Below are 71,260 nucleotides of genomic sequence, written 5' to 3'. Positions count from 1 at the left end.
ATCCAAGAGGCTGGGCTCTATGAGGAGGAGTGCAACATTAGGATTGGAAGAAAACTCATCAACAATCTGCATTATGCAGACGACACAACCCTGCTTGCTGAAACTGAGGAGGACCTGAAGCACTTGCTGCTGAGGGTCAAGGACTGCAGCCTTCAATATGGATTGAAGCTCAATATCAGGAAAACAAAGATTCTCACCACTGGGCCAATTAGCAGCATTATGATAGATGGTGAAGAGATTGAGATTGTTAACAGCTTTGGCTTGCTTGGCTCCACAATCAACACTCTGGTACCAGCCGCCAGGAAATAAAAAGATGAATTGCATTGGGAAAGTCTGCTGTCAGGGACCTCTCCAGAGTACTGAGAACAATGATGTCAGTCTGGAGACTAAGGTGCACCTGATCCAAGCCATCATCTTTGCAATTACTCGTTATGCATCAGAAAGCTGAACAATGACTAATGATGATAGCAAGAGAATTGATGTCTGTCTTTGAGATGTGGTGCTGGAGAAGAGTATTGAATATACCATGGACTGCCAGGAAAACAGAAAGTTTCATCCTGGGGAGGGTAAGACCAGTCTGCTTCTTGGGCAAGGAGTCTGAAGCTTCATCTGACATACTTTGGACTTGTTACAAGGAGGGACCAGTCCTTGGAGTGGGTCATCATGCTTGGAAGGGTAGAGGGAACAGCATATGAGAGGAAGACCCTTGATGTGATGCATTGATTCAGTGACGGGGTAATGAGAGTAGGTCTGTCAGAGGAAAAAAGGTTGGCACAGGATAGATGAGGTTTCAGGCCTGTTGCACACAGATAGGGTCACTATGAATAGCAAGCAACTCTAAGGTACACAACAACAACAACAACAACAACAGCTCTTGGTGGCCTAGTGGTTAAGAAGCTGCTCTGCAAACTTGAAAGTATGCACTTCAAATCCACCAGCTGCTCTGCAGGAGAATGATGGGCAATCTCATCCTGTATGATTTACTGTCTCTGAAAACCTGCTGAGGGGTCAGCTGTGGGTCAGTTTCGACTCGATGGTATTCAACAAAAACAAAAACAAGAGCTTATAAGGAGCTCTGGTGGCATAGCATGTAAGGAATTGCACTGCTAACTAAAAAATGGCTCTTCTAAAGTTGGAATTCATTAATGCAGCAATGGGAGAAAAATGGACAGTCTCCTCCTATGTGATTTACAGCCTTGGAAAGTCCACTGGATGGTTGGTTGGCTAAGAGCTGACCCAATGGCAATAAGGTTTTCATTTTGAGAGTATACAAAACTTATATTTCAAGTACATTGTCATTAGGTGTGCAATAGTATTTTGGAAAAGTTAAAAATAATCTGGAATGTGATAGATATAGAGACATGAAGTGAGCATATGCTGTTGGAAAATGGCACAAAGGCTGCCACGAACCTTCACTGTGTGAAAGCACAGTTCTATGAAGCCCAAAATGAGGTGCAGCAAAATGAATTATGCCTGTACGGGCTCTCAGCAATTTTACAGAACTATGGGTATGGGTGAAGAGACTACGCATATACATATGGGCCTATGTTCATCTTACCCACATAGTGTCCACAGAAAAGAAGTGTGTGAGACAGAGTTCTGTGGGAAGAATATTGTTTAGCCCACACCTAAGTAGATCCTCCACTTTCTGGGTCATGGGGATTTCTGGTGGCTTGTTGTTATGTGCCATCAAGTCACCTGTGACCCACAGTGACTCTATGTACAACAGTCCCGAAGCCTGCCCTGTCCTGAACTAGTCTCACTGACTCCGACACACCTACCCCAGTTGCCCCAGTTAATATATCAATCCATCTCATCTGGGGTCTTCCTCTCCTGCGCTGTCCCTCTACCCTCTCGAGCATGATGTCCTTCTCCAAGAACAGGTCCCTCCAGGCCATGTGCCTAAAGTATGTGAGATAGAGCTTCAAAATCCTAGCCTTTTAGGACAAATTGAATTTCACTCTCTTCAAGACAGACTTACTTGTTTTCTTGGCAGTCCATGGTATGTTCAAGACTCTTCTCCAACACCACAACTCAAAGGCATTAATTCTTCTGTCATCTTTAGGCTTTGTCCAGCTCTCTGATACATAGCAAGTAATTGCAAAGACCATGTCCTGAATCAGGCATACCTTAGTCTCTGGACTGACATTGTTGCTTCTTAGTACTCTGGAGGGGTCTCTGATAGCAGATTTTCCCAGTGCAATTCGTCTTTTGATTTCCTGGCTGCTGGTACCAAAACTGTTGATTGTGGAGCCAAGCAAGCTGGTGGCTTAATAATAAGGAATTGCACTGTCAATCCAAAGGCATATGATTTGAATGCACTAACAGTTTTTGCATGAAAAAGATGAACAGTTTTTCTCTATGTTTTTTATTCTCTGAAAACCCATTGGAGAGTCAACTATGAATTTGTTCTAACTCGAAGGCATATAACAACAAGGTAGACCAGAGCGCTGTCTGTTCGCTCATTTGTAGGGTAAGTGAGGCTCAAATTGAGGCATGGATGGTAGGCTCACCGGAGTTTTGCTAGTGTACAAAGGAGGTGGGATATTCTTCGGGAGATCAGGGGCAGGTTGGGGGAGGCTTGGCAAGTGTGGGAGGAACTTCCAGGATCTGAGTAAGGGCACCAGCTGCTTGTGCTCTCTGCAGCCAAAGAGAAAGAAACAGAAGCGTCCAGAGGAAATGGCCACAACTGTAGTTCATGACTGGAGCAGTGAATGGCCTGAAATAGCACACTCCTTGCTCCCATCCCTACCCCAGTCAGGATCTAGAACCTTCAGGGACGTGGCTTCAGTGTGCATAGGGGCTAAGGGCAGGCCCCTGGGGACTCAGGAATGCAATGGAGCCTGATACTTCTGTGTCTAGTTATCTCTCAAGTACAAGTAGAGGTTCTAGGCCCACGCAGCTGGGCCCCTACTCCATCATCAGTTCACTACCTCCTACACTGAGGCCTCCTGTAGGGCCCTGAGGCAGGCGGAGTGGCTGCTGCCCTTTGTCACTGCCCAGAAGCTCTGTGTGGAGCCTCTGTCTCAGGTGCCTTGTCTTCATCTGGGAGTGAGGGAGCAGGATACACCAATAGATCCTGATTGTGGAGCCCTGACTGAGGGGACAACTCTTTGTTCCCATCATCTTCAGAGCTCACCTTCCTGGACAGTGAGATGAGGGCTAGATCTCTAAATCTCTGCTGTCAATCATGGACATTAGTTATAAACACAAGTCACTGAGTTTCCTTGCAGGCATTGGCACTTGATGTCTTATCTTTATTTGTAGTCCAAAATCTTTTTTTCTTCCAGTTAGGGAAATTTCAATTATTAGGTGGATAGGGAACAAAGTAATAAAGGTAATAAGAGCTAACATTTGTCAGTGCTTCTCTGTTCAGGGTACTGTTTTGAATGATTGATTTCAGAAGAAATTCCTACAAAATTCTTAGAAGGAAGAAAGTAATCTTGACATTGCCTTGTATGACTTGCAAATGTGGCTTATTAACTTGAGAATGTGTTGTTAGGTGCTGCTGAGCCGACTCCAGTTTACAGAGACTAGAATGTAACCCTGCTGGAGTATCATCTTCACAATCTCCACCACATGTAAGCTCATTGTTGCAGTTACTGGGTCAATCCCTTCAACAACCATCCTTTCCTTCTAGTCAAGATGGTTGTTGTTAGGTGCCATTGAGTTGAGTACAACTCATAGTGGCCCTATGAAAAATCCTGTCCTATCTTGTCCCAATCTCACCATCTCTTACACACCCAGCCCCATTGTTACAGTCATCATGTCAATCCATCTCCTTGGAGGATCTTCCTCTTTTCCTTTGACTCTCCTCCTTTCCAAGTATGATTTCCCATTCCAGGAAGTAGCCTCTTCTCCTAGCAACATGTCCAAAGTATGAGAGATGAAGCTTTGCATTCCTTGCCTCACAGAAACACTCTAGCTGCACGTTTCCAAGACATACTTGTTCTTTTGGCAGTCCATGGGATATTCAGTACTTTTCTGCAACATCACAACTCAAAGACATCAATTCTTCTTCTGTCAACCTTATTACTTTTCCAACTTTTAGATGCATAGCAAGTGATTGAAAAGACTATGACCTGAATCAGGTGTACCTTAGTCTTCAGATTGACATCATTGGTCTTCAGTATTTTGGAGAGGTCCCTGAAAATGGCCTTGCACAATGAATTACGTCTCCTCATCTCCTGACTGCTTGTATCAAGAGTGTTGATTATGGATCCAAGTAAGATGAAAGAATTGACAGCTTCAATCTTTTCTCCAACTATTATGATGTTGTCTATTGGCCAAATGGTAAGGACTTTTGTTTTCTTGATCTTAAGATGTAATTCATATTGAAGGCTATAGTCTCTGATCTCCTGCAGCAAGTACTTCAGGTCCTCACTTTTATCAAGCAAGGTTGTGTCATCTGCAAAGCATAGACTCTTGGTGAGTCTTCCTCGGATTCTGATGCCATATTCTTAGTAAAGTCCACCTTCAAGGAGCTGAGTGAAAAGACAGGTAATGGTGGGCAAGGTCCAAAGTGATTGATTTTATAAAGCATAATGCATAAGAATGATTGTATGAAACACAATGTGAATGAAGAATAGTATCAAACACAATGTATATAAACTTTGTAAGCAAATCAATTAAAAAATAACATAAAAATAATCATTTGCTCAGCATACAGATTGAATATATATGGAGAAAGGATACAACCCTGATGCACGCCTTCCTGATTTAAACCATATAGTGTTCCTTTACTCCATTTAGGCAATAGCTTCTTGGTCTAGGTATAAATTTCATATAAGCACAATTAAATATGCTTGGATTCCCATTCCTCTCAGTGTTACAGAGAGTTCTTTGTGATCCACAGAGTCAAATGTCTTTGGATAGTTCACAAAATATAGATAGACATTCTTCTGGTATTCTCTACTTTCAGCTAGGATCCATCTACTGTTGTTGTTTGTTGTTGTTATGTGCCATCGAGTTGTTTTCGACTCGTAGCGACCCTATGTACGAGAGCCCTAAACATCATTCTATCCTGTGCCAACCTTGCCATCTCAAACACATTCATTCCTACCACTCCACTCACAGAATCGATCCGTCTCATCGAGGGTCTTCCTCTCCTGCGCCGTCCCTCCACTCTCCCGAACATGATGTCCCACTCCAAGGACAGTCAAAATATGTTAGACAAAGCTTCAGAATCCTTGACTCCAGGGAGCATTCTGGCTTCACCCTCTCCAGGACAAACCTGTTTGTTCTCCTAGCAGTCCATGATATATTCAACACTTTTCTCCAGCACCACAGCTCAAAGGCATCAATTCTCTTTCTATCATTCCTGTTCACTGTCCAACTCTCTGATGCATAGCACGTAATTGCAAAGACTATAGCCTGGATCAGGCGCACCTTAGTCTCCAGCCTGATGTTGTTGCTCTTCAGTACTCTCGAAAGGTCCCTCACAGCCCACTCTCCCAGTGCAATTCGTCTCCTGATTTCCTGGCTGCTGTTACCAAGAGTGTTGACTGTGGAACCAAGTAAACTAAAACTGTAAACTGTCTCAATCTCTTCACTATCCATCCTGATGCTGCCAATTGGCCCAGTGGTGAGAATCTTTGTTTTCTTGATGTTGAGCTTCAATCCATATAGGAGGCTGCAGGCCTTGACCTTCTGCAGCAAGTGCTTCAGGTCTGCAGCAAGTGCTTCAGGTCCTCCTCAGTTTCTGTTATCAGCAATAATATCCCTGGTGCTACAGCCTTTTCTAAACCCAGCTTTGGGCAATTCCCTGCCAATATGCTGTTCCAGCCATTTTTGGATAATCTTTAGCAATATTGTGCTTGCATGTGATATTAATGATGTTGTTGTTGTTGTTTGATGCCGTAGAGTCGTAGACGACTCATAGCAACCCTACGAATGAACGGCCTGAGCACTGTTCGTACATAGAGTTTCTGGAGGCAAGCCATTTCGGAAGTGGATGCTGCTCCTGCTTCCAGGCTTGTTTTAGTCGGGAAGCTCCAGCCAACACTGTCCACCATGGGTACCCATTACCACGATTGGCACATCACTGTCACAGTCTTCAGCATCACAGCAACCACGAGTTACCTCTGTACAGCAACACACAGACCAGTGCTATACCACCTAGAAGAATGTTTGACAGGAAAACAATTTGAACCTGGCCGAGGGCCGCAGATTAAAATCACCCACCTTCGGCTTGGTAGCATAGCTTCCTTTCCATTAGGCCAACATAGCTCTTTCTTTGTCGTCGTCATTGTTATTGTTGTTTGATGTCGTCAAGTTGTAGACAACTCATAACGACCCTATGAACAAACAGCCTGAGCACTGTTCGTACATAGAGTTTCTGGAGGCAAGCCATTTTGGAAGTGGATGTCACTCCTGCTTCCAAGATATTAATGATACTGTTTGATAATTTCCACATTCTCTTGGATCACTTTTCTTGGGAATGGTAACAAATGTGGATCTCTTCCAGTCAATGGGCAGGGAGCTGTCCTCCAAACTTTTTTGGCATAGACTCGTGAGCATGTTCGGGGTTGCATGTGTTACTTGAAACTTATCAATTGGTGCCCCACCTGTATCTGGGGCCTTATTTCTTTGCCAGTGTTTTCAGTGCAGTTTGAACTTCTTCCTTTGTTACCACTAGCTCTTTTTCATATAGTACTTCCTGAAGTTTTTCAGTGTCAACCAATTCCTTTTGGTACAGTGATTCTGTGTATTTCTTTCATCTTCCTTTAGTGCTTCCTGGATCAGTCAAGATTTTGCCCATAGTATCTCTTAGTATCACGGCTCGTGACTTGAATTTGTTTTTCAGTTCTTTCAGCTTGAGAAATGCTGATCAAGTTCTTCCTTTTTTTACTCTGACTCCAGCTCTTTGTACATTTCATATAATACTTTATACTTTGTCTTCTTGTGCTGCCCTGGCCTAGTGGTAAGAAGTTGCACTACAATCCCAGAGGCAGATGGGTTGAATCCACCAACTACTCTGTGGGAGAAGGATGGGCAATCTCCTCCCATGTGACTTAATGTTTCTGATATTTGTGGGGTTTTTTACCATATTTTTGGGAGCTCTCATGGCTTTAGTGGTAAGGAGCTGTGTTGCAAACCAAAAAGCACACAGTTTGAATCCACCAGCTGCTCTGAGGGAGAAGGATGGGTAGTCTCCTTTTGTGTGATTTACTGACTCTGAAAACCTGCTGGAGGGTCAGCTGTGAGTCAGCTTCAACTTGACAGCACACACCACCACCAACATTACTCAAGGTTAGTAACTTGTATATCTTTCCATACTGAGAAAGAGGTGGAATCGGATATTATTAGTTTAGGTACTCTGACACCAGGCCCTGCTCACCTGACCAGTATGTAACACTCCATCCCAATTTTGTTTGTCATTTTAGGCTTATCTGGAGTCCCAGAGGCAAAGTCCTGGCTCTGCTGATGACCCTCTACTTGTACTCTGTTCACGGGGGGATGGAATTGATGATCTCTCTCTAGTGGCCATAGCAAAGGTGAGGACAGAAGGAGGTGAGACATGGGAATGGACAAGTTAGGGAGGCAGGAGGCTCATCTCCAGCTAGATGATGAGTCAGGAAATCTTTGAGAAAACACGATGGTCCCTTTGTTCTAGATGGAAGAAGGAATGTGGACAGTCAACTCCACCTCTTTCTCCTAGGACATAACCTGCATCTGATTGATGTGAGTATTCAGTGTGGAGTATTCATTGGTGCCCACAGAACGGGCCTCGTTCCATCCTGTTGGCTGAGGTCTAGTGGAAGAAGAGTAGGGCCTGATCAGTGCTGGTCCTGGCCCAGGGTCTGGCAGGGCCTTCTGGTCGTAGCTACCATCTTTATGTCTTTTTATTTTATTTATTTATTTTTTTTTGCTATTATTGTTAATTCAAGTCAAATCTGGCTTTCTTTTCAATGAGATAATGCAATACTGTAGTTTCCTGTTGTTGTTGTGTGCCTGCGACTCATAGTGACCCTATGTAAAACAGCCTTAAACCCTACCCTGTCCTGTGCCAATCTTATTATCTGTGACACACCTACTCCCATTACCCCAGTCAGATTCAATCCATCTCATTGAGGGTCTTCCTCTCTTGCACTGTCCCTTCACCCTCCCAAGCATGATGTCCCTCTCTAAGGACTGGTCCTGCCTTACAACATGTCCAAAATATCTCAGACGAAGCTTCAGAATTCTTCCTTCCAAGGAACACCCTGGTCTCACCCTCTCTAGGGTGTACTGGTTTGTTCTCCTAGCAGTCCATGGTATATTCAATACTCTTCTCCAGCACCACAGTTCAAAGGTATCAATTCCCCATCTATCATCCCTAGTCCTTGCCCAACTTTCTGATGCGTAGCAAGTGATTGCAAAGATGATGGCTTGGCTCAGGTGCACCTTAGTCTCCAGACTATCGTTGCTCTTCAGTACTCGGGAGAGGTCTCTGACAGCAACTTTCCCCAATGCAATTCATCTTTTAATTTCCTGTTAAGTAACAAATTATTAACACATCCCAGGCATTTGCTATTCTCGATATTTAAAAAAACCCAATACCTTATTGTGATTTGGCTACTTCACTGTCCTTTCTAGAGCCCCTAGATTTGTTCACATCACTCCCTGACCTTTCACCTCCTGATGGACCTGCAAGGACTCCCTCATCCTCACTTGCCCCCCACCCTGCACACAGTCCTGGGATGGCTCCAGATCAGAGGTCCAGAAGACTCACAGGGAAGTCCCTGGAACTCTGGCGGCATGTGTGCTGTTGTGAGATGATGTGACGTGCAGTGCGGGGATGTTGCCCAGGAATCTTGGTGGTGGCATTGGAGATGGTCCCCAACCAGAACAGAGACATTGCTCTCCCAGAAAGAACAGCCTGGAGAAAGGCAGGGGGAGGCTAGAGGGCAGTCTTCATTCTTACTCACATCAGAGATTAAAGGCCTTTTCCTAACCCTTAGACACTTATGCCTACACCTGTTCTTGCTTTATAGCGGATGACACATGGGTGAAGGAACAGCTATAAATGCCAGGTCTCTGTTCTCTCCTGAAAACCAGGGATTTGTGGTGGCTTCTAGGAGTCACACCTGCAGCCAATAAGGGGTCCCACTGTGTTAAGTCTCCTGGATGCATGATGGCTTTTGAGTATTAGAGCTGGGATTGTCCTTTCCACCTGAAGTCTACGTGCAGACGTGGGCATGTGGATCTGGGGTGAGGTGGGGAGTACAAGAGTGGGTGGTCTAGGAAAGGAGGGAGGATAACAAGCTAGCCTTAGCTTTTTACCTCCTCTTGGCCCCTTCTAGAATGTGGAACCTGAATCCGTGAGCAACACGTGCTTTTCCTGTGTCCTTCATGCACCAGGATGTCTGCTTCTTCTGGGGAAAGGAATCTGGACTGACCTTTGGCCTTTCCAGAGGCTGAAGGCTCATTTTGAATTCTGGCTAGAAAGTGCCTTCTGATTGTCTGGTGTAATCTGAGGCTGGCAGAGTGGGAGTACGGTGGTACGCCGGCATCAAGCTGGCTAAGCAGGGTGCAATTAATCCAGCTCACTTGGAAATCAATATTTAGATTCCTGATTACATCCCTAAGGAAGTTCTGTGGCTTAGTGGTAAGGAGTGGTGCTTCCAACCCAAAGGCACTGTGGTTCAAATCCACCAGCTGCTTTATAAGCAAAAGATGGCTAATCGCCTCTCATGCAATTTACAGCCTCTGAAAACCAGCTGGAGGGTCAGCTATGAGTTGGTTCTGACTTGAAAACACATAACAACAACAATGTCAATTATATCCCTAGGGATCTAAGACTAGCCAAAAAGTCTGTCCAGGTGTCTTCAACTTTGTGTGTCCTAGGAAAGGCTGGAGGTGAGAACTCCTCATTCGTGGACTGTTCCATCCTCTGCCTTTTCTTTCTTGGTCCCTCTGACCACCCCCTCTTATTTCTGTGGGTGAATGGAGTTTAGTTTGAACAAGGGACAAGACTCTTATAGTGAGAATATATGTGAGTTAGGAAATGGAGTGTGTGTATATGTGTGGGTGAGAGAGATGAGGAAATGGGGGATCAGTTGTTCCTACTGCAGAGAACAGCTCCCCCGGCTGCCTTCAGGGGACACCACAAGTCCAGCAGCCCAGTGGGCCTCTGCTCCTACTCTTACAGAGAAGCCTCTGAAGCTTCTCAGCCCCCATCTGGTTGTTGTTATATTTCTTTGAGCATCTCTAATCTTCTTTGTTGAGTTCTGCCTCCTGGAAGGGTGGGGTGAGATGGGGAGACAGGACTTGCAGTGTGGATGGCCAGGACTCCAGGTCACTAGGGGTTTGAGGGGGATTGAATCCTGACACTTGGAGACAGGTAAGCTTCAAAGTCAGGACCTGTGCCAAGAGTTCAGGGAGAAGCACTGGGCTGGCGTCAGGGCCATGACAGAGGCAAGTGCGGTGGCGAGAGGCTTAGACTCACCCTGTGAGTGGCCTGGACAATGAGTAAGAGTACACAGGAGGATCTTCCCTCCCTTTACTCCACCTTGGAAAGGGACACAGTACGATCCAGCAGCTGTTGCAGCTTCTACTAGGTGACTTTGTGGGGGAACTACTCCCTGCTATGTGCTGGCCCGTCTGTGGAGAGGCTGGCTAGGGAAACGCTAGTCAGTTCCACTTATCTAACCTCATCCCAGTGAGTGTGATTAGCTTGTTCTGCTTGGCCAGAGCCCCATTGACCATTGTGCCTGCCTAGGGGCCCTAGTCATTGCAGAAAGAGGGAGGTAGTGGGTGGGTTAGAGGTTTGTCCATCTGATGAACACAAGCCAGTGACTTTCCAAACCCATCTCTCTACCCCTGCACCCAGACCTCTGCCTCCAAACCATACAGATCCTTCTTCTATCTGATTGTGACTTTTACCCCACAGGGCTTTTATTCTGAAAGAGTCATTGTGTCCTCCTGTCCTCCACGGTCCCTCCCACCCCCTACCCCCATAGTAGTGAGGAAACTAGGCTTGGCACTGACTTTAAATTGACCCCACCTTCTTGGGCTCCTTTCCAGGACGGTGACTCTGGGACCCTAGAGGAGGAGCCTTGTTAGCCTCAGACTCTCCCTGTCTCTCCAGCTTTGATGGCCTTTGGGTAGACAGGTCCGATAGCCAGGCAGCTAATCTTCCCCTTGCTGTCTGCCGCCTTCATTTCCATGTGCTCATCATTTTTCTATCTTTTGACTATGTTTTCTCTCTCCCTGTTTTCTTTTCAGTCTTCTCTTTCAGCTTTACTGTTGCCTGTCCATCTCAAAGCAGATGTGGATATCGGGTCACTATTTAGAAACATCTAGTCTCAACAAGGAGAGGGACATCATGCTTAGGAGGATGGAGGGACAGTGTAAGAGAGGAAGACCCTCTATAACGTGGATTGATTCAGTGACTGAGGTAATGGGATAGGTATGTCGGAGACAATAAGATTGGTACAGGACAGAGCTGGGTATAGGGTTGTTATATATAGGGTCTCTATAGTCACAAGCATATAACAACAATATCAACAGTCTCTAACCAGCACTGGACAAAGGTCTCTCCCTATCCCTGTCTCCTTTCCAAGAGACAGGCTGAAAACATTAAATAGTCAGAGTGTGTTCAGATGTTTGTAAGCAAGGAGACAGTGCAGCCCTAATTAGGTGGGTGATGAGGAAATTGGGGATGTCTGGTTCCCACTGCAGCAAGCAGAGTAGTCTTGGCTGCCTTCAGTCTCAGTAGGTCTAGGGGTCCCCTTCAAGATGAGTCTGGGTGGACCATACCCTGGACCTGGTTCTCAGAGCTCAGGAGGTTTTCTTGGGGGCAAAAAACACTCCCCTCAACAACAACAACAAGGAAATGGAGAATTGAAGATACCAAGAGCTCCTATGTGAGGTCTTGACTCAGTCACGGTTTCCAGGGGTCTACGAGGATGGAATTGTCACTAATCCTCAAATGTTGAGTTCTGGGGTGATATGAATCATGTGGCGATGGAAATTTTCCAGGGTTCCTTCCACTTTGGCTAGTTTTTCTTTTCCAGGAGGCAAGACCTTGAACTGGCTGTGAGGTGGCTGTGAGAAAGAAGGACTTTGGCCCAGGGGCTGCAGGTTACAGATTAACATGGGCAGAGGGGACTGGGGGAATGGGGAAGTAGCCTGAGGGAAAAAACTGCTGAGCTAAGACAATGTGGGACGTGTCTGCAGGGGATGCATCTGGAGGAGCAGCTCTGGGCTATCTGACCCTCCTGAAGACCTGCTCACACACCGCCTCCCTGGCTGTCAACTCCTGGGGAGAGAGTAGAGAGACAGGTCAGAGGATGAGAGTCCTTATCAGCGCAGGCCCCTTTCTCCATGTCCCTGACCTCCACTCAGTCTTTCAGGATACACAGGCTAAAGCATTTGATATATGGGATATTGTATCATTGTTCTGAACCCTCAACTTCTCGCCGGGAGGAAGGAAGGTAGCTGGGTCAGGGGAGGTGAACTGGCTAATGCTTGAGTTCTCCTGTGTGATTTATGGACAGTTATCATCCTTGTGGGTGGGCCCACCTATCTTCCTCTCCCCACCCCTCCGGTCCTTTTGTTTTCCTCCTTTAGTGGTCCTCTTTGGGGAAGGGGTGAAGAGGGAGAGTTGATTTATTTGGTTTGGGCAAGAGGCTGCATCCTGATTGAAGGCCCTCTCTCCTAGACATCTCCATTTTACTCTCCCCTCCCAGCCCTCACCAAGCTCACCAGATACAACTTCTCTCCCTCCAACCAGTGTCTCCAGCCCCGGTTGGGGACCTCTCCTTTCTGCACACACACCAGCTGGTCCTCCTCCCAGGTTACTATGGTCTATAGGAGAAGGTAGGAATAAAGAAAGAATGGGAGGCAGGTCCCAAATCACATCCATACTCACCCCTGCTATCCCTAATGCTGCACAGCCAATACTCTCGCCCTCCAGACCTTTCTTTCTGAGTGAATGAGTAGGCTGCTCTGAGCTAGTTAGTAGGGATGCCTCTCCCTCACTCCTAGAGGCCACAGAAGGGCCACAGTGCCTCTGTGGTGACATTGGTAGTGGTTCAGCCTCAAATGAGCTGAGAGAAAGTGGGGGCTGGCAGAATAGAAGGGTGGAATTGAGGAGGTAAAAGTGAAAACTTTGTTCTCTGGAGATTTTCATCTGACTTGTCTTTGCGTACCCATTAGAAAATCTCTGTTCTTTCTCACCTCAAGTACAGCTCAAGTGTTTCTTAGAAAGAAGGACCAACCCTCTGAACCCATTTCATGGGCCTGGGCATTCCAACTAGTATTTATCGACAGCTCCCACTGGATGATAACAAAATAATAAAATCACCGTCGTTGTTGTTGTTACTAGGTGATTTGGCATTGGCTCAGTGTCATAATAATCCTGTGCACAACGGTCTGAAGCCTTGCCTGATTAGTACAATCCTCACAATCTGTGCTGTGTTGAAACCCACCGTTCCAGACATTGTATTAGCCTGTCTTGCTAAAAGTCTTCCTCTCTTTTAATTCAAACTTAGGGAGACCCTATCTGTCACACACTTGAACCTCTCTGTAGGGTGTTTTCTGGCTGTGAGCTTTATAGAAGCAGCCAGCCAGGTCTTTCTCCCACAGCACTTCAAACCACCTACCTTTAGGTTAAAGTCAATTGCAAATGACTTGTGTCACCCAGACTCCTTTCTTTAGACTAGCTCCATAAGAAGCTCACAAACTTGAAAGGATAGAGAATCAGTAAATACCATATATGATATCAAGCAAGTGCATTTGGGGTGTGATTGGGAAGAGCGGAGTCTTCAATGAGGTTAAGTGTTAGATTGGAGATGATAAGAGAGTTTTAGAAAGGAAAGAAACAACATTGAAGTAACAGAGACAAAGACAAATAGTCTTGAAAGGCTCTAACCTGGAGTGTGTGTAAAAGATAAATGAAGGACTGGGAAGTTAAGAATATGAACCTTATCTAGAGTGTTAAGTCACTGGAATGGATGAGCCAGGGAATGATATAATGGCTTATACTTTAGACAGATTCTTGTGGCTACAGTGTGTAGAGTGGACTAAACTGGGGGGTGGGGTGGTGTGAATTTGGATGTCAAGGGAGAAGTGAGGGCCTGAATGAAGATAGTTTGAGAATGGTTAGGAATGTGTGGAAGTCATCTAGGACAGTGTTCTTCAAGAGAAATATAATGTGAGTCACAAATGCCAGTCATGTATATAACTTTCTGTTTTCTACTAGTTATATTAGGGAGCTCTGGTGCCTTTGTTGTGTGTTATTATTGTATACTGTCAAGTTGGAACCAACCCATAGCTGACCCTCTAGCAGCAGGTAATCACACGGGAGTGGTAAGGAATTGTGCTGACAATAAAAAGGTATGTGGTTCAAATCCACCAGCTATGCTGTAGAAGAAAGATGGGCAATCTCTTCCCTGTGATTTACTGCCTCTGAAAACCCACTGGAGCCTCAGTTATGGGTTGAAACAACAACACTGGTTATATTGGCAAAGTAAAAGAAACAGGTAAAAGGAAATTTAATAATATAGTACATTTAACTTCCAATCTAAAAATACTATAATTTCAGCATGTAACCAATATATGCAGTAGAAGGATGGGCCATCTCCTCTTGTGCAATTAACTGCCTCTGAAAATCTGCTGGAGAGTAAGCTATGGGCTGATTCAGGTCCAATGTAAACAACAACAGTCAGGGGAGCTCTGGTGGCCTAGTGGCAAGAAGCTGCACTGCAATCCCAGAGGTACACGGTTCGAATCCACCAGATGCTCTGCCGGAGAAGGAGGAGCAATATCCTCCTGTACCAGTCAGATCTGATTTGACAGTACACGCACACAAATAATAAAAATTAAAAAAAAAACCACAAAAAACAACAACAACAACAGTCAATATATACATTCTTAACAGGATATTTTATAGTTTTTTTCTCCTCTCTAAAATACAATATATATTTTACATTTTTATTGTTGTCTGTTATTAGGTGCCACTGAGCTGAAAATCAGTCATAGTGACCCTATGAACAGCGGATCAGAACCTGCCTTAGCCTGTGCCGTCCTCGAGTTCTCCATGCTATTGGGGTTCATTGTTACAGTCACTGATTTGACATTTACCTATTGACATGTACTAGTTACATTGCAGGAATTTAATAACCACATGTGCCTAGTAACTGTAGTAGCTTTTATGTTAGATGGTGCAGAAAAAGATTTCTTGGCTAGTGAAACATGGGTCTCTCTCTTTGTGTGAGGATATGAAAGTGTGTGTGTCAGAGACAGAGTTAAGAGAACAAATTTTATTGATCATGACTCTCAGGCCTCTGGTTTGTTGGCAGGTTATTGCCATTAAGGAGACAGCAAGTATAAAAGGAGTTGTTGGTTTGTGTAGAAAGATAGTGAATTTGAGTTTGTCCTTGGGCATACAAATGGAAATGTCTTGCAGGCACTGAAAGCATCACCCTGGAGCTGAAGGGATAGCTCTGACTGGAAGATATATGTCAAGGGCAGTTTATTGGTGGTGGTGGAAGGGGTGAGGAGGTGTCTACGATTTAGGAGTATACAGAGAGAAATGAGAAAGTCAAGGGCAAAGTATCCTTTAAAGGCATTAATAGGGGAACTAGGGTCTGCAAAGGAAACCAAGAAGGGAAACTGAAGAATAAGATAAAGAAATGGAGGGTGTGAGGGGAAAGGGCAGCATCACAGGCTCGGGGTGAGTAAATGTTCGTTCGCAGCCTGGCAGTGGCCAGCCATTTTGGTTACTAATTAGAGGGGTAGAAAGAGTTAGGAGAGAGTGAGAGGAGCACCAGAGACCTGTTAGTCCCCAAACTAGTAGCCTCGAGATTCCACAGCCCATTATAGCCACTATTTTCTTGGGCTCTGGCCACTGGGAGTCACTTTCTTTTGCCCCAGCTTGTTAAGAGGCATCTGTTCCTACCTGGCATTTTCGTCCGTCCACTATCCTGAGGTCTTCTTCAAACTCAACTCCCACCTCGAATTCCAGAACGTAGTTCCGGAAGGTGCTGATGGTCTTCACTGTCATGTGGTTGCCCTGGTGCTCGATCTCCTTGTCTGGCTTCATCAGCAGCGCTATCTTCCGCACAGCCATGCTGATGTCTGTGGGGGTGATCTCTTAGCAAGGGTCCTATTAGTTCACGTGAACGTCCCCACCCCGACAGCTCAGGGCTGTGAAATTTCCCTTTGCTGAATCTAGGACTGTGGATATATGCCCTCCTATCACTACACTGAACTGGACTACTAACCAAAAGGTGGGCAGTTTGAACCCACCCAGCGTCACCTCAGAAGAAAGTCTTAGTGATAGCTTCCCTCGAGGTCACAGTCATGAACACCTTATAACGTTCTACACTGACGCACATGGGGTTGCCACGAGTCAGAATTGACTCCAAAACAGCTGGTCTTGGTTTTGCATTGTCCTAGTTAGAAATGGATCCCAAGTCAGATGTCAGCAGCCTGTGAACTCTCTACAATGTCCAGTCCCCAGGAAGACAGAAGGGAGAGGGAAGAAGAAGACTGAAAGGGGCATGGGAAGAGAGAGGCTATTACTTAGGGCTTGCAGGTAGTCCTCCAAGTTCTTCTGAGAGACAAAGCGGTAGTAGCCGGTGAGGTTGGGAGGCATTGTTCTGCTGTGCCAAGATGGAGATGAAAATTTCAGCAGGAAGGGAGACCCAGTGAGGAGAGAAGAGATGTAGTCTGGCAGGTGGGGCCAAGAGACTTTCTGTGTGGACAAACAGACTTGTGTAAAGCTTTTGCTTTCCAGGGCTTTTGTAGGACTGGGTCCTGTCGCAATAAGAGTCCCTACCAGACTTCCTCCCTGCTTCCCAAAGTGAATTTGAACCTGGTGTCTGCCAGGCAGCCTGAAGGAAAGACAGGGCCTTGGCAAGGTTGCACCTGACCTTGGCTTTTCCTGAGGAAGGAACCTGTAGGAATTCAGAGTCCTGTGCTGTCAGTTTCTCATGTCTTGAACCTTTCCACAGGCCAGTACTGGCCTCTACTCCATTTCTCCTCCAGACAGGACTGGAAACAACACTGGAGCCTTCTCGGGCAGTGTGTTGAGGAAGATGCATAGCGCTGGCTATGGAGAGTAGCTTTGGTGGCCTGGTGGATAAAGAGTTGTGCTACCAACCCAGAGGCAGGCAACTGAACCTATTAGCTGCTCAGCAGAAGAAGATGGACAATCTCTTACCCCCGTGAGACTCAATTGCACACAACAAGGACATAGAGGGTTGAGGTTTCTCACAGGCCCATCGAAGGATGAATTCTATTAGTGTCCGAGATTCCAGCTCTGCATCAGGGATCTTGAAAGTGTGAGGAAGAAGAGATGGAGAAAGAAGAGGAACAACTCCTTGACCAGCAGTGACAGTGAAGAAAACCCTACATCCTCCACAGCTCCCTCAGACATCAGTGAATCTGTAGGGAAAAGGATAGAAGGAGAAGGTTGGAGGGAGTCATGCCTGGAGACCTGTGCTTCTAGTGCAGAGGAATGTTGAGTTAGAGTTCAAAGTCTGGTGCAGGAAGAGTTTAGTTGACTGAGATTTTTATGCTCTGGCTCGGAACTCAGGGATTTCCCTGGCCCTTTGGAGTCACTGATGTCATCACCCAGAGTCCCCAGTGCTGAGAGAACATATGTACCAGATATATTCCCCTGGGGGCTTCTGCCTAAATGATTGCGTCACAACCCTGGACTTCCCACTTTCTTTCAGCTTTAGGATCAGCCACCTGAGCTGGTCATCTGTGGTTTGGGTGGAGAACGTTGGGGACAGGAGTCAGGGAAGGTAAGAGAACAAGAGTGTGGTCGGTCCATTTTGAAGGTCAGGGCCTCCCTTTTCAGCTGCTGCTGAACTGTCCCGACAGGTGTGTTTGTGGGGTGGTCCAGAGTATCTTTATTTTCTTCAGTCTCAGGGATCTTCTCCCTGCTGACCATCCTAGGTTCCTTGGGCCCTGAGGCTGGAGACTGAAATGCCAGTTCTCTGGTTGAGGTTGCTTGCTTCAACATACCACGGAGACATGCACCAGAGACTTGCTGATGGAACGAGCTATGAAAAGGGGTTAATGCAGAGTTAGGGGGTGACGTGGATACTGCCCTTCCCCACTTGCTCAGGTCTCTGCTGACGTCGCCCCCTTTCCCACCCCCTGACTCCCAGCTTCTCTCAATGTCCCTCTATTCCCACCCCCTCAATGGCTATACAGTTTCCTTCCAGTCACTCCCCCCCTGCAGTGCCCCAGCTCCCCCAAATTGCAGTCAGAGGAAAAAGGTTCTATCACATTCTCCCGCCCCTGCTCCCTAGTCCCATTGGTCGCCTCCCCCCCTGCAGCACCTGGCGCCCCCAGTCACCCGATTGGCCAGCGGTCCCATCAATCCATGCCTGGCTGTGCTGACGTCATCCTGCAGTAGCAGGGATGGGGTGGGAGTGAGGACGCCGGGATCTAGGGGGACCGAGTAGAAGCCACTGCAAGTCCCCCACTTCAGCCACCAGGTTGGGGTCTGCCCAGCTCTGCTCTGCGAATTAGCGTGGACGGCAAGTTCCTCTCTTCACTGCCCTGCTACCCTCTGGCTTACCCGCCTTCCTTGGAGAGCCCCAGCATCCCTCTTCCAAGGTGGAATTGGCTGACTAGAGGCTCCCGGGGGAGAGCCAGCTCCAGCCCTGCCTGGCCCTATACCACACCATGACTCTCCTGCTGTTGCCTCTCTTGCTGGCCTCCCTGCTCCCGTCCAGCTCCGGCAACAAAGGTGAGTAAAGAGGGAGTGAGGGGTGAGGACAGAGGGACAGGGGTAGGTCATGTGGGGCAGGGGCAGAAAGCACCCTGGCACTTGACAGGTGTCTGCTCCTTTCCTCACCATCGCCCTTCCCACCCATTTTTTCAGGCCAGTCCCCCTTCTGCGTCTCCCTTGACATCTCTTCTTCTCTTGTCCATCTTTACCCTTGTACTTCTCTGTTGGTCATCTTGCCCCCATATGGTCTCTATCCCCATTTTGCGATCTCTACCCACTTCCACCCCTGCCCAGTTTCTCCATGCTGGTAGATAGACATCTCAGGTCTCAGAGGACCAGCCCTGCAGCAATGATATGCATGTCTCAGTGGCCCCATTTTTTCACTGGGGTGTGCACGCACTCAGGGTGTGTGGCAGCTCCATATGGTTCATCTCCATCCCATGCTGGGGAGAAACTGCTCCTTGCAGCTCAGCAATTCGGAGCACGTATGTTTCTGCGTGTTCCTTTGCATCCATACCCTTAATGCCTGCACACAGCTGGGTTGTGGGTTACCAGAGCTGCCCTCTCTGGCAGACAGCAGATAAATTCAGCTGAATGGGGTTGTCAGTAGGACTGGGGTGGAGGAAAAGGGGGAGGGAGAAAGGGAGAGGGTTAGGGACATAGGGCTCAGGTAGGTGGAAGCAGATGGTGAAAGGCCAGAAGGGGCAGAAGTGGGTGTGGGAGGGTGCTAAATGAGTGGTGAAAGGGAAAGCTGAGGAGAAGAGAATAAGGCATGGGAGGGGGATAAGGAAGGGATAGGAGAGGGCAAAGGTGGAGGCTAGAAAAAAGGAGAATGAAAGGAAAATCTGGAGGAAAGAGAAGGAGCAGGGAAGGCCAAGAAGGAAGGGACAGGAGGGAGTAAAAGGAAATGGATAAAAGGAGAGATGAGATGGCCAAGGGGAGAGGAACTGGGAGAGAGAGGCCTAAACACTGAGGGAGAAAAGTGAGGATGGAGCGGTGAGCTCTGGAGAAGGGGCCTTGCTCTGCCCCGCCTCAGCCCCTCCCTCTGCATTCGCCTCCACCTGGACGATGCTCCTGCCTCCATCGCTGACCCTCAGTCTGGCTTCTTTGCCTCCTGCCACTTCCTGTGCTGCCTCCGGTGCACCATCTTGTGGCTTTCTCCTCAGCTGTCAGGGAAGGAGCTGTGGTGGTCATCAACAGGAAAAGGCCAGGCGTTCAGATAGCAGAAGGCTTTTGCAGGGGAGGGAATGTGTTTGGAGGAGAGAATAAAATCAATTTCTTGATCACCGTGAATGCTATGAACAGGTTGGTTTTTCATGACTCAGTTTCCCTCTGGTGAGATGCTCTCCTCCATCCGTGTGTGTCCTGTTATGAATGTGCTTTGAGAGCTGGGGCTTGGTGTGATAAGAGCAGATAGAGTAACTCTATGAAGGCTGGCATTGGGGTGATAGGAAGCAAACATGCTGAGCTCCCCAGGTACACTGCGCCTTTCCCAGATACCCCATCAGGTTGGCAGGTCACAGAGCTGGTGGTGATTTAGCAGAGTGTGGAAGGATCTGAAGCTTGAGTGAGCATGAATTATCTGATGGCTGAAGCAAGCAAGAAGGGTGAGAATCAGGACAGAGCAATGAGTCTATAAACTGTGGGATCCAGGGAATACAGAGCTTGGTGACTCTACAGGGGACATAGATATATGCTGGTTCCGAGTGTGTTCTTCTGGCTGTGGGGGTGGGAAGCAGGGAGGGGATTTGTCGTGTTTCTAGGACAGCTCAATAATCCCTTAGGATGTTGGCTGTGCTGGGTCCAGCCATTTGACATCGATTCCTCTGCTTCAGCCCTGCCCCTCTCTGTCCCCCTCCCTCTGTCCTATATCTCTTCTTTTCCCTTTGCTCTGGGAGAATGGTCTTAGGTTAGGGCTTGACTAGGAGCAATGGAGAGGGAAAAGAGCAGGACTGGAAATTAAGAGGGGAGAATAAAATTTAGGGACTCAGGAAACGTCTAGATCTCTTTTTAAAAAAATCTCAACTCTGCCCTTAAATCGCCTCCCTCATTTTCCTGAGGCCCCTTCGGGGACTTTATGGCTTCTTGATTCCTCAGCCCACTGTCCAGCACCTGGAATCCCTAGAGAAGGCTTTCTACCTGATCCTGGTGCCCATGGTGGTCTATTTCCTCCACCCCACAGCTGTTGCCATGGAAACTATCCTGCTATAGGAGAAGGTAGTGACCTGCTATAGGAGAAAGTGCTGACTCCTTTAATAGCTAATTTCTCATCCTTAGCTTTGTCTTTATGAAAGATGGTCCTATGGGAAGTGGGGGTGGGGGAAAAGGTGATAGTACTAGGATGTGAGTTTGCCTGGCCTAGAGGGTGAAACCAGGCTGCTTCTTGGAGCCAAGGATTCTGAAGTTCCGTCTGACATACTTTGGACATGTTGCAATGAGGGACCACTCCTTGGCGGGGGACATCATGCTTGGGAGGGTAGAGGGACAGCACAAGAGAGGAAGACCTTGGATAAGGTGAATTGACTCAGTGACTGGGGTAATAGGGGTAGGTATGTCAGAGACAATAAGGTTGGATCAGGATACAGCAGAGTTCAGAGTTGGTGTAATAGGGTCGCCAACAACAACAACAACAACAACAACAGCTTACAAGTACTTTCCCTCTTCTCTCTCTCCGGGGAACAGCCAATAAGCACAAGCCATGGATTGAGGCAGAATACCAGGGCATCGTCATGGAGAATGACAATACTGTCCTATTGAACCCACCACTCTTCGCCTTGGACAAGGATGCCCCATTGCGTTATGCAGGTAACTGGGGTTGGGAGATGGCAAGGCAAGGTAGGGGAGAGAAAAGTGGTAGGGAAGGCAGTGAATGAGGAAAACAAATGAGAGCATAAGGAAGAGGCCTAGGGGAAGCAGAAGTAGGCTCAAGAGAAAATGGTTATTTAGGGAAGGATGCTAAAAAGAATGATATGGACAGGCAAAGATTAATTGAATCAAGCTTTTACCAGATCACAGACCTTGTGGCTCTAAGAAGGGAACTGGACTTGGAGTTCTGTTTGCTAATTTTTTAGAATTCATGCCTGCAAGGGAAGGGATGGGTGTGGGAGGAGGTATGGAAGCTGGAACTCTAGATGTGTAGCCTGAAGTTGGAAGAGGTGATGTTGAAGGATCACAGAAGCCTCACTCCTTGCTTCTCCCCTCGGCCAGGTGAGATCTGTGGCTTCCGGCTCCATGGATCTGGTGTGCCCTTTGAGGCCGTGATCCTGGACAAGGCGACAGGAGAAGGCCTGATCCGGGCCAAGGAGCCAGTGGACTGCGAGGCCCAGAAGGAGCACACCTTCACCATCCAGGCCTATGACTGTGGCGAGGGCCCCGATGGAGCCAACACCAAGAAGTCCCACAAGTGAGAGTCCTTTCCTGCCCCACATGCTGCTGGGTTCTCCTCTCTCTTCCCTGAGCTCCACTTCTGGACTTTTCCCCCAGACACTTGCCACCCTCTGTCTGTATTGTCACTGAATAGTTGCCCCACTTTTCTGCTATTAATTTGTACAATTTGGGAACAGTATTTGAAACCTTCCAGAATCATTCCGCCAAGGTGACAGAAATACGTACTTCAGTGGGATCTAATTTGGCTCTAGTCTCTAGGTGGTACAAACAGTTAATGAACTCAATTGCTAATCAAAAGGTTGGTGGTTTGAGTTCATTCAGAGGTATCTTAGAAGAAAAGTCTGAAAAATATGGGTTTTAGGACAAGCAGTAATTGAAAACCCTGTGAAGTGCAGTTCTACTCTGAAATGTATATGGACAATGATGGCGTTGGTTGTCAATTCCATGGCAGCTATTTTTTGGTGTTGTTATTTTTAAATCCTGACTCTGCCTCTTAGGATTTTGGTAATTTACTGAGTTTTTCTGGGTATACTTTTATCTGTAAAAAGAGAGTGATGATGATACTTAATACCCAAGGTTGCTGTGAATATTAAACCGTGTGTGTAAAGCACATGTCACAGTGCCTGGTACGTGGGAAAGGGTTCAATACAGGAGAGCTATGCTGATGGTGATGATGAAAGAACTGTGTTCAGCGCACATCCAGTCTCCTTTCAACTGCCTGCCAGCCTGTCTGTAGTGGTCACCACACTTGCCCAGTTAATAACACAGGCCTGGGTAAAGCTGAAGGAGATCAGGGCTCTGGATACTGACATCTTGCTCGCGCTGACTTTGATTTGAATGTGAGAGAAAGATTGGCAATCAGGATTTTTGAGCCACTAAGAGGCACTGGAGATAATCTATTCTTTGTGACTTAGTTTTCCACTAGGAGATTAGGACCCTTGATCCTAGGAGCCTAGATCTTAACTATGGGCAGGACTCAGGATGAAAAGCTTCCACGCAGCTCTGCTTAACAAGAGCACAAGCAGGAAATGCTGCCCCTGACATACATATTTCACACATGTGCATAAAAAGCAGCTCACAGCTCATGTGTACTGTTCAGACATGGCAGATGACTAGTGCTTTTTTGTACAAATGTCATGTTTCTTTTTTTTTTTTTTTGGTCATGTTTCTTCTTATGACAGATTTTCATTTTAGCTTTGACTCAGCATCCCTCTTGACCTTATTGGATCTGATCATGGTGAAGGAGCATTTACTGGATAGAAAATTCTCTGTATAACCCCTTGTTTGACATCCTGACATAAAACATTCTGTTCAGAATTCATAAAAATCAGCTCCTGGTTGTCCTCTGGGTCTTATTCTCTGCCCTTCACATCAGTCAGTCACCTTTTCCTTGACCTCAGTCCCCTGGAAAACCTTCTTGTTGTACTCTGGCATTGCTTTGACCTCAGCTGGTCCTTTCTTACTGACTTTTCTTACTGGGCCCCTTTGTGTCTTTCTTGGAGGGGGGAGCTTAGCTAACTCTTCAGTGTCCTTATTTCTTGTCCTTGCTTTGTCGTCTCTCCTTTCTTCACTCCCTCCACTCTGGTGTACGCAGGGCAACAGTGCATGTGCGGGTCAATGATGTGAATGAGTTTGCTCCTGTGTTTGTGGAGCGTCAGTATCGCGCAGCAGTGACAGAGGGGAAACTGTATGACCGCATCCTCCGAGTGGAAGCCATCGATGGTGACTGCTCCCCACAATACAGCCAGATCTGTTACTATGAGATCCTCACACCCAACACCCCCTTTCTCATCGACAATGATGGTGAGTCCATCCCTTGCCCACCACAGCTGCCCAGCTTTGTGCCAGCCTGCCTTCCTCAGTGCAACCCAGGGCTGTCTTCCCAAATCTCCTGCCCTTCAGATGCTCACTTCACGTCCTTCTTCATAGATATAAAACATTTTTCACCCGAGTACCTTGCTTCCTGATTCGCTGCTCAGTTAACTCGTGAATCCTCCCTGTTGTCTACATAGGCTTTCTGTAGTGTCTGACACTTATCTTTTCTCCCCACCCTAGGGAACATTGAGAACACAGAGAAGTTGCAGTACAGTGGTGAGAAGCTCTATAAGTTTACAGTGACGGCTTATGACTGTGGGAAGAAGCGAGCTGCAGATGATGCAGAAGTGGAGATCCAGGTGAAGCCCACCTGTAAACCCAGCTGGCAAGGTGAGGAACGAGACTCTGTGACCATCTCATGAATTCATCTTTCTCATTGGTCCCTCCTGACCATAATGGAAGCTAGTCTAGGGCTCAGGGCAGGAATATCTTGGAGCACCTTTGTAGCTGAATTCACTGGCTAGTGAACATGGCAAGAGAAAAATGGATGAAAGAGGCTTCCTTCCCTTCTCTCTCCACTGTTCTCCCTGTCTCACCCACACAGGCTGGAACAAAAGGATTGAATATGCACCAGGTGCTGGGAGCTTGGCTTTGTTCCCTGGTATCCGTCTGGAGACCTGTGATGAACCGCTCTGGAACATTCAGGCCACCATTGAGCTGCAGACCAGCCATGTAGCCAAGGGTTGTGACCGAGACAATTACTCAGAGCGGGCACTGCGGAAACTCTGTGGTACGGATGCTCCCCTCATTCCTACAGACCTATCCCTTCCCACTCAGCCTTTCCCTGACTCCTCTCTGTACCTTTTCAAGCATCTGACTTTCCCATTTTGACCATCTCCAAGTACACATATCTAGCAATTGTGACACATGGCTAACTTGTGACCTAACTAGCTGGCTAACTAACTAACTAGCTAACTAACACTTATCTGTCTAACCAACCCATTGCCATCAAGGTGAAACAGATTCATAGCTGACCCTCCAGTGGGTTTTCAGAGGCTGTAAATTACATGGGCTGAGATGGCCCCATTTTTCTCCCTAAGAGCAGCTGGTGGATTCAAGCTGTCTTGCCTTCAGGGTTGACAGGACACACCTTACACACTAGGTCATTAGAGCTCTTGTGGTCTAAGAGGGTCAATAAATGAGTGTTTCATTATCATGATTAATTATAGCATAATACAGTCATCAGATATATATTATGGATCAATAGTAGGGAGAGATGAACAGTTGGAGAGTGAATTAATTGGAGAGCTGTTACCAGCTTTAGTTTGCTTGGCTCCACAATCAACACTTTTGGTACCAGCAAGATAGGAAGATCCTCTATGAGGTGGATTGATTCAGTGACTGGGGTAATGGGGGTAGATGTGTCGGAGACAGTGAGATTGGCACAGGATAGAGCAGGGGTTAGGACTGTTGTACATAGGGTCGCTATGAGTCGCAGGCAACTCGACAGCACATAAGTACAGCAACAACATTCCTAGAAAGGTCTTTTCCTATTTTGTTTTTGAAAGTTTTGAAGAGGCATAAGGGCATGTTGGGAATGTTTCTCCATTCCTAATCAGTTATTCTTTCTGTGCCTTCTTCCCATTTCCTCATCTTTTGGCCCACAACTCTGACATTTAAACCATCTGGGGCTCTTTCAGGTGCTGCCACTGGTGAGGTGGATCTGTTGCCCATGCCCGGCCCCAATGCCAACTGGACAGCAGGGCTCTCTGTGCACTACAGCCAGGACAGCAGCCTTATTTACTGGTTCAACGGCACCCAAGCTGTGCAAGTGCCACAGGGTGGTACAACCGGGCTGGGCTCTGGGTCCCAGGACAGCCTCAGTGACCACTTCACCTTGTCCTTCTGGATGAAGCATGGTGTGACTCCTAGCAAGGGCAAGAAGGAAGAGGAAACCATTGTGTGTAACACGGTCCAGAACGGTGAGCCTCCCGAGGGCACCTACTGCCTGAGAGCGGGAAAACTGGTTTCTTGCCCTGGCTGTGTCACTCTCCACTGTGTGGCCATGGACAGATCACCTCTCTTCACTGTATATGAAATGGCAGTGAAACAGTTTGACACTGTCTGAAATCTAGTGATTTATCAACATAACATGTAGAGATCCTCTTGCTCTGAGGACAATGGAACTTCCATGGCCATTCTCATTTATAATTTCCCAAACTCCATGAAGACCACCTGCCGTAGACTTTACCATCTCCATGCCCATTAAATCCCCATCACTGCAATGGAAAATCTGGGTAATGCCCATTCTTTCTCCTCTACCACTATCACATCCTTCTCTCCTACAGGCCAGTTGTCCCCATTTCCAAGCATGCCTCCTCCACGCAAATGCAGTGGCACATCTCCCTAGGGAGGGCTCAGTTCTTTCATTTGTAGCTGCTTCTCTGATTCCATTTACCTTTACCTGAAAATGATTGTCACCCATGACATTTGAGCCAAAAGACCAATAAAGAGCTGGTGGAAGCAGGCTGGCCAGTGTTCCTCCATCAGCAAATCAGATTGAAGAGAGAATGAATAAGGGAGAGAGATACCACACAGGACTTAAAAGAAATCAATATTCTCTCCCTCTTGGTACTCTGAGCTGGTTCTTGCTTCATGCCCTGTGCTTGTCTCCACCTCTCTCTTCAGAGGATGGCTTCTCTCACTACTCACTGACTGTCCATGGCTGCAGGATTGCCTTCCTCTACTGGCCCCTGCTTGAGAGTGCTCGCCCAGTCAAGTTCCTCTGGAAGCTGGAGCAGGTGAGCTTGGGTGCTTATAGGTTACTTTTAAGGAAGGAGGGCTCAGGGGCAAGGGCTGGCGTTTCCTGGGTCACACTCTTTCACCTATCACTTTTAGACATTGAACATCCTATTGTCAGGTTCTCTTAGTCTTTTCTTCTGAAGTTTGTCTCCTGTAGTAAAGACAATGGAATGAAGGGGAAATAGGGAAACATTAATATACATATTTAACTCAGCCAACTATTCCCCACTGTCCCCCTCATTTCATTGGATCCTTCTTTTATAAGAAACACTAACAGTATACATTCTTGACTCTCAGACAACATGCTGTAATTGAGAAAACAAGTAATTCTGAGATGCATAAATTGGGGTTGAGTCCTGCCAGGGAAATCTGCTAGCAATGAAATCTTGGTTAACATGTCTAAACCTCTGCTTCTTATCCTATTAAGTGAGAATAATAAGAAGTCTATATTCAGAGTTGTTGTTAGGATTAAATGATATAATAGTGCTTTATAGACTGCAAGCACTCTGTGCATGTTAATTATTCTTTGTATTGTCCTTGATTATGAGGGATAAAAAATTGTACAAAAAAAAAATCTGAAACATCCTTTCTCAAATCAGCAACTGCAATCTCTTCTCTACCCAGTCACTCTCCAAGCTGACCACAAGAACCAATGGGGATGAATTTGAGTTTTCCTCTTCTATTTTTCTTATAAGCCTTGGTGGAGTGGCTGAGCAAGCAAATGGCTAAAAAAGGGCAGGAAGTAGAGAGAGGAAGGGAAATGAAAGGAATAGAAAACCCACAAAGTAGACAATTAGAGATTAACTATTTTTGCAAAAGCTGTTTTTTTTTCTTCTTCAGCAATCTCTTAAAGAAATAGTCTGCCAACTGTTACTTCTTCACCCTTCCTCTAGATTGCTAATGTTGGTAGCTCATTGATGCCCTTGCTATTTCCCCCCCACTTCATCCTCATTTATTCAACAAATATTTATTAAACAATAATTACGTCACAGGCACTTGACTAAGTTCTGGGAATAAAATGGAGTCCAAGATTAAACAAAATATTTGCTTTCTTCAAGCTTACATTTTAGTTGGGGAGACAGGCATGTAAAGTAAATTGATGTTGTTATTATTGTGTACTGTTGAGTCAGAACTGACCCATAGCTGACCCTCCAGCGGGTTTTCAGAGCCACTTAATCACACAGGAAGAGACTGCCTATCCTTCTGTGGAGCAGCTGGTGGATTTGAACTTCATGGCTTCAAGATTACAATGCAGCTTCTTATCACTGTGCTACCAGAGCCCCTTAATCTCAGACTCATAGTGAACCCATATAAAACAGATAAAAGCCCTCCCCAATCCTGTACCATCCTCACAATCTCTGCTGTGCTTAAAATCATTGTTATACTCATTGTGTCAATTCATCTTGTTGAAGATCTTCCTTTCTTTTGTCGACCTATTTTTCCAAGGAAAATTAAGTTAATAAATTAAAATATGTTCTAATTTTCTGAAAAAGATAAGCAACAGACTGAGGTAGAGTATGAGATAGGGCAGGGAAATAAAAAACTCAGATGTTCAGGGAAAGTTTGACAGAAAAAAAATAGTAATAGTAGTCCTACATGGTGAGAAAGCTATGAGAGAAGAGTGAGGAAGAGTGTTCCAGTTAGAAAGAAGAGCAGGTGCAAAGCCCTGAGGCAAGGAGGAGCTCAGCATGTTCTAGGCTTGGAAAGAAGGCTAGAGAAGTTGGAGTGGCGTGAACAAGGGAGAAAGATAGGTGAGGTTGGCTAAATGGGTAGGACAAGGTTTTACAGTAGACTTATGGCTGGTGTTTCTTTAGATTTTGTCTGAAGAAAGATAGGAAGACTTCAAGGGTTTGAAGTGGAGCTATAACCTGATCATATTTACATTTTAAGAAGACCACTTTGACACCTGTGGAGGAATGTATTGAAGATATGTAAGAATGAAAGTTAGGAGGCAAAGAATTTTGCAACATTCACATGAGAGCGATGGAAGACTTCTGTTACATGTGGCAATGTAGATGGAGAGAATTGCACTGAAAACACTGGTTTTTGTTTTTGTTTATTTTAATTTTATTTTTTTTTAAATTTTTGTGTGAGAGTACTGTCAAATCAGATCTGACTGGTACAGGAGGAGATTGTCCCTCCTTCCCTGAGAGAGCATCTGGTGGATTCAAACCATGTGCCTCTGGGATTGTAGTCGCAGCTCCTTACCACTAGACCACCAGAGCTCCCCTTGGTTTTTGTTTTATTTGGATCTGGAATCGACGAGATTCTGCTGATGGATTAGATGTGGAGGATGAGGAAAAATGGAGAATTAAAGACATCTCTCTTCTAGATTACCCACTCGAGCAACTAGATGTTAGATGTAGTATTTTACAACCTAGGAAATGCAAAGGGAGCCAGAAAGGGGTCTAGACCTTCATTATACCAGGGAGGACAGAAGGAGAACTGATTCTTTCAAGCTTTGGTGTTGAAGAGTGCTGAGGGTGCCATGGACTGTTAAGAAAACAAACAGATTCATCCTGGAGAGGGTTAAACCGGGCTGCTCCTTGGAGGCAAGGATTCTGAGACTGCGTCTGACATACTTTGGTCATGTTGTAAGGAGAGACCAGTCCTTGGAGAAAGACATCATGCTTGGGAGGGTGGAGGGCAGGCACAGGAGGGGAAGGCCCTCTGGGAGATGGGTTGATTCAGTGACTGGAACAATCGGGATGAGTGTGTCAGAGACAGTGCGATTGGCACAGGACAGAGCAGAGTTTAGAGCTGTTGTACATAAGGTCGCTATGAGTCGCAAGTAACTTGACGGCACATAACAACAGGATACATTCAAGTGTAAAGCCTAGCATTTAGAAAAAAGTTTGTGGGTACTGATGCAGACTTTGGAAGTATTATTATAAATATAATATTTGAATCCATAGAAACAAATTATGTCATCTCTGGGAAGAGACTGTATAGAGATAAGGGAAGAGGGTCTAGGCTTGAGGACCTACTCTAATGTTTAGAAATGGATAAGACAGAATTCTCTACTCCTCACTCCTCTGCCTATTTTTCATCCCTATCTCGACTGGCTGACGGAGAAATTGCAAAGGGAGACAAAGTTTATGTTATTGTTGTTGGTGTGTGCCTTTGAGTTGGAACTCACTCATAGTTGACCATCCAGAGGGTTTTCAGAGGCAATTAGTAGCATAAGAGGAGATTGCCCATCTTTCTTCCATGGAGAAGCTGGTGGATGAGAACTGTGTACCTTTGGGATTACTATACAGCTTCTTACCACCAGGCCACCAGAGCACCCTAATTTGTTTTGGTGGTTCTTTGAGAGTTAAAAATTAACCTAGAGATTCCAGGGCCACGAATACATACTTTTTGGGGAGAAACTATTCATAATATATATTCTTTTAGGGATGTTTATTGTTTTAAAGATTTACCTGAAGAGTGTGGAATTTTAGGTATGTGATAATTTTTGGCCAAGGTTGCTGGTCCTTAAGCTGTACTAGGGAGGAGCTCTCTTGTTAGAATTGGGTGTGGAGGAACTGTGCCCCAAGAAGATTTCTCTGATGATGAAGTAATTGAGAGGCACTTGCTGTTTCTTTCCTCCTCTAGGTCTGTGATGATGAGTGGCACCACTATGCTTTGAACCTGGAGTTCCCCACAGTCACCCTCTATGCTGATGGCATTTCCTTTGACCCAGCCCTCATCCATGACAATGGCCTCATCCACCCACCCCGAAGGGAACCTGCTCTCATGATTGGGGCCTGCTGGGCTGGTAAGAACCTCTGTGTTTTTCAGTACAGACTCCAACATAAAGTATCTCCACAGGTTTAGGGACAAAGAGGTGGCCTTGGGAGAGCAGCCTGGCCTGGCTAAGGTCACCTCTTGCGGCCCCCCTACAATTGGGCAGGGTGGGGGTGAAAGATCTCTAGTGGGGCAGCCTTCAGCCTCTCCACCCATTACACTGCGTTTGCATCACTTTTGGCTTGGAGGAATATCCTTATTGGGCATCACCAGAATCTCTCTGTTACTTCAAATCCTCACTTTGTTTCAACCATAAGTAATAATGGTTTCTAGCATAGCACACTCCTCTGAAAAATTACAGCAACACTTCATAGATTCATCAGTCTTCTGATGAAGCCATTTCTTCCCCTTCTGAGTGTGTGTGTGTGTGTGTGTGTGTGTGTGTGTGTGTGTGTCTGCGTGAGCCCACACACATGCATTACGAAGCCTTTTCTCTTTCCTCTTGGCCAGTCTATACTCATGACTCTGAGCTCACTGTCACTTTTCCCCCCTAGAAGAGAAGAACAAGGAGAAGGACAAAGGAGGAGAAAACAACATGGACCCAACTCAAGGTATTCTGTGAAAACTGGAGACCAGAGACTTGTCATTTAATTTTCTGTTCTGTGCTCCCTTTTCCACCCCAAATTCTTGCTATTTATTGCTTCTCACACCACTAGGGGGCAGGACCTCAGAAAAATACAGCCAGGCAGGGTTTCCTTGAAGAGGTAGGGCCAGTTTGGTTGGGTTCAGAGTGTCCTTTCCTGACTACAGAGTGAAAGAGAGGAGTTCTCTTGCTGGTTTTCCACAAGTTGAAAGGAAGTGGAAGGAATCAGATACACAGCAGGGGAAGGTCTGGGCTTCTTCTGGAGCTCGCACACACTCATCCCGGGTCTCCTCGCATGCCACTGTGAAGATGCCCTCTTGCATTCTCCTCCTTTTACCCTTTCCTTCCTTTTATCCTGGCTTCCTTCTCCCCTTTCCTGCTCTCCTAGAAGCTCACCTCATTTCTATTGCTTCTATTTCTCATTCTTTTTCTCTCTGATTTACTGTCTTTCCACTTTAAAAAATTTCATGTGGAGAGCCTTTCTCTGATTTTCTTCAGATCCTCACTTCTCACCTCTTTCCTTGTTTCTGTTTCTAGATTTTTCTTTTTCATTTTCTTTCTCAAGCCATCTGTTCTTTTCCTTTTCTCTTGACTTTTTCTGTTTCTTTTAGTCGCCCTGCCCTTTGTTCCATGCTTCTTCTCCATTTACCTGTTCTCACCTCCTGGTACCCCTCCTGTGTTCCTGCCTTAGGAGACCCCTTGCCGATCCACCACTACTTTCACGGCTACCTGGCTGGTTTCAGCGTGCGCTCAGGTCGCCTGGAGAGCCGTGAGGTCATCGAGTGCCTCTATGCATGTCGGGAGGGGCTGGACTATAGGGATTTCGAGAGCCTGGGCAAAGGCATGAAGGTATAGCCCCTTCCTCTAGCCCCCTTTTTCCTGGCATGCACCCTGCCCCTCAACCTTGCCCCACCCCTACATCCCCGCTCCTTTCCTCTCCTGCCCCCTGGTCCTGCTCTCAGCTATGTCTGTGTCTGGGGCCCAGGTCCACGTGAACCCCTCGCAGTCCCTGCTCACTCTGGAGGGGGATGATGTGGAGACCTTCAACCATGCCCTGCAGCATGTGGCTTACATGAACACTCTGCGCTTTGCCACGCCTGGCGTCAGGCCCCTGCGCCTCACCACTGCCGTCAAGTGAGTTTTGGGAGGGGTGGGCAAACCACAGCGCACACTTCAGAGCTACTCAGCCTTAGATATCATCTAGGGTAGGGCACACCTCTCTCATTTTATCAATGGGGAGACTGGGAGCTAGAAGACAACTGACCAACCTACGGTTACACAACTGTTCATAGAAGAGGTTGGAGTAGATATAGATTTCTCAACAACTGGCCCATTACTTACCCTTTCTACTAGTTCTACTTTGGGATTCTGATCTCTGTGCTGATAAGAGGGAGCTCTGGTGGCTTAGCACTGCCACCCCAAAGACACATGGTCTGAATCCACCAGCTGCTCTGCAGGAAAAAGATAGACAATCTCCTCTTGTGTGATTTACTTCCTCGGAAAACCTGCTGGAAGGTCAGCTATGGGTCGATTCTGATTGACAGTACTTAACAACAATGACAAAATGCTAATAAGGGAAAACTGGTGGCTTAGTGTAAGGCATTATACTGCCAACCCAAAGGCAGGCAGTTCGAATCCAACTGCTCCATGGGAGAAAGACGGGCAATCTCCCCTTGTGTGGCTAACTGCCTCTGAAAATCCTCTGGAGAACACCTATGGGTCGGTTCTGACTTGATGGTACACAAAAACGTACAACAACTATGCTGATATGTCACAAAGGGTACTAGATTTGGAACTGGGAGGCCTGCTGTTAATTTGGACCCAATATTGATTGTCGTGATGACCTTGGGCAAATAGCTAGTTCTAGTTTCTTCTTCTATTTCAATCTTGTTTTACCAAGTTCTTGAAAAGTCAAACACAAAGACAAAGTCTGGGACTGGCAAACTGTAGGCCAGGCCAAAATTGGCCTGCTACTTATTTTTGTAAACAAAGTTTTATTAAGACACAGCCATTCTCATTCATTTGCATCTTGTTGTGGCCACTTTTGATGGTACAATGGCAGAATGCAACAGTTGGGACAGAAACCCTACTGACTTGCAAAGTCATAAATATTTACTTCAGACTTTTCATATATAGTTTGTTGGTCCCTGGATTTTATAAGGAGGATATTGTGATAGAATGTGTTAGAGAAGAGTACTGAATATCCCAGGGGCTGTAAGAAGAACAAACAAGTCTGTCTGGAGAAATGCAATCAGGGTACTCCTTACAAGCAAAAATGAGTATGTTTTCAGGAGAGGCCAGTTCTTGGGAAAAGACATCATGTTGGAAAAGATGACTTGACAGTGACTGTAACAGTGGACTCAAACATTCCAGAGATTGTGCGCTGACACGGAATAGTTCAGATATGTAATTCATAGGGTCACTAAAAGTTGTAGTTGATTCAGTGCTATAGCTGACTTAAATCATATAATGCAACCACAACTCTATCAAGTTTCACTTTCCTAATTCTTTCATCACTCTTTACAGAAATTCAGTATTCATTACTTAAGCAATAATTCCTCATTCCTCCTTCTTACCTGCTTCTATCCATCACTAATAGGGAGCTTTAGTGGCATGCTTGGTAGGGAGTTGCATTACCAAACCAAAGGTGGCCACTTCAAATCCACCAGCTGCTCCATAGGAGTAAGATGAGAAATCTCCCCCTTTGCAATTTACTGTCTTGAAAACCCCAGTGGAGGATCAGGTATGAGTTGGTTCTGACTCAATGACAATGAGTTCGAGTCACCACTAAGACTTTTGACTCTTGGGTTTTAAGTGAATGACTTTATTTTTTAAAAAATCTCTAGGCTCTTTTGAGGTTTTAGTAAATATTAGATATTTTAAAATATCAATTAATTGCAAGGCACTGAAAACATAATAAATAATGGCTTATTACTAGCTTTTAAATAGTGGGCAAATTAACTTCTCAGGGCCTCAGTTTTCTCATTTTTAAAGCAAGGGATAACATTAGAATCTAATTATGGAATTATATAAGAACTAAATTAGATAAGAGTGTCTAAATTAGATAGAGTGTCTATTAAACATTGTGTAAACATTGGCTGCTATTCTATGAGTTTCATCTCTTATCATTTAAGAGCTGTCTGGTGGCCTAGTGGTAAGAAGCTGCACTGCAATCCTGAAGGTATGCTGTTTGAATACACCAGCTGCTGCATAGGAGAAGGATGGGCAATCTTCTCCAGTGCAATTAACTGCCTCTGAAAACCCTCTGGAGAGTCAGCTCTGGGTTGGTTCTAAGGCGGGTTACTCAACGACAGTCTCATTTACAGGGCAGTTTTTAGGAGAGACTGCCACCTAGTGGAGATATTACACCCCCTCTCAAGCTCAGTGGCTGTAGATGAACAGGGGCAGATTGCCTGTCTTTCTCCCAAGGGGCAGCTGGTGGATTTTGAACTGTTGGCTTTTGGGTTAGCAGTGTAGCTCCCTACACACTATACCTTCAGAGATCCTGAATTCTATTCTCCTTACCCACTTCTTTCCTCAGCTTCAGTTTCTCAATAACTTACATGTAGATGAAAATCTCAGATTTATCTACCTGAATGTTATAATCTCTAGCTAGAAATTCAACCAGTTTTCAAATAGATGAGTTCAAGGTGAAAGAATTAACTTCAAGTGCAAACCAGACCTTCCTTCTGAATTTTCTTTTTCTTCAAGGATTTTCTTGAAATCCTGGAGTCAGCTTCCTCTCTGTATCTCATCAGTTGCTACGCCATTTAGATCTTGCCCTTGTGCTGAGTGTTTGGAATATGTCCTACCTTTTTTTTACCCTTTCTGTTGCTGCTGCTGTTGTTGTGTACCGTCGAGTCAGAACTGACCCATAGCTGACCCTCCAGTGGGTTTTCAGAGGCAGTTAATTGCACGGGAGGAGATTGCCCATCCTTCTCTTGTGGAGCAGTTGGTACCTATTATATTATTTCCCTATTACTGCTGTAACAAAATACTACAAAACTGAGTGACTCCTATTGAGTTGGTTTCCACTGACAGTGACCCTCTATGAGATTTCCAAGGTTTTATAAATCCCAATGAGAGGAGATGGTTCATCTTTCTTCCAAGGCTCCAAATTTTAAGTGTTGGCAGAACCATACGCTCAAGATTCTAGGGGAGGATCTTTTCTTGTTTCTCAGGTGCTGCATTTTTTTTTAAGTCCATGGCTAATAGACTTTATTTTTGTTTTAAACATAGAAAATGTTTTACATTTTTCCATTGTTGCACATATTTACCCTTTCTTCCCCCTTTCCCATGCCCTCTCTCTGCAATGCACCCCATGTTCCAGATTATTGCCATACGTATAATGCCTAATCATGCATTTCTTTCAGTTTGTCCCTTAATCTGATCTGATGCAATATTCATTATCTATCTTCTCTTTTCTCATTCTCTCCCCAAACCCCCAGGATCTGTCCTATTTTATAACAATGATGTTATGCAGTATTTGTCCTTTTGTGACTGAGATATATCACACAGCCTAATGTCCTCCAGGCTTCCCCATGTTGTATAATGTTTATGAGTTCATTATTTTTCAGTGCTGTGTAATATTCTACTGTGTGAATGTACCAAGGTTTTTTTTCTACCCATTCATCTGTTGATGGACAATTGGGTTACTTCCATCTCTTTGTTATTTTGAATAATGGAGCACTAAAACATGGGTATGCAAACATTTGTTTGAGTTGTGGCTCTGGTTTCCTTAGGATATATTCCCAGTAGTGGAATTGCTGAGTTAAATGGTATGTCTATTTCCAACATTTTGAGAAAGGGCCATACTGCCTTCCATAGTTGCTGTACCATTTTACATTCCCACCAGCAGTGAATAAGAGTTCCAGTCTCTCCAGAACTTCACCAGCATTTGTTGTTTGCTGCCCTGTTGAACTTTGCTATTGTTGCTGAGGTGAGATATCTTGTAGTTGTTTTTATTTATATTTTGCTGATATCTAGGGATTTTGAACATTTCTCCATGCGTTTGATTGCCGTCTGAATGTCTTCTTTGGTGCACTATTTATACCTATTTATGCTCATTTTGTGATTGAGTCATTTACCTTTTTTCTTGTTAAGGTGCTGGAGTAGTCTATAAATTTTAAATAGGAGTCCCTTGTCAGATATATCATTGCTAAATATTTTTCCCAGTCTGTGGGTTTGCTTCTTATACTGTTGGAGAAGTTTTTGATATGCGTAGGGATTTGAATTTTAGAAGGTCTCATTAATCTATTTTATTCTCTTCTGACTGTTTTTCTGTCTTGTTTCTCAGCTTATGATAGTCCCAGGCATTCTTTGGCAGGTAAATGTGTCTTCACATGGCAGCCCTTCCCGTCTCTTCTCAGTTGGGATTAGGACCCACCTTACTTTGGTATGATTTTGTGCTGATAACATTTTAAAAGACTATTTCTAAATAAGGTCACATTCACAGGAACAGGAGTTAGAACCCCATCCTATCTTTTTGGTGGCTCCTACCTAATCCATATGCCTTTGGAGGTATTATGAATTAAATGATAAAACTTCTATAAAAAGTCATACATTTGCTTGGAAGTCACTCTTGACTTTTTTAGCTCAAACTCTCATTATGTCTCATCTTGTCATAACTTCCTAACTAGTTTACTCATCTCTACTCTTCTAGCTTCAGTTCTTGAGGCCAAGGCTTTCACAGCCCACTGTCCTCAAGTTGATTATTCTGACTCACAGTAACCCTGTAGGGCAGGGTAGAACAGCTTTGTAGGGTTTACAAGTATGTAGATTTTTACAGAAGCAGACCACCATGCCATATCTTTCTCCTATCAAGCAGTTGGTGGTCTTGAACCACCAACTTTTTGGTTAGCCACTGAGCACTTTAACCACTGTATCATTAAGGCTCCTTGTAGCTTTTGTGTTGCTATAATGCTGGAAGCTGCACCACTGGTATTTCAGACACCATCAGGGTTACCCACGGCAGGCACATTTCAATAGAGTTCTAGACTAAGACAGACTAAGAGGCAGGACTGAACATCCACTTCTGAAATAACAGGTCTTGAAGACCCTGTGAATAACATTGGAACATTATCTTATACAGTGTCAGAAGTGAGCGTCTTGGTTTGGAAGACACTCAAACTGTGACTAGGGCTAGGGTATTTGCGTGAAATTAGACTTTTCATCATCAACTTTCCCTAATAAGAAAAGCTTCCTCTCATCCACTAGGCGGGGGTGAGGAGGATGAAATCTTCTGAGACATCCTAACCATTGACAATCCTACAGAGCATAGTTCTGCTCTGAAGCACTGTGGAGTTGTCATGAGGCAGAATCCCTTTGGTGGCAATAGATTGTTGTTGTTGTTAGGTGCCGTCGAGTCATAGGCAACTCATAGCGACCCTAAGAATGAAAGTCCTCAACACTTGTGTGACTTTAATAGTTTCTCCAGGTTCATAGCATTTCCAGAGGCAAGCTATTATGGAAGTGGATGCTACTCCTGCTTCCAAACTTGTTTTAATTGGGAAGCTCCATCAAACACTGTCCGCATGGGTAACCATTATCGCATTTGACACACCAGGTCACAGTGTTCAGCTTCACAGCAACCACAAGTTACCTTTGTATAGCAAGTGGACATACCAGGGCTATACGACCTAGAAGAATTGGATTTTTTTTTTTAAAGAATTGGATTTTTAAACAATTTTTTTAAAAATAAATTTTACTCTGATTTATTTACAAAGTTCGAATACATTGTTTTTCCACAATAGATTGTGGTATTTTTTTTTTAAATCATAGATGGCATTCAGAAACTTCTTATTCTTTTTTTATTTAGTAAATTTCTCACCATCACTCTATCCATTGCCTTTGTTCTGCCCAGAAAAGTCCTAATCTCCTTCAATTGCTTCTTTTCCTTAATTTTATCTTCTTTCTCCTTTCAAATACCTCATGCCTATCCTCGTCAGAAGTAACATCTCTTTGATCTGAACATTTGTCCTGTTCCTATGGCCACGGCCATGTTTGACCTTGTCTAGTGTTTGTGTGTCTTCCAGATCACAGATGCCTTCTAGGTTGGGATAACCCCTGCTCCCCATTGGCCCCGGCAGAGCAGTAGCACACTGCAAGGACTGCTGGCTGGAGAGGGGATGTCTGTTGGAGCTCAAGTTCCTGGGTGGGCTGGGGTTCTTTCTCAAGAGGCTTTGGACTACAAATGACAGTGCAGATCTAGTGAGTGGGTGAATCTTAGGCCCCATTCTTCTGGTTTAGGAACTTGGCAAGTGGTGGATACTGATTGGTAACTTCAGTTGGCTCTGAGCTCGTCATACCTGCCAAGGTTTGTTCTTTGGGCTCTAGCAATCAAGCTGGGCATGCGCAGTAACACTATAATAACAGGCCTCTCAACAAAACCATTTCAGTTCACACAAGCATGTGGACTATAGTCCCTCCTCCTGAATTTCTACTCCCTAATGAAGCCTGCTTGCACAGAGGAAGCTCTGGTGGCATAGTCTGTAGGAGGTTGTGCTGTTAACCCAAAGGCAGCACCTCGCTGGCAGTTTGAATCCACCAGTGGATATAAGAGAGAAAGATTGGCAGTCTCCTACCTTGTGATTTACAGCACCAGAAGCCTTTTGGAGGGTCAGCTATCAATTAGTTTCAACTCAGTGGTAATGATTGAGTAAATGAATATAAAGCTTATTCAAAAGATGCTTCTCCATAAATACATAAATAATTTCCTTGTGGAAAACTAGGACCCATATGGCAGCTGTGGCTTAGAGGAAAGATGAGTGGACTTAGAATGAGAATAATTGGTTTAAACATTGACTTTGACATGTATTTATCCTATAGCAAAATTGTTCTGTCTCAGAGTTTTGGATTCTTATCCTTATTTAAGAACATTGAAATAAGGTTATAATGAAATTACATGGACAGAGTCCTTGATACAGTGCTATGAAATGTGAGTTGTCTTTAGTATTGGCAAAGGACAAGGCCAGCAGGACCCCAGAGATACAGTTCCGGGGAGGTTGTGCTGCTGGCTGCTTTGGTTTGGACGAGTCCTCTAGGGCTAGTTTTCTAGTGCCAAGATCAGTGAGATTTCTTGCAAGTGTGCAGGTAAGTGCAGGACAGGTGAGTTCACCTACCAAAGTCAGGGTTCTCCTGACATTGAAGGGGATAGAATCACCACCAAAGAGAACAGCTTTTGACAGCACCTTTACCTTACCCCACTTTTGTTGTTGACTACATTTCCTCCAGATACTGTACTGAACCTATATATATATATATATATATATATATATATATATACCACTACAAAATCCATCCTGGATAAAAGAACTACACATGAATATACATTTTCTAAGTTCAGTTTGTTTTCTTTTTCAACTGAAATAAGATTTTAGAGATGTTACACAATCCTGGGGCAGAGTGTTGATAGCATAATCACTTTTACAGGATGGGGTTAAATGATCTTCTGTCTCTGAGCTTTTTGTTCAGTGGCAACTGCCAGGAAGGTTATCTCCCTGCTCAGTATTCCAGTGGGGCTGGGCGTACAGAGGAAAGACCTCTTTCCTTCCCTAGCCTTCCTTGGCATGGGATGTTCACTTGTGGAGGTGGAGGCCCAAAGGAGTGAGACAGATACAGATTGTAAGGGAAGAGGCTTTGGGGTCACAAGCTGCCTCTCTCCCCTGTTCTCACTTAGGTGCTTCAGTGAGGAATCCTGTGTCTCCATCCCTGAAGTGGAGGGCTATGTGGTAGTTCTTCAGCCCGATGCACCTCAGATCCTGCTCAGTGGCACTGCTCATTTTGCTCGCCCAGCTGTGGACTTTGAGGGGCCTGAAGGGGTCCCTTTGTTTCCTGATCTTCAAGTCACTTGCTCCATTTCTCACCAAGTGGAGGCCAAAAAGGATGAGAGTTGGCAGGGCACAGGTAAGGGTGACTCCAGAAAGTCACATCATGGGTGAGCTCTGGTGGCCTAGTAGCGAGAAACTGCACTGCAATCCCAGCGGTGAGTGGTTCAAATCCACCAGATGCTCTGCTGGAGAAAGACGGACAATTTCCTCCTGTACCAGTCAGATTCGATTTGATGGTACACACACATCATCATCATCATAAAATATTTTTAAAAAAGAAAGTCACATCATAAAGAGAAGGGGCAATGTCTGGAGCCTGAGGGAATGGGAATCTGGGACTGGAAATGAGAGCCACTTCTGATTGTATTTGTTTGACTGGAGCCATTAGAAAGTAGGACCTGTAGGAGGTGCATCAGTGTTAAGAAGTTATGAGGTCATGTAGTTCTTAACTGATGCTGAGTATTCTCAAGGAGTGGCCCTCAATGGGGTAAAAGGAGTGGCCATGAAGAGATGCTGACTCAGAACCTCAGTGGGCCTATCACCTCTGACCCAGGCCCCAACCCTCTCTTGACCAGTGACAGATACACGCATGTCAGATGAGATCGTGCACAACCTGGACGGCTGTGAGATTTCTCTGGTGGGAGATGACCTGGACCCTGAGCGGGAAAGTCTGCTCTTGGACATGACATCCTTGCAGCAGCGTGGGCTAGAGCTCACCAACACCTCTGCCTACCTCACCATCTCCGGTCAGTGTCAATGGGGGATCTGTCCTGTCTTTTTTGTCTATCATCAAAGCATCTGGGAAGCACAGAGGGTCTTCCTTCCAGAGGGATGTTCCCCAGGGCCTATTTACTCCATCCCAGACTGGAATGTTCTCTGACGCCGAGGTTGGTCCCTAAGGAGATGGACTCCAAATGTTTCTTTCTCTCTGTTCCTTTTTATAATCTAGTTCACTTCTTTTTCTCTTTCCTCTTCAGATCTCACTTCTCTCTTTCCTTCTAGGCTCAGTCTTCTCTAACTTACTTTATAATCTACCAACTATTTAGTATTAACCATCTTCCACTTCACTGATCTTATGTACACACCATTACTCAGAGTTAAATACTCCTTAATAAATAATTGGAGCAATGCAATGGTTTACAAAGACTGCTATTTTCTGAACACTCTTCCAAAAGGGGCCTCTTCCATTTCCAGGGCCTGGAAGCATCTATAGATTTCCCTCTCTCAGGTTCCCTCCTGCTTGCTACCTTCCTTCTGTCCTGCGTGATCTCCTTTTTCCTCTGTCCATCCCTACTCAGAAGCCACAGAGCAGTTAGAGAGGGCAGAAGGATTGTCCTCCATCCCAGCAGGGGCGGTGGTGGTGATGAGGTCCCTCTTAGGAAAGATCAGATCACATTCCTATTGAGGAATCGATTGATGGTTCTACAGGACTTGGTTCTGTTCCCCTTCCTTGGGCTGATTCCAGTTCAGGAGTTTGAAGGAGAGGGTTGTATCCCAGGACCTGCCTTCACTGACTCCTGCACTAAGCAGTTCTTCTCCCCAGGGGTGGAGAGCATCACTGTGTATGAGGAGATCCTGAGGCAGGCTCGCTATCGGCTGCGACATGGAGCTGCACTCTATGCTAGGAAATTCCGGCTCTCCTGCTCTGAAATGAATGGCCGTTACTCCAGCAATGAATTCATGGTGGAGGTAGGCAGGGGGTTTTCTTCCCTCCAGGGCTGTCCCCACACGGGCAGGGAGCCAGGGTGGTATGGACTGAAATCAGTAGTTAGTCGGAATGGATATTGCAGCCTGGAGAATTCCTAAGCCTGGTGGATAGATAAGAAGAGTATTTGGGGCCATAGTAAGTTAGGTAAGGTCCTACGACAAAGCATGTGCACCCACTGAGCCTTCTCTCCCTTCAGGTCAATGTCCTGCACAGTATGAACCGGGTGGCCCATCCCAGCCATGTGCTCAGCTCCCAGCAGTTCCTGCACCGTGGTCACCAGCCACCTCCTGAGATGGCTGGACACAGCCTGGCCAGCTCCCACCGAAATTCTAGTACGTAAGAGCCCTGGGGTGGGGCTTAGCAGGGAGGAATGGGTGACAGGTGAGAGGGCTGAGCAGGTATCCATCCTTTCCCTCGACTGCTGCCCGAAGGATAGGAAAAGGGTGGAGCAAGGGGCTGTGTTCTGTGTGCTGCCTGACTTAGCTGGCTGCTCTGGGCAAGTTCCTTCATCCTCTGGATCAAGTAACTCCCACCCCCAACCCCATGAAGAACATGAGTCTTACACTCCTACTTTGAATCATAAAGTCAGTACAGAGTTCAGGTCAGAGCTCTGAACAGGCTAGAACAGATTCAGTCCTGGCTGATGCAGTGAAATTTAAATAGACCTGAAATTGTAGACTATGAGTGAACCGGAATGAAACTGAGACAAGAAAAATTATGAATAAAAACCCTAGAATGGGAAACTTGGAAGAGATGCAATGAGCTCTTTCAGGAACCAGATATAGAAGATGAAGTTATTGCCAGGACTGTGGAGAGTGACACACATTCAAAATGGTATGGTCTGTGCATTCTCTGAGCTGAACGCCTTTGCTTCCCACTCTGCTAATCTAGAGATTTGTTTGCCATACTATGTACCCACAACCTTGTTTCTAGCAGGGCTTTGACCCATGATTTTTCCTTTTCTGGTTGTCTTTTCCAGTAAACCCATATTTTACAAAATTGGATCTTCTTTGATTTCACTTTGTGAGTCATGATTCAAAGACCTAGTTGTGGAGACTTTGTTATTCCTGCTGCCCTCCTCCCATAGTATCAAATTAATTCTGGACCTCAGGATGTCTATAGCAAAACTCTAAGTGTTTTATTAAGATAGTTAGGATGGCATAGTATAGGGCAAGGTTCAGATCCACTGTTCATAGGGTTCCTATGAATTGTAGTCACCTTGATGACACCTAACATCAACAACAACTCGGTATTAGCAGAGTCCTTGTGTGTTGTAAATCGTTAAACATTTAGCTGCTAACCAAAACTTGGCAGTTCAAATCTATTCACAGGAGCCTCACGAGAGGCCTTTACCACTATTGTAATTTAGGAAAAGCTAGAAAATATAATCACAAAGAAGAAAAATTATTTCTGTTTCTCTCAGAGAGATGGAACCGTTGCTACTATGGGATATTATATCCCAGGCCTATTTTATCTTTCTATGAGGTTGAGACCAAGCTACTTTATAATCTGCTATTTCTCTTAATATTACAAAATAAGTGTTCTGTCAAATTATTACAAAACTATAAAAAATATTTCACAAAGTGAAAAAATTATAAAGTGATGATAATATTGCTGAAATTTTTTTATCCCTTTTTAGAATTGCTTTCAAAGCCAATTTATGAGGTGTGCTCAGTTTTGTTACTTTTAGCCCAGTTCAGAATTACCCAACCCCATCTTCCACTTTTGTCAGAGTTGGCTCTAGATGTCATTCTATGTTTTAGACATTAACATCCACTCTCAAAGCGCGCTGATCTGTCACTTTTGAAAAGAGTCAAAAGGCTGTATCACAGGTTCTATGGGCAATTCCCAATGGAGTTCTAGGAATGCTTTCTGCAAAGGTAACACTTTGGATGAAGGTCCTGGCCACTGTGGTGACTCCTGAAGGGACAGCCCTTATATCAGTGGATATAATGATAACAATAAGAATAGTAAACACAGGCTTACAACGCCTGCAAGGCTTTATGCTGTTAGGTGTATTAATTCAGTTAGCACCTATGACACATGTTAACTAAGTCAATATAAATAAGTCAGTATAATTAACAAGTGAAATTGGTATTAGAATTATTTATCCTCTTTTAAAGGCATGGAAACAGGGACACAGAGAGGATAAGGTCCTTGCTCAAGATCACAGAGGTAGAAAATGGCAGAACCAGGATTCAAATTTAGGCAGTGTGATTTCAGTTCACTAGTTACGTTGTGGGGTAGCATGGAGTTGATTCAGAGTCATGGTGAGCCTGCTACCCTCTAGAATTTCCAAGGCTGTAATCCTTACAGAAGCACATTGCCGTCCCTTTCTTCCACAGGGACTGGTGAGTTCGAACCGTCGACTTTCTGGTGGCATTTGAGTGCTTGACTGCTGAGCCACCAGGTGCCTTTTACTATCTATCACTCTCCATTTCAGTATTTGATGCTTTTAAAAGTAGCGTTATTATTTACAGTTGCATTTAATTTGGGGGAACACCTGAGGGCTTTCCCTGGGCTTCTCTGAATCTGGCTCAAGCCTGATGGATTCAGTCTGATTTCTTCTATTCAGTGGCCACCACCTATACTGTCTCTTGTTTTTCCTTTTCCCTGAGACTGGTTCCCTTCTTTCTTGCTCTCCCTGAAAACAAGCACACAGGCCTTTTAAATTGTAAGCCTTTTAGTGTGATTCATTTCAGCAAAGTAGATGGAAGTAGAGGTGAGGAGGGAGTATCAGACATAAGCAGCTGTAAAGGTTTAAAGAAACTTCAGTCATTAGTGGGTAGACGTGCGTGAACTAAAGCCTCTCGCGCCACTCCCTGGCTCTTTCTCCAGTTCTTTCCTTGGGAATCCTCCCACTCACTCTAATCTAGGGTCTTACTACTTTAGGCTTAGGCCCACGGTAGATCTGAGTTGGCATTGCTGCTGACATGCTTTTGGGCATTGCAGTTCTAGCTTTATTTTCTCAGGGTAGGAGGTTCTAGGTGGGAGGGTTTTCATGCCAACTACCCCTGAGCTTTCTCCCTTAAGGGTGCAGCTGACTTATACTGACTGGCCTCTGAGAGCTGTTTGGAATGCCCCATGTTTGCCCACCTCCTTAGGGAAACCCTCACCGTCCATTTTTCTGAGCTGAGCTCAGGTGGACCCTCTGAGATTACAGCAGAGACAGCAGCCTCCCTTTCTTCCTGCCAAGTTTCTTATTTGGGTCGAGTAGGACTCTGGTTCACAGTTTATTTGAAGGCAGTGGTGATGAGATCTTCTGAATTTACCAGGTAATTAACTTCAAAAAACCTGTTTTATCTACCTCTCATTATGGTGTTACCTCCTCTTTACATAAGAGTGGTATTGCAAACTTCTATTTCCACAATATCAAACTACTTCAAATATAAGACTGGAAGTTCAAATCTTCCATGAACATAATAAAAGAGACATCAGTTTGGACTAAGATAGTGAGGAAGGCTTTGTGGTACAGGCAGAGTTTGAACTTAGATCTTGAAGGGTAGAAGGGATTTTGGATGGGCATGAAGACAAGGATCCTTTCCAGATGGGAAGAATAGTACAAGCAAATGGATGCACAGGACTGACATGATATCAAGGAAGTGAGGAAAGTGAGAGGGAGATAGTGAGAGACCGAGAGATAAGCATGAGAATTTGGAAGCTGGAGATGAGTGGTCAGATAGTATTCATGGGTAGGGAGAACAGCTTCTCTAAGATGGGTAGACATGATGATGAGGATGAAGGTCTCTCAGGTAGACCTCCCAAAATTTGATGTACATCAGGGTTCACAGTTCAGAATCATTCAGAATCACCTAGGGAGCTTAAAAAAACACACCACAAAACTTGCTGCCTAGATTACACCTTGTTGTTGTTGTTCAGTGCCATCAAGTCATAGGTGACTCAGTGACCCTATGAACGAAAGTCCTCGACACTTGTGTGTGTGACTTTCATCCTTTCTCCAGGTTCATAGGGTTTCCGGAGGCAAGCTATTTACGGAAGTGGATGTCACTCCTGCTTTCAGGCTTAGACTTATTAAACAAGACCATCTAGGAGTGGAAGCCAGGCATCAGGAGTTTTCTAAGATGCTCAGGTGTGTCAATATGTGGCTACAACTGAGAACCATTTTACTACTTTGTTTCCTACAAATATCTGAGGCTTTGCAGAGCCATGCACAATATAATAGGATAAAAACAAAAAAGTGAACAAACAAAAAACCCCAAAAGCAATAAATCAAACTCATTGGCACTAAATCAGAACCAACTCATAGTTGACCCTCCAGCAGGTTTTCAGAGGCTGTAAATCACATGCAAAGAGACTGTTCATCTTTTCCCCTCAGAACAGCAAACGGATTTGGACTACCTTTCTTTGAATTGGCAGTGCAACCCCATATCCACATGTTGTTATGTGATGTCTAGTTGGAACTAACTCATAGTTGACCCTCCAGTGGGTTTTCAGAGGCTGTAAATCACATGAGACGAGATTATCCATCTTTCTCCCAAGGAGCAGCTGATGGATTCAAATGTCATATCTTTGTGATTGCAAGTGTAGCTTCTTACCACTAGGCCACCAGAGCTCCTTATGCCACTCGCACTCTGGGGATGAATTGGGAAGGGAGATGGAAAGGACATTTCATCACTAGAATAAGATAAGGATTGTTATTATTGTTATGTGCTGTTGAGTTGACTGAGACTCATAGCGACCTTTGCACAACAGCCCTGAAATCTGCCCTGTCGTGAGCCAGTCTCACTAATTCTGACACACCAACCCCTATTGCCCTGTCATTGTATTAAACCATCTCATCTGGGGTCTTCCTCTCCTGCACTGTCCCTCCACCATTCTGAGCATGAAGTCCTTCTCCAAGGACTGGTCACTCCTGGCACCATACCCAAAGTATGTGAAATGGAACTTCAAACTCCTAGTCTCCAAGGAGAAATCGGTTTCACCCTTTCCAAGACAGACTTATTTGTTTTCTTGGTTGTCCATGATATGTTCAAGACTCTTTTCCAGCACCACAACTCAAAGGCATCAATTCTTCTTCTGTCATCCTTAGTCATTGTCCAGCTCTCTGATGCATAGCAAGTAATTGCAAAGATCGTGGCCTGGATCAGACCATGGCTTTGTCTCCAGACTGACATATTGCTTTCTAGTAGTCTGGAGAGGTCCCTGACAGGATTAGAAGTAGAATAAAATTGTTGTTGTTGTTGTTATGTGCCATCGAGTCATTTGCGACTCATAGCGACCCTATGTACAACAGCCCTAAACCCTGCTCTATCATGTGCCAATCGCATTGCCTCTGACACACCATCCCGATTACCCCAGTCACTGAATCAATCCATTTCATAGAGAGTCTTCCCCTCCTGCGCTGTCCCTCTACTCTACCCAGCATGATGTCCCTCTCTAAAGACCTGTCTCTCCTTACAACATGTCCAAAGTATGTCAGACGAAGCCCCAGAATCCTTGCCTCCAAGGAGTAGCCTGGTTTAACCCTCTCTAGGATGAATCTGTTTGTTTTCTTGGCAGTCCATGGTACATTCAATACTCTTCTCCAGCACCACAGCTCAAAGGCGTCAAGAATAAAATAAGCTTTAAAAATAAGAGTAGGGAATAAAGTAATCCCTAATTTAGAACACATTTGAGTTGTGAAGAACCACACTTAAAACGGGGGTATATTTTATCATTAGCAATATGTACTACATACCATAATACAACCCATAATTAGCTAATATTATCATTATCAGATATTCATTTGAAGATGTTAAAAGTAAGAGTTAAAAATTATAATAGTAATAATAACTAAAAGGCAATAGTAATGAAAATGGAAAAAAAGAGAGGGAGAGAGAAATATATTTGGTTTGTGTCAAAACCAATTTAGGAAGGAGTCATTCGAGGGAATGAGCCCAGATTTTTACTTTGAGCATTTTACTGGGATTAAGAAACGTAAACACATATGAAAGTTTATGACGGAAGTTTATGACACCATTGTGTCAACAAACTCTGGGACTGAAACCAGAAGGAACTCTCTCCTAGGTATCTTCATAAAAGGACTACAAGAGGGTCTGTGGACAAAGCTTTCCCTACGATCAAATGAAACCATCAGTTTCATACTAGCCACCTGTCTCTGGTTCTTGTTTATTGACATGGAGGCCTGGGAGGAACTGTTCTTACAGATGAACAGAAAGGGCAGCTCTGTCTCCTTCTTCTCTCTTCCCCACCCCCCAGGCCATTGAGAAATGCCTTTACAATTAGCCTCATTTCTGCCCTGATCTTATGCCCAGAGGGCCTGCCCTCTAGCAGACTCAGCTCCAACTGGAAGTGATCCCAAGTGGGTCATGGGTCAGGTCAAGATGGGAACCAATTTGGCAGAATGCCTCCAGGGCGGCCTCAGTGAAGTATGTGGGTGGTACCCCATTCAGGCTGGGAATTCTCTCCACACCTGGCTGGGCTGGGAGCGTGTGGCTGCGTGAGTTTGAATATGCTCCCTGCTGGGGAGAGGGGGTGCTAAAGGATCCCATACTGTCTGATTCTTTGTGTTCTGTCTCTTGCCTCTTACTCAGAAGCTGTGGGTAACTTTTGGCCTGGGGTTGTAAATGTGAGCTGGAGGTAACACGTATGTGTCCCTCTGAGGGCTTGTGTGACAAGTCTGTATGTTTGTGGCAGTGGGCACAGCTCACACGTGATAATTCCTCGGTGGTAAGATTGCCCAGAGTCTGAACCTCAGAGATTCTCTGTGGTCAGATGATCCCTTGTGCACACAACCAGGAAGACAAGTACTTGTATTCATGTTGGGTATAGTGACCCAGCTTCCAGGGAGGGCCCTGGCCCTGGGGTTGCGTGTGTGGGGCCTCTTCCTCCACCTGCTGTTGCTGGGGCTATGGGCACCCCTCTTCTGCCTTTTTGTGCTGGTCCGAGTGCCCTGTGTGTGTGCGCAGGAGGTGGCCAGGGTTATAAAGGCAGCTGCTTACTCTGTGGCCCTCACGGTCCACATCTGCAGTGTTTACGTCTTCCTTCAGGTCACTGCCTGGTGTGCCTGGCTGGTAGGGATCTGGGCATCGCTGCACTTGCAGCTCTGCAGTGTCCTGCTGGAGATCCTCAGGCGTTCTTCTCTAATCCTATTGTGTGAGCAGGCTGCTAGGTGGTTGGCGCAGGCTGGGGTGCAGGCTGGGGTGCGGGCTGGGAACAGCCTGGCTCAGGTGCGGGCTGTAGCAGCCGTTGCCCAGCTGTATGCCCACATGTTCGCTCTGGGCATGTACCTATGCATGCACATTTGCTTTGCTGCTATCAGCTCTAAGGTCCGGGTGAGAGTACATGCGCCCTTCCGCATTTCACTGCCCTTCCGGATCTATGCCCCCCTTAATCTGGGCGTCAAAGTGAGGCTGCAGGGCCGCAGGCTTCTTGAGGAGCCCAAGGTGGTGGCAGCTACACCACCTCAGGCGCAGGTTAGGGTGGAGCAGCAGTGCTGTCCACCCAGGAGTCCCGAACCCACAAGGAGAAGAGAGGTGTCATCCAGCAGGAGTGAACTCAGTGCAGGTAGGTAACTGAAGGGGCTTCCCCAGGCTCCTTGTCTTTCCCTCCAGTATTGAAACTACATCACCCTCCTGTCCGGCTAGGCCAGGCGTGGAGCTTGCTTCTCCCCTCCTGCACCAGTCAGGACGTGTGGCTGCCTCTCTCTTCCCACGCTGGGCACTGGGGACCTCTCTGCTGGTCTGAGTGGCCCCTGGGGATGTCACAGGCATCTTTTGTGCTTACCCTCTGCTGTTGAGAATCAGGTTGCTCCTGACAGCATAGGGCAGAGCGCCTCGGCCTGCCTCACCTCCCTTTGCTTATATTTCTTTCTCTACATGCCTCTTTGACCACACTGCCCATGCCATGTTCTGGCCTTCCCACTGGGCTGTTTCTCTTCCAGCACTGCAGGATAGTCTCATCTTTGGTTAATCAGGGATCCTGCTCTCTCTCACTCCTGGACTCTCTTGCCCACCCACTTCTCCGTGTGTGAGCCCCCTCAAGTGAGTCTGGCCTCACCTCTTGCTCTCCCTGCAGTGGTCCCGAGTGCAGCAACTCTCATCATCGTGGTGTGTGTGGGCTTCCTGGTGCTCATGGTTATCCTGGGCCTCGTACGCATCCACTCCCTGCACCGCCGTGTCTCCGGGGCTGGGGACACCCCAGGAGCCTCCAGTGATCCCAAGGACCCTGACCTTTTCTGGGATGACTCAGCCCTCACCATTATCGTGAACCCCATGGAGGTGAGTAGCCCTGAGGAAAAGGAGTCAAGATTCAGCTGGAACATCGATAGCAAAGACTCCTGACAAGGGGCTGGGTTCTGGTTCCAAGCTCTGCTCTGGGGAGAACTGCCATGAGCAGGAAGTAGGAAGGCTCAGAGGAACATGGTAGAGGTTGTAGGGTAGCGGGGGGAAAAGGGTGGGCAGCGGTGTGGCTCTGGGAGTGTGCAGACCCCCGACCCTTTCTCCCTTCTGCTTCCGCCCTCTCCAGTCCTACCAGAACCGGCAGGGCTGTGTGGCTGGGGCTGCCGGTGGCCAGCAGGAGGACGAGGACAGCAGTGACTCAGAGGCAGCTGACTCCCCCAGCAGTGATGAGAGGCGCATCATCGAGACTCCCCCACACCGCTACTGAGGCCTACACGTCTCCCCAGACAGAGAGAGAATCCTATCCTGGTGAGACAGAGGCCCAGCAGAAAAGGGAGAAGGACATTCTGAGAGAAGAGAGAAGAAAGCTCCTTAGAGAGAATCATCCTTTAATCCCAAAGTCCCATTGGGCCCCACTAAAGCCCACCCCTCCCCTACTTTCTCGACCCCTCTTCCGACTCCTTGGGCCTCCTGGATGCCCTGAACTCCTTACCCTGGACCTGTCAGCCACTGGACTGCTTCTCCTGTGGGCAGGCCTGGACTAGAAGGTAGCTGGAGGACTTGGGCTGCTTTTTCTGAACCCAAGGCAGTTGGCACTTAGCACCACCACCAATGCACTGTCTGGGGGAGGGGCATCCCAGCAATGGTTAGGGTGGGGGTGGGGTCGAAGGCACCTCTCTGTCTTCTCTTTCAGAGCCTCTCCTGCCCATAGAGCCTTGCTCCCTCTGGCCTCCCTCAGCTGGGTCTACCCTGCTTCTCTTGTGATCCCCCCACCTCTATTTCCATTTCACTCTGGGGATACCTGCTTCTCCTCTTTCCCCAGTTTCCTTCCTGTTTTGTCCTCTTTTCCTCCTACCCTTGCAGTCCAGGAGTCCTACAGTCTCTGCCCCTTCCTTCATGACGTGGGCATGGCTGGGTTTGGGGGTGGAGTGGGGAGCGTGGTCCCAGGTGTATTATATATAATGTATATTTTTTCAATGTTGTCGTGAGCGCGGCCCCTGTGTTCCTGTGTGCAGCTCACAGCCTTGTGTGTATGTATGTGTGTGTGTGTGTGTGTATGGCATTGTCATGTCCTGGGTTGGGTACAGGGATGGGTCTGGTGAGGAAGGGGATACACCCTAGGGTTTTCAAATAAAACAACCAGAAAAAAAGTTTCATGATCTACCTCCTGGCTGTCTTTCTGATCCTGCATGGGCGTGGGTGGCAGGCTCTCTGGTCTTGAGGCATTCAAATACCCGAGCAGAGTTGAGGTGAGGGTTCAGGGCTGGTTATTTTGAGTGCTGCAATCTGATAAATCCCCAGAATGCCAGGCCACTGGGAAAGGAAACAGGGGGCAGATGACTCTTATTTCCTCCTCTCTCAACAACTCCTAGAAAGCAAAAACAATTTAGGGAATGCCAAAGACTTCTAGGCAGAGGGTCAATGTATTTTAGGGGACACAGCTCCTCCCCATTATTGAAGTAGATCACCACACTTTTTTTTTCCCAAGGAGCCTCTAGTTGGGCTTGAACTAACAACTTTTGTGTTAGCAGCAAGTATAGTAAATATGTGTGCTACTCAGAGATTTGTTTTACCACTTGCAATACTTCTTGAGCTTATGGGCTCCCAGCCATGGGGTGCACAGGAAGAAGAGGCACAACCCTTGCTAAGAGTGAGAAGATTCTGGAGACATGCTCCAAGGCTGAGCTTTCCTGCTAACCAGTCCTTGGTCCTCATGTCCACCTGGCCACTGTGCTAACATGGCTACTCAGAGGCCTTAGCTTGGACCCAGTAGCTTGGCACGAGAGTGGGAAAATTCTGCTTTTACCTCAGCCTTTAGGACCAGGTCTCTGGCCTAGGCCTTACTTAGTAGAGGACAATATCTAGATAGGGTTATTATAGAACAGTAAACTGCAAATCAGAATATTCTTCCAGTGCTATCTCAGCCCCTAGGAAGACCAAGGACCCAAGTCTTAATTTCTTTTTGTACAATGAGGGAGTTAGGGTGTCAATATTGTTTCTTCTAGTTCTGAGACTCTATGGTTCTCTGCAACATAGTTGGGGCGTGGGAAGAGGCATATTGAAGGTGTGGCATGTGCTCCAGACACCATTGAGCAGTATCTATTAACCTGTTGTTGTTGTGTACTATAAAGTCAGAACCAACCCACAACTGACCCTCCAATGTATTTTCAGAGGCAGTTAATCGCATGGGAGGAGATTGCCCACCTTTCTCCTGGGGTATGGCTGATGGCCTCGAACCACATGTCTTGAGGATTGTGGCACAGCTTCTTGCCACCAGAGCTCCCTTCTATTAACCCACTATAGCCTTATACCCTTCCTTGTTCACGCATAGGAGACACAGAGGGGTAGCCAGGGGGCTAGGAGAGTAGACACTTGCCTACAGGTGCAAATGCAAGGGAGTCCAGAAGGAGGTACAGGATAATACTCAGGAGCCAAAATATGAAAGGAGCCTGTCTAAGGCAGTCAGATAAGCAGGGTAGGGGTCAGGTTAGGGGTGGGGGGAGGTTAGGGGAGTTAGGGGAAGATCTTTCTCCTGATACAATCTTACTTTCAATGTCTTTTTACCTAGAAAATGGGGGCAGGGGAGGTACAATTTAGAGGTTGCCCTTGAGCATTCAGACTGGACTGAGAGATTTCCTTTGGCACTAGTTACCCTTGCTAAATACCTGGGTGTCAGTGGAGCCTTTCTGGTTCACTTGCATGGTCCCAATGCCCATTCTTTTTTCCCTATGATCATTCTTTATTCCACCAGGTGTCCCATCCGTAACCATAACTTCAACCTCTCGTTGTATGCCAATCCTTTCATGTTTATAGCTTCTACCCAGATCTCTTTCTTAATTTGTTAGTAACCACCCACTGGCCTGTTCGTTTGGATGTCTTCTCCCTCAAATCCAACCTTTCCCCAAATTCTCTTCTGTTACCTGTCATACCACCTTTCCCCAAGTTACCTGAACAAGAAACCTGAGTTTCTAGTCAGTCTAGATTCTTCTCTCTCCCTCAACTCCATGTCCAAATCGTGACTAAATCTTGTCATTACTGCCTTAAAATCTCTCAATCATTCCTCTCCGCACATTTCTTCCCCTTACTGCTCTCTCCCTCCCTGTTCTTGCCTCTGGGATCTTTCTCTGCTTTAGCTCTTCCTTAATTCTGTGCGGCTCCAGCTTTCTCACTCCTCTATATTAGAACACTTGCCTACCTCCCTTTCACTGACAGCCCTTACCCAGTCCCTCTCTACCCTTTCTGTCAGCACCTCTACACACCTGGACTTGGTCACACAAACTATTTTTATTTTTCCAGCTTCCCTTCGCTCTTTCTTACCTGTGAATTTTTGCACGTGCTTTTCCTTCTCCCTAGAATGCTCATTTTCCCATGTGTCTAAGTAATCTTCTACTTGTCATTGAAGACCAAGTTCATATGTTGCCTTTTCTGAGAAGTCTTCTGTGCTTGCATCACTTATTTATGTCCCCGCTGCAGAACTCACTAAAAATCCGAGATATGTGTTCCATCTCTACTGCCTTTGGTTTGTGTCCTCAGCAATTTGCCTTGGGCCGGGCACCTAGGAGAAACTCAGTAAAAGATGAAGTGACACGTGTGGCTCTCAAAAAGAAGGCGGCTTTTTGATAGGAAGAGTTGAGAGCTGCTCTGGCAATCACCGGCCTTGGAGGTCAATGCACAGAGGAGTGACTGCAGCGGATGGCTTGCGGCAGCCTCTCCTGTAGTGGGGTCTGCCTTGAGGCCAAGCTTATGCTTCCGTGTCTGTGGCAATACCATGTGGGAAGCAGCTCTACTGGTTCAACCTGAAGTCTCTCAGGTTCAGAGGGATGACTCAAAGGGTCAGAAGCTTCAGACATCTGAGAGTTTTGACTCAAAGGAGGGCATTTTTGGTGTGGTGGTAAATTTCATGGAGTTCAGCCTTTTTTTCTCTTCCTTGTTGTCCCTCCTAGTTTTCACTCATCTTCTGATCTCAGAGGCCACAGCCTTTCATGGAGAGGGACAAAAAAAAAAGCGCGGCTTTCATTATTTTTGTTTATGCCCTTTACACAGCGTGACCCGGGACTTGGGATCTGTTTGCCTCTAGTCCAAGCCCTAGTTCTAAGAAAATTGGAAAGAAAGCGATTGCTCCAAACTCTGTCCTCCTCTTGATGTATGCACTCTAGATTGCGAAGTGGTCGCATTATTGTTCTTTTTCCTAGTATTTGTCTGACCTCTTTCTGACTCTTTTTTTTAAATTTTAATTTTTAATTTTTTTTATTACTCTGATTTATGTGCAAAGTTTGAAAACATTGTTTTCCACAAAAGATCCTTCCCATTTCCTTTACTCCACCCATCCATAGAATTGTTACAACCCTATGATTAACACCCTCCCCCCATCCTCACCACTCTATTTCCACCCTCCCCCCCCCACCTTGGATCCTTATACTCATTCTACAGTAGTGGTTTTATACGATATTTATCCTTGTAGGACTGAGTTAGTTCACTCAGCATAGTGCTCTCCAGTCTCTCCTGAGTTAGGTAGTGATTTACAAAATGATTGCTCCCGCATTAGTATTCCATTTTATGAATGTACCACAACTTCTCAATCCATTTGTTTGTGGCTGGACATCTGGGCTGTTTCCATGTTCTTGCTATGGTGAATAATGCTACTACAAACATTGGTGTACAAGTTTCTGTCAGAGCCTTAGTTCTCGTTTTCTTGTCTCTCTACTCTTAACTTTCCTGAGCCTTCCGTCTCTGGGGCCAAACATAAGTTTCCTCTGAAATGCAACCTTCCATATTGGTTTCTCGGAAATTTTCAGCATCAGAACCATTGACCATTGATGACTTCTTAAGATGTAATCTTTCCTCTCCTCTATACCTTCAAGCTTGTGCCTAATATTTCAGATCCCAGCATTCTGTGGTTATTCCATCTCCCTGGGTAACAAGTGGGCAGACAGAGATGTTATGTTGATGAGGGGAGGGGGGCAATGAAAGTGGGAGCATGGAGGGCTGGAGAAGACCTTGAATTCCTTATTCCATCACATTTACTGAATTGCTGCACATAAGCATATTGCCTTACACACACACACACACACACACACACACACACACATTCTGAGGCATGCCAGCTCCAGTGATGCAGAGAAAGGGCAGTGGGTGGAGTCTAAATGATTATTTTGTTGCTGATCTTCTAGAAGGTACTTCTCTAAAATCCCTCACAGGCGCTGGCCTGGTCTCAAGATGCTAAGCTTTGGGTAAGGTTTCCAAGTCACTTATACCCAATTTAATTTGAAATAGCAGCACTTTTTCTTTGGCCAGACTTAAATCTTTCCTTTTACAATGGAAGCTTATTTTTCTCTAAGTCCACACTTGGCAGTGACAATTAATTAGGTTCTTGAAAGGTTCTTGTTGAACAGCTATGCCTTTGTGAAAAGTGATACTGTAGAAGCCAGTATGTTACCACCATTCCAAACACAGAGTATCCTCCTTCCTGTTACCAGACAAGAGGCCTGAGCACCATCTGCCTTTGTGCCATCTGGGGGGGGGGGTGGACACACGCACACTTTCGGTGTCTATAGCCGAGTCTCTGCCCACTCTTGTCTGTGACCTACCTTGCAGCCTCAGTCAGTGAGTGGATGTACTCACTGATCAGCAGCAATCTGAAACTCATCAGCACCCACCCCCTAGATTTTTTAGGGAAGTTGTTGGGATTAGAAACCGTTTCTGGCAGCTAAGGAAAAGCTCATGTTCCTTTAAGATTTTACACCCTGATTTGGAGCTCCTCAAAGAAATTGCCCTAGATTTTTTAGACCTACCATAACTCATTCTGCCTCTATTCTGATGACTGCCTCCTGGTCTAAGGATAGGTTTGGCATAAACACGATCAGGTGTTCTGGGATTCCCATTCTTCTCAGAGGTAGCCACAGTTTCTTGTGGTCCACATAATCAAACACTTTTACGTAGTCAATGAAATACAGATAGACATTCTTCCAGTATTCCCTGGTTTCAGCTAAGATCCATCTATCATTAGCTGTAATATTCCTAGTACCACAGCCTCTTCTAAACCCAGCCTGCACTTCTGGCACTTCTCTAGTTATGGGCTATTCCAGTCGTTTTTGGATAATCTTGAGCAGAATCTTGCTTACATGTAATATTAATGATATTGTTCAATAATTTCCATACTCTGTTATGTCACCTTTCTTTGGAATGGGAATAAAAATAGATCTCTTCCAGTCTGCTGGCCAGGTTGTTGTCTTCCAGATTTCTGGGCACAACTTGTTGAGAACAGCTAGGGCAGCATCTGTTGAGACATATCAACTGGTATACTGTCAATTCCTGGGGCCTTGTTTTTTTCCCAATTCTTTCAGAGCAGGAGAAAGGTAGCATCATGATTTTAGGAAGACTCATCAACAATCTGTGTTATGCAGATGACACAACCCTGCTCGCTGAATCTGAGGAGGACCTGAAGCACTTGCTGCAGAAGGTCCAGGACTGTAGAGTTCAATATGGATTGAAGCTCAATATCAAGAGACAAAGATTCTTACCACTGGACCAGTTGGCAGCATCAGCATGGATGGTGAAGAGATTGAGATTGTTCACAGCTTTAGTGTGCTTGGCTCCACAATCAACATTCTTGGCACCAGCAGCCAGGAAATTAAAAGATATATTTCATTGGGAAAGTCTGCTGTTAAAGACCTCTCCAAAGTACTGAAGAGCAATGATGTCAGTTTGGAGTCTAAGGTGAGCCTGATACAGGCCATGGTTTTTGTAATCACTTGTTATGCATCAGAAAGCTGGACAATGACTAGGGATGATTGAAGGAGAATTGATATCTTTGAGCTGTGGTGTTGGAGAAGAGTATTGAATATTCCATGGATTGCTAAGAGAACAAACAAGTTCATCCTGGAGGGGAATAAGCCAGGCTGCTCTTTGGAGGCAAGGATTCTGAATCTTCATCTGACATACTTTGGACATGTTGCAAGGAGGGACCTGTCCTTGGAGAGGGACGTCATGCTTGGGAGGGTGGAGGGACAGTGCAAGAGAGGAAGACCCTTTATGAGGTGGATTGATTCAGTGACTGGGGTAATGGGGGTAGATGTGTCGGAGACAGTGATATTGGCACAGGATAGAGCAGGGTTTATGACTGTTGTACATAGACTTAGGACTGTTGTATATATGCTGCATGTAACAACCACCACCATCATAACTCATGGCTCTCTTAACTGTGCTGATGGGAGTTCCTGTAAGTATGAACTGAGGATGAGCTTTCAGCGCCCCATGCCCTTTATGTGGAGGTTTTCTGAATCCCACTGCCTCAGGTATTTTCTCACTTTGCTCACCTCACTTGCTGAGGGCTCATTGTGAGTTCTCTCTGGTTGCTGAGAGAGAGAAGAGTAGGAGGAAGGAGAGTGTGGTGAGCCCTTGGTGTGGCATGGATGAGTCCCTGGCAGGTCAGTGGCTGGCAGACAGAAGGAGCTGGCACATTTATTTTCTCAGCACTGGTGTCATTGCATCTCCTGCGGCACTGCACTGTTGCTCACTTAAAATACCCTCGCCTAACAGGAAAAAAGACAGATGAGGGTTTAAATTTAGCATTAGAGGGTTGGAAGAGGGGGGCCAGCGAGTGGAGAAAGTGGTGTAGCTGGAATTGTCAGAACCAGAATAGGAACCCTATGATCCTGGATCAGGATTCTAATCTGCAAGGACAAGAGGTCCTCTGCCCTAAATGTCCAGTCTCAGAGGCATGACCCAAATTCCTGCAGTTCCCTAACTCCACAGCACGTCTTCTGCCTCCCTCCCCATCAAGTGTCATCTTTTTCCTTGAAATGCTTGCATTTCCTGACCATGCTGCCCTTTTGCCGTGTATCATACTGCGGCTAGCTCTGGGAGAAAGAGGCTGTCAGCAGAGACAAAAGTAACATTTGAGAGAACATGAAGACCAAAGAGACTCCCCAACAGTTGCTGTTGAGTTGATTCTGACTCATGGTGACCCTGTATGTGGTTAGTTAGGACTGTGCTCCATTGGATTTTCAATAAAGTGGTTAAAGCATTTGGCTGCTAACCAAAAGGTTGAAGGTTCATGTTCACCCAAGGGCATCTTAGAAGAAAAACCTGCCAGTGTACTTTCAAAAATGACAAGAGTCCAGAATAAGAGATGGATAGTAAAGTGGCTGGGGGCAGGGGAGGGAAATGGGACTGTATAACAATGAAAGAACTTTTTTCCCCAAAGAAAAAAGTGATCTGGGGAAGAGGGGGTGTCAGGGAGGAAAATGTGCAACACTGAATGATTGGAAACTAAAGTTCTTTATAAACTTTCATTAAAATCTTAATTTAAAAAATCAGCATTGAAAAGCTCTGTGGAACACAATAGATTCTGACACATACAGGGTAACCATGGGTGTTAGAATTGACTCACTGGCATGTTTTTTAATTAAATGATCCATGTTAGAGATCATTAGCACTAGTTATGGGAGATGGACAAAACCATCACTCATTCCAGTGATCTCAGGTCTTCAAAAGCATGAAGTCTTGGGGATGGTCACCAAAGCAGCGTGGGGATGCCATGTGAACACATACTTTGGAGCCAGACCCCCCAGGAGTTTCTCACCTTGGTAGATTATAGAAACTCACTGTGGTGATTGCCCATGGGAGGGTGGCTATTTTTAGAGTGGCTGGGCTATTTTAAAGGGACAGAGATATTTTCTAAATGGGAAAATTTTAGTAAGAATTAATACAAAGATCAGACAGGCTTTCTAGTCCTACGATCTGTGGTTGACCTTGAGGTACATAGGTACCTTAATTTGGGTAATCCTCATCAGAATAAGGCTGACAGAAAAAGAATTGACACCTTTGGGCTACGTGTTGGAAAAGAGCACAAAACATCCCATGGATGGCCAAGGGAACAAACAGATATGTCTTGGAGAGGGTGAGCTGGAGTGCTCTTTGGAGGCAAGAATGATGAGGCTTCGCCTCACATATTTTGGACATGTTGCTAGGAGGGGCTATTCCTTGGAGAAGGACATGATGTTGGGAAGAGTGGAGGGTCGGCAAAAGAGAGGAAGACCCTCAACCAGGCGGATTGACACAGTTACTGCTGCAATGGGCTCTTGTGTGTCAGGATGTGTGAGGATGGTGCAGGATAGAACAGAGTTCAGATCTTTTGTTCATAGGGTTGCTATGAGTCATTTTTGACTCAGCAACAACAACATCATCTATCAAACAGTCTTTTGATCTCACCTTAATGGGCAGAATCTAAGCTATAAAAGACTTTTTAGCTAAGCCATTGATGGGTAGAATACATTTTCATTCATATTTTTCAGTCATGTTTTCTGTTCAAAACATCAAACCTCAAAAAAGGAGCTAAATTCCACTCCAGAGCATGTGTGTGTGTGAATTTTGTGGAAGTCTGCATCTGTCTTGCCTGATCAGTCTCTCACTGCCATTTTCAACTGCAACCTGGGACAACAGAGCAAAGTATGGAGGGACATTTAGCTCCTGAGATTTTAAAGCTTGTGCGCATGCTCCAAAGAGTTGTATCCACCCATCTCAATCATGATGGCTCTGGAATCTTGACTTCTATTATACTTTAGTTAATTATACCATCCTTAACTGTTAGTTTGAATTTTGGAGACATAAAGTGTGACTTTAGGTACCAGGGATGGTATACTTTTTTCCCAATTTAAAGATCAAAAGAAGTTGTTGTTAGGTGTAGTTGAGTCAAGTAAGACTCACAGTGACCCTGTGAACCACAGACCTGCCCCCTGTCCTGTGCCATCCTCACCATCTCTGACACACTTGAGTCCATAGCCACAGTCACTGTGTCCGTCCATCTCACTCAGGTACTCTTCTCTTTCTCTCTCTTTTCACTCTTCCAAGCATGGGGTCCCTTTCCAAAGGAGTAGCCCCTCTTAAAAACATGCCCAAAATGCATGAGATGAACCTTTCCCATGTTTTGCCTCTATGGAGCACTCTGTCTGAACTTTCCCCAAGATATATCTGTTTGTTCTTTAAGCAGTCTATGGGATTTTCAGTGCTTTTCTCCAACACCACGGTTCAAAGGCATCAATTCTTTTTTATTTTATTTTATTAATTTTAATGAACATTTACAGAGATTTTGGATTTCCGTTCATCCATTTGTTGCATTTTTCTCCCTGCCTACCCCTCCCCCCTTGTTCACTCTTCTCTTTGGAAAGTTAAAAGAAAAATTCCTTTGTTGGTATACAATCCCCTGGCCCCAAGTACACTCCACTATGCAACCTTCATTCTGGACTCTTGTGATAACCATAATACCCTATATATCACTTTTAAACTGTTCTCTCCCACATCTGTTTCAATGCAGTATACATGATTACCCAATTTTTCTCAGTCTCACCCTACCCTTGATGTCAGTCCCATTCTACAACAGTGGCACCATGTCAAATTTGTCCTTTTGTGACTGAGATATTTCACTTAGCATAATGTCCTCCAGGGTCACCCATTTTGAATACTATTGCATGAGTTCCTTGTTTTTCAAAGCAGTGTAGTATTCCATTGTGTGAATATACCACCGCTTCTCTATACATTCGTTTGTTGATGGGCACTTAGGTTGTTTCCAACTCCTTGCTATTGCGAAGAAAACTGCAATAAATGTGGGTATGCATATATCTACTTGGGTGGTGGTTATGGTTTCTTTAGGATATATTCCCAGTAGTGGAATTGCTGAGTCAAATGGTATTTCTATTTGCAACTTTTTGAGAAAGAGCAAAGGCATCAGTTATTTTTCTGTCATCTTTATTCATTATCCAGCTCTCTGATGAATAGCAAGTGACTAAAAAGACTTGAATCAGGTGCACTTTAGTTTTCAGACTGATGCCATTGCGCTTCAGTATTTTGGAGAGATCCTAATAGTGGACTTTCCCAATGCAATAGGTCTCCTGATCTTCTGACTGCCAGTCCCATGGGTGTCAATTGTTGATCCAAGTAAGACGAAATAATTGATAACTTCGATCCCTTTTCCATCTCTGATAATGTTACCTTTTGGCTTAGTGGTGAGGAAAACCTTTGTTTTCTTTCTGTTGTGATGTAATCCATATTGAAGGCTGTAGTCCTTGATCTTCTGGAGCAAGCATTTCAAGCCCGTCTCACTTTCAGCAAGTAAGGCTGTGTCATCTTCATTACTGTCTACATAGCATAAAATGGATCAAAAAGACCCAAGACCATGAATGTCTCTCTGAAAGGGCCAGAGGGAGTATGACTAGAACAGCCATTCACTGCCCCAGAGCAGGAAGCAGATAAAGAGCCCATAACCCAGCTCCGTAATGCCTGGAGAGCAAGAGCAGCAAGAGGCTCTTCTATTCATTGCTGACTCAGACGAACAGTTATGGTACCAACAATGGGGCTTATTAGGGAAGGAAGTTGGAGAGTGGGGGAGGCAAAGAATATCACCCCAAATAAGTCCAACAGTTCCAAGGCACAACTCCTCAGTTAGTCCAGGCTCTGGTTTCAATTCAGCAAGCAGCTGTTCCTTGCATCATCAAAGGCAAGAGCAACAAAATCCAACTGTGGCCAGAACAAATGCAAGCAGCCTCAGGTCACACATTGCCACAGTTTCTCCAGCAATGCCAGTCTCTCCACCACCAGGGTCTTGCTCTCTCCAGGGTCTTGCTACCACAAGTCTTGCTTGCCTCAAGTTTTGCCTCGAATCTTTCTCACCTCAAGTCTTGCTGTTCAAGTGTAGGAAGCACTCTTTCACCCTTTTCTGACTTCCACAGCTGATGATGATTTGCAAGACCGTACATCTTCAGTTAAGGTAGCTGAAGATCAGAGGTTAAATGGCTAACAAATGACAACTTTTAGGCTAATACACCAGTTACACAGGTTGTTGAGGAGTTTTCCTTTGATCCTGATGCCACATTCCTCTTCACAGAGTCCAGCTTCAGGAATTATTTACTCAGACTACAAATTGAATAATTATGGAGATAGGATACATCCCTGCTGTACACCCTTCCTAATTTTAAATCATGCAGTGTTTCCTTGCTGCATCTGGACAATAGCTTCTTTGTCTAGGTATAGGTTTAGTATGAACACAATTAAGTGTTCTGGTATTCCCATTCTTCTCAATGTTAGCCACAATCAGATGCGAATGCCTTTGCATAGTCAACAAAACATAGACATTCTTCTGGTATTTTCTGCTGTCAGCAAGAATCTATCTGACATTAACAAGGATATCCCTGGTGCCATGGCCTCTTCTAAACTCTGCTTGAACTTCAGGCAATTCTCTGTCAATGTAGTGTTCTAGCCATTTTTGGATGATCTTCAATAATATTTTGCTTATATGTGATTTAATGAAATTATTCAATAATTTCCACATTCTGTTAGATTAAAATGATATACCCTCTTCTTGTGAAAGTAATGGGATAAATGAGCTAACTAGAAACTTGAAGGTTCAAAAATCAATTAAAATGTAGTATGTAAAATATTCTGACCCTAAGAGTTAGATTTGCTTAAGGAAACAATAAGGAATAGGTATGGATAAAACAGCAAAAACAACCCAACAAGCAAACTTAAAGAGGATTTGGTCTAACTACCAACATAGGAGCAGTAGAAATGTCACTAGAAGAGACGTTTATGGTTGCTGAAGATATACATGTGAAAGGAGCATGAAGTATTGGAGGCCAAAGAAGACCAAGCAGATCTGAAGGGTCTATTGTAATTAGGTGGCCTTGAATTACGTACAATTCATAGCGACTCCATGAACAACATATCTGAACCCTGCCCTATCCTGTGCCATCCTCACAATCTCTGACATACTCGAGCCCATTGCTGCAGTCACAGTATCAATCCACCTGGTTGTGGGTCTTCCTCTCCTTCACTGTTTCTCCACTTTTCCAAGCACGATGTCCCTCTCCAAGGACTGGCTTCTCCCAGCAACACGCCCAAATAATGTGAGACAAAACAGTCTTACCTTTGCCTCCAAGGGCACTCTGACTGCACCTTCTCTAAGACCTGTTTGTTCTTTTGGTGAAAGGCCTGTAGACCCTTAATAAATGGATTAAAAAGGAGAAGTCATTGACAGAGCTAAATAATTGGGTTGTTGTTGTTGTTAGGTGCTATTGAGTATAACCCATAATGAACCTATGAACAACAGATCTGAACTCTGTTCTATACTGTGCCACCCTCATACTTCCTGACACACTAGAGCCAATTGTGGCAGTTACTTGGTCAATCCACCTAGTTGAGGGTCTTCATCTCCTTCACAGACTCTCTACCTTTCCAAGCATGATGTCCTTCTCTAAGGAATAGACTTTCCCAGCAACATGTCCAAGAATGTGAGACTAAGTTTTATCATCTTTGCCTCCAAGAAGCACTCTGGCTGTACTTTCTCCAAGACTTACGTGATTATTTTTTTGACAGTCCTTCAGATGTTCAGTGCTGTTCTGCAACACTGCAACTCAAAGGTATCAATTCTTCTTCTGTTATCCTTATCCATTGTCCAGCTCTCAGATCCATAGCAAGTGGTCGGAAAGACCATGGCCTGAATCAGATGCACCTTAGTCCTCAACTTTACATCATTGCTCCTCAATAATTTGGAGAGATCCCTGACAATAATTTGGAGAGGTCCTCCAGTGCAATACTCTCCTGATTTCCTGACTGCTGGTGCCAAGGGTGTTGATTGTGGATCTAAGTAAGATGAAGTTGTTGATCGTTTCAATCTTTTCTCTGTCTATCATGATGTTACCTGTAGATCAAGTGGTAAGAATTTTTGTTTTCTTGACACTGAGATGCAACTCATATTGAAGGCTATAATTTTTTATCTTCTGCAATGAGTGCTTCAAGTCATTCTAATTTTCAGCAAGCAAGGTTGTGTCATCTCCATAAAGTTTATTGATGAGTCTTCTCCAGTCCTGATATCACATTTTTCTTTATAGAGTTCAGCTTCTTGAATAATTTGCTCAAGTTATTTCTCAAATTGGGTAAGATAAGAAAAATGAAAAAGGAAAACAGATTCTTATCATAAGAAGGAAATTTGCTGGGATCTGAGTAGGAGTGCAATAGGATCCCATTCATCTACTCAAGTTGGGGAGATGGGATAAGGTGGAACGTGCAACTTACTCTGCTGATGTGTAGGTTTAGCTGAAAACTTAGTCCTGTGGTCCATCCGAAGTTTGAAAGACATATGACAATTTGGAACAGGTGTTACATTGCAGGGAGTTCTAGGGAAGGAGAGAGGGGAGGGAGGAAGAAAATGCACAACAATAATTAAAAAAATTCTCCATGTTAAAAGCATAAAACCTTGCAGAAAAAAAAAGTCTGATAAGTTTATCTAAGAGAATTACCTTGGTGGTATAGAGACACAATATATAGCTCCACAATCTTGTTCTTCAATCTCTAGCTGCCAAAATCTATTTTATTGGTGCTAATTTTTGACATAACAAACTCAGGTTTGATGGTAAAATTGCTCTCCTGAGGGGATAAATGACTTTATTACCTTGAGAAGACTATGGAGATAGTGAAATAAAGAATAATTTGATATTTGTTATTTTGTTATGGGCTGTCATCAAAACTGACTAATAGCTGACACCCCAGCAGGTTTTCAGAGAAAATGAATCACACGGAAATAGATAGCCCATCTTTTTCCTGTAGAGCAGCTGGTGAGTTCGAACCTTGTACCTTTGGGTAGGCAGTGCATGAGCTACCATGGAGTCATTTCTGACCTATAATGACTTTACATTGGGTTTTTGAGGCTCTGAACTTTAATGGGGAGAGACTGTCCATTTCGTTCCTTTGGAGCTGCTAGTGGATTTGAACTGCCAGAAACTAGCCTTTTGGTTTGCTGTAAAACACACTACAGACTACATCACCAGAGCGTGTTCAATATGATTCGAGTCCTGTTTCCAACTTCAGAATGTGTATTGATTTTTCGGTCAAGTCTATTCTGACTCATGAAGACCTCATGTGTGTCAGAATAGGACTATGCGCCACAGGTTTGTTTTTTTTTTTTTAAACACTATTCTTTATTTACATTGTGTTTCATACAATCATTCTCATGCATCATGTTTGTTTTTTTTAACTTTTTTTTAGATATGATGTTTGTTTTATTTGTGTGATTACAATACATAGTTTTAGATTTCATCCGATATTTCGCTTTTTAAACTTGATCCAAGTTCATTCTTTTACTTTTCGTTTGATGCTCATCTCTTTTACCAGTTGGTGGTGTTTTTCAAGAGCCAGCAATTTTTCCATATTCTTTGAAGCTGTACATTTTTGTGAACCATTTCTACCTGTTTTCATCTTTCCTTGTCAGCATGCTGCCTTGTGTCTGCTTGATTATTCTCTCCCTTATCTATTTTCCATAAAAGTACAGCTATTTTAGTCAGATGTAGTAGTAGATTTTGTATTGTTCTAAAAAGTCATTGTGACCCTGTTCTGTTGTTATGTAGTGTTCACTAATGCTTATGGATGACAGACAACATGATTACATTTGTTGAGTAGAATGTTGTATCAGTAGTAGGTCAGTTTGACTTTTTAGCAAATTATGTTAGATATAATCAATGCTTAAAGCTCTACATCTTGATGTAAAATTTGCTGTTACTACCTTAGCATCGAACTGTTCTTTTTTTAATTAAATTTTATTAGTTTTAATGAACATTTACAGAGATTTTGGGTTTTCATTCATTCATTGTTGCACTACATTTTTTTTTATTAATTTAGTTTGTTTATTTTTCATTTCAATGAACATCTACAGAGATTTTGGAATTCCATTCATTCATTGTTGCACCCTTCTCCCTGCCACAGGTTTTTAACTCTTGTGAATTTTCAGAAGTAGATCACCCAGACTTCCTTCAGAGGTGCCTTTGAGCAGATACAAACCACAGACCTTTTTGTTAGTATCCAAACGTTTAAATGTTTGCTCAACCTATGGACCTAAAATTATTTTACTTGAAATATATAACACTTTGCTCAAACACATAAACTGAGTTAGAATGTTTAAGATGAATTAAATACCTAAGCATGGTACATTAAGTGTCATAGAACAACATTATGGAGTTTACTTAAGCAAAAGGAAAAGAAGTTTACTGAGGAATAGAGATGATCTGGATTTGGGAAACATCCATTGTCACAGAGTAAAAATTGCTACTCTTTAGGACACAAAACAAGTCATAGTCTTACTTGTGTGGATGAAAGTCCACTGGGATATCTACAAAGTGACAATTTGGTAACGATAGGTCCATAAGAAGAATTATAGGAATGGTCAAAGGTATGTGCCATTCAGTTATTAAAGGGTGGTCCCAAGACAGTAGATAGAGAATACCAGAAGAATGTCTATTTTTGTTTTCTTGACTATGTAAAAACTGTGTGAGTCACAAAAATCTGTGGATAACATGGAGAAGAACAGGAGTTCCAGAACACTTAATTGTGCTCATGAGAAATGAATACCTAGACCAAGAAACTGTAGATGGAGGGAACACAGTAAAGGAATATGTTGTTGTTGTTGTTATGTGCCATTGAGTCGCTTGCAACTCATAGCGACCCTATGTACAACAGCCCTAAACCCTGCTCTATCCTGTGCCAATCACACTGCCTCTGACAACCCATCCCGATTACCCCAGTCACTGAATCAATCCACCTCATAGAGGGTCTTCCCCTTCTAGGCCATCCCTCCACCCTCCCAAGCATGATGTCCCTCTCCAAGGACCTGTCCCTCCTTATAACATGTCCAAAGTATGTCAGATGAAGTCCCAGAATCCTTGCCTCCAAGGAGTAGCCTGGTTTAACCCTCTCCAGGATGCATCTGTTTGTTTTCTTGGCAGACCATGGTACATTCAATACTCTTCTCCAGCACCACGGCTCAAAGGCATCAATTCTCCTTCTGTCCTCCCTAGTCATTGTTCAACTCTCTGATGCATAACAAGTGATTACAAAGACCATGGCCTGTATCAGATGCACCTTAGTCTCCAGAGACATACCGTTGCTCTTGAGTACTTTAGAGAGGTCCCTAACAACAGACTTTCCCATCGCAATACATTTTTTTATTTCCTGGCTGCTGGTGCCAAGAGTGTTGACTGTGGAGACAAGCAAACTAAAGCTGTGAACAATCTCAATCTCTTCGCCATCCACCCTGATGCTGCCAATTGGTCCAGTGGTGAAAATTTTTGTCTTCTTGACATTGAGCCTCAGTCCATACTGAAGGCTCCAGTCCTTGACCCTCTGCAGCAAGTGCATGAGGTCCTCTTCAGTTTCAGCAAGCAGGGTTGTGTCATCTGCATCACACAGATTGTTGATAGATCTTCCACCAATCTTGACCCCACATTTCTCCTCATAGAGCCCAGCCTCCCAGATAATCTGTTCTGCATACAGGTTGAAAAGGTATGGAGATAGGACGCATTCCTTGTGTATGCCCTTCCAAATTTTGAACCATGGAGTGTTCCCTTGCTCTGTTATAGCATGATTTAAAATAAAGATTTATGTCAGGCCACATCCTTTCCCTCCGCTTATTCAGTCTGTATGCTCAGGAAATCATTCAAGAAGATGGACTATGAAGAAGAAAGGGGTATCAGGATCAACAATCTGTATTATGCCCATCACCTTTCTCTTCAGAAAGCAAGGAGAACTTGAGGTGTTTGCTGCAGATCAAAGACTTCAACACGGATTACATTTCAATATCAAGAAGACTGGGCTAATAGACAACATCATAATAGATGGAGAAAATATTGAAATTGTTAACAATGTCATCATACTTCGACCCATAATCAACGTGTTTGGTACCAGAAGTCAGACGATCAGGACACATAACATTAGGAAAGTTTGCTGTCAGGGACATCTCAAAATTACTAAGAAGCAATGATGTCAGTTTAAAGACTAAGGTGCATACATACAATTCAGACTATAATAGTTTTTTAAAATTATTATACTAGTTTATTTCTAAAGTTTGTATACATTATTTTTCACACCAGGTCTTTCCCATTTGCTTCACCCACTCCTCCCTCCACTCATCAAATTGTGCGACCCTATGATTAATCATCTCCACCCCCAGCTCATCCTCACCCCTTTGTTCCCACCCTTCCCGCCTTGGATCCTCATACTCGTTCTACAATAATGGTCTTATACAATATTTGCCTTTATGGGACTGAGTTAGTTCTCTTATGATAATGCTCTCGAGTCCCTCCCAAGATAGGTAGTAACTGACAAAATCATTGCTCCTGCGTGCTGTGTAGCATTCCATCACATGAATGTACCATAATTTCTCATTCCATTTGATTGTGGTTGGACATTTGGGCTATTTCCATGTTCTTGCAATGGTGAATAATGCTGCAATGAACATTAGTGTTCACATCTCCATTTGTACCTCAGTTCTCATTCTATCAGGGTACATTCCAAGCAGTGGAATAGCTGGGTTATATGGAATTTCCATGTTCAGCTCTTTTGAGGAAATGCCTAACTGCCTTCCAGAGTGGTTGTTCCATTTCACAATCCCACCGACAATGTATGACAGTTCCTATCCTCCATATCCTCTCCCATATTTATTATTTGCTGTCCTATTAATCTTTGCCACTGCCACTGGAGTGAGATGTACAGGCCATGATCTTTTAAATCACTTGCTGTACATCCAAGAGTAAGACAATGAATAAGGATGACAGAAGAACCAATGCCTTTGAGCTGTGGTGTTGGAAAAGAGTAATGAATATTCCAAAGGCGGAGCCAAAAACGGTTGGGAGGAGCAAAGGGGAGACTGAGGGGCATGCGCCGGCAGAACGGGAGCCTGGAAGCCGCGCGGGCGCGAATATTCCAAAAGAAAAAAACAACACAGGATGTCTTGGAGAAAGTACAGCCAGAGCGCTCCTTAGTAGCAAGGATAACAGCTCTGTCTTACACACTTCGGGCGTGTTGTGAGGAGGTGCAGTTCCCTGAATGGGGATATCATGCTTGGAAAGGTTGAGGGTCAGAGAGGAAGATCCTCAACAGGATAGATTAACAGAGCAATGGGTTCAAGCATGTCAGAGATACGAGGATGGCATAGGCTAGGACAGGGTTCAGGTCTGTATCATGAGTCATACTCAACAACAGCTCACAGCAATGTTCTTCCTTAGGGAGCTCTGAAGGCCTCATGAATAGAGTTGTGCTGCAAACCCCAGGTAGGAGGTTTGAATTCACCAGTGGCCCCAGTGGAGAAAGATGGGAAATCTCTTTCAATTGTGTGATTTACAGCCTCTGAAAATCCACTGGAGGAGGGTCAGCTACCTCTCAATGCATCTTACCTCAGTCATATCTGTTTCTGGATGTCCACTGTAAAGATTGATACTATGAATTTCAACGTCCATCTGAAATGGTAAAGATTGATAGTATGTAAACTGTAAAGACTGATAATATGTATCTTAAGGCCCATTTGAACCTCCTTTTTGTCTACAATGACAAAGATCCCATGGGAACAGATTAGTAACTCTGTAGAAGCCAAACTTCAGAGAAAAGGGATATTGTCCTTAAGAATATAGCCCTAGTCAGCACCATGGTTAAGTGGACAGTCTTGGAAAGACAGCTGCTAAAAATCCAATTCTAGACTTATGTCAAGATTACAAAATAGAGTTAAGGCTTCACTTTTATATTATCCTAGTTACACACAATCAACACTCTTGGTACCAATAGCCAGGAAATCAAAAGACGAATTACATTGGGGAAATCTGCTGTCAGGGACCTCTCTAGAGTACTGAAGAGCAATGATGTCAGTCTGGAGACTAAGGTACATCTGATCCAGGCCATGGTTTTCACTATTACTTGCTGATTACTAATTACACCTGACAGCTGGACAATGATTAAGGATAATAGAAGAAGAATCGATGTCTTTGAGTTGCAGTGCTGCAGAAGAGTATTGTATACCATGGATCTCTAAGAGAACAAACAGGTTTGTCTTGGAGAGGGTGAAACCAGGCTGCTCCTTGGAGACAAAGATTTTGAAGTTGTATCTGACATGCTTAGGGCATGTTACAAGGAGGGACCAGTCCTTGTAGAGGGATATCATGCTTAGAAGAGTGAAGGGACAATGCAAGAGAGGAAGACCTTTCATGAGATGGCCTGACTCGGTGACTAGAGTAATGGAGGTAGGTGTGCCAGAGACAATGACGTTGGCTTAAAATAGAGCAGGGTTTAAGGCTGTTGTACTTAAGGTCACTATGAGTCGTAAGCAATTCAATGGCACACAACAACAGCTACACACACAGTGTCTCTTATTTTAGACTCATACAAAGGTAGATTTATGAGTTGTCCTAATTTATTTTCATTTTTATATTTTTTATTGTGATTTGAGAGAAAGTTTACCAAGCAATTTGGCTTTTAATTCAATAATTCATACACATTGTTTGGTGACATTAATTATACTCCGCACATTGTAACAGTACTCTTCCCACTTTCTCCATTTCCATTCATCCTTTTGTCCTGTCTTTGCCCTCTGAGCTTCATTGCCGTTTTTGTTGAGGACCATCAAGTTGGAACTGATCCATAGCTGACCCGCCATAGGGTTTTCAGAGGCTATTAACCATACAGGAAAAGATTGACCATTCTTCTCCCTTAGAGCAGCTGGTGGATTTGAACCCGCGTGCCTTCAGGATTGCAATGCAGTTTCTCACCACTAGGTCACCAGGAAAATGGTGATCTATTGATTACTGATAAGCTGCCTGCCATTTGGCTGGAAGTTGAATCCCTGAATCATCACCAGTGGCCTAGTGGCAAGATGTTGTGCTTCAATCCCAAAGGCACGTGGTTTGAATCCACCAGCTGCTCTGTGTGAGAAGGATGGGCAATCTCTTACCATGCGATGATTAACTGCCTCTGAAAACCCACCAGAGGGTCAGCTATGGGTCAGTTCTGATTCAACGGTAAACAAGAACATCAACAACAATGGAGGCAAAAAGGGAGGGGGGTACAGTTGGGGTGGGTGTAATTTCAGTTGTAAGCTTGAAGGGTATCTAAGAGTCTTGTGGTTCTGTAAGTTTTTAGCAGATCAATAAGCCTGGTCTTTTTAATGATACTGAGCTTTGCTCCACATTCTTCTCTCTGTCAGAGACCTTCTCTTGTTGTCTCTTTCAGAGGATTCAGCAAAGGTAGCCAGGCACCATCTAGTTCTTCTGGTCTCAAGGTCATGGAGAATGCACTTCTCATGCTCCATTAGTCATGTGGCTCAATAGTCTTTGATTCCCCACCCTACAGATCTTCTTTGCTTTAGACAGGGAGAGACCAACAGCTGTACTTTGTACTATTGATGGCCACTCACAAGCTTTTAAGGCCCCAGTCACAGCTCACTAAAGTAAGAAGTAAAACATTTTTTCTCTAGACTATATTATGCCAACGGACATTGATATCTAC

The 71,260-nt window shown here is 44.8% G+C and overlaps 2 protein-coding genes across 2 annotated transcripts; one reads left to right on the top strand and one right to left on the bottom strand.

The window, feature by feature from the left end:
- Nucleotides 1-12,190: 12,190 nt before the first annotated feature.
- On the bottom strand, nt 12,191-16,674 carry RBP5 (retinol binding protein 5, cellular). The gene is made up of 4 exons (XM_006891241.1): nt 16,513-16,674; nt 15,887-16,065; nt 12,691-12,792; nt 12,191-12,244 (listed from the first exon to the last, which is right to left on the bottom strand). Exons 1-4 carry the CDS (start codon nt 16,583-16,585, stop codon nt 12,191-12,193), a joined length of 408 nt encoding a protein of 135 aa, XP_006891303.1. The 5' UTR covers nt 16,586-16,674.
- A 1,877-nt stretch (nt 16,675-18,551) lies between these two features.
- On the top strand, nt 18,552-50,313 carry CLSTN3 (calsyntenin 3). The gene is made up of 18 exons (XM_006891240.1): nt 18,552-18,697; nt 21,362-21,484; nt 21,887-22,082; nt 23,661-23,869; nt 24,122-24,271; nt 24,486-24,671; nt 25,582-25,863; nt 26,570-26,682; nt 30,281-30,443; nt 30,967-31,023; nt 31,747-31,904; nt 32,041-32,189; nt 39,733-39,959; nt 40,459-40,629; nt 41,427-41,572; nt 41,788-41,923; nt 49,629-49,831; nt 50,079-50,313. Exons 1-18 carry the CDS (start codon nt 18,634-18,636, stop codon nt 50,217-50,219), a joined length of 2,874 nt encoding a protein of 957 aa, XP_006891302.1. The 5' UTR covers nt 18,552-18,633; the 3' UTR covers nt 50,220-50,313.
- The last annotated feature ends 20,947 nt before the right edge of the window (nt 50,314-71,260 follow it).

The sequence above is a fragment of the Elephantulus edwardii genome, unplaced genomic scaffold (genome assembly GCF_000299155.1).
Source record: "Elephantulus edwardii isolate Elephantulus edwardi_28Jun2011 unplaced genomic scaffold, EleEdw1.0 scaffold00096, whole genome shotgun sequence".
NCBI classification, from domain to species: domain Eukaryota; kingdom Metazoa; phylum Chordata; class Mammalia; order Macroscelidea; family Macroscelididae; genus Elephantulus; species Elephantulus edwardii.
The sequence above is the reverse complement of the archived record's forward strand: the minus strand, read 5'-3'. Positions and strand labels throughout refer to the sequence as shown.

Excerpts from the sequence above, each read along its gene's own strand:
- RBP5 (XM_006891241.1), bottom strand. The coding sequence starts at position 16,585 with ATGCCTCCCAACCTCACCGGCTACTACCGCTTTGTCTCTCAGAAGAAC. Across the intron at positions 12,793-15,886 it reads TGGACGGACGAAAATGCCAG|ACCATAGTAACCTGGGAGGA; the intron begins GTAGGAACAGAT and ends CTTCTCCTATAG. Across the intron at positions 12,245-12,690 it reads AGGGAGAGAAGTTGTATCTG|GAGTTGACAGCCAGGGAGGC; the intron begins GTGAGCTTGGTG and ends CTCTCTCCCCAG.
- CLSTN3 (XM_006891240.1), top strand. The coding sequence starts at position 18,634 with ATGACTCTCCTGCTGTTGCCTCTCTTGCTGGCCTCCCTGCTCCCGTCC. Across the intron at positions 21,485-21,886 it reads TGCCCCATTGCGTTATGCAG|GTGAGATCTGTGGCTTCCGG; the intron begins GTAACTGGGGTT and ends CCCCTCGGCCAG. Across the intron at positions 25,864-26,569 it reads GTGTAACACGGTCCAGAACG|AGGATGGCTTCTCTCACTAC; the intron begins GTGAGCCTCCCG and ends CTCTCTCTTCAG.